General features: G+C 41.3%; 1 protein-coding gene across 1 annotated transcript; it reads left to right on the forward strand.

The window, feature by feature from the left end:
- Positions 1–27465: 27465 nt before the first annotated feature.
- LPL (lipoprotein lipase) lies at positions 27466–50700 on the forward strand. Its single transcript, XM_010986582.3, has 10 exons — positions 27466–27745; positions 33777–33946; positions 38044–38223; positions 39518–39629; positions 40420–40653; positions 41888–42130; positions 44195–44315; positions 45184–45366; positions 46716–46820; positions 49154–50700. Coding segments are annotated over exons 1-10 (1437 nt in total). The 5' UTR covers positions 27466–27657; the 3' UTR covers positions 49155–50700.
- The last annotated feature ends 21389 nt before the right edge of the window (positions 50701–72089 follow it).

Genomic DNA, 72089 nt, shown 5'->3' on the forward strand with positions numbered 1-72089 from the left:
AGCTGGTTACTGCCTCGCTCACTAGGCTGTTGGATTCTGAGGTTATTTGCTCCATTCCTGAGATCTGTAATTGCATAAGGTGCCACATTTGCAAATGTGCTTGGCTTAAGCCTAAAGACTACGTAGATAGTATCCTATGGGAATATCTGTGTCTTAATAAGTTCTATCAGTTTTTTAAATTATATTTGTCGCTGTATTCATTGCTGTATTTCACCTCTTTTTTCATGGTTTCCAAACTTGCTGCACTCTGATTATCTTGAAAGAAGAGACACTTTATCTCTATAATTATAATGATCTTAACAATTCTAGTATCTTCCACAGGACCTGATTCAGGTGCAATGAGTTTTTTCCTTGGTAAATAACACTTGGAAAACTGAGATTTGGATTCAGCATAAGGAAACATTTCACATAGTCACTGCTGCTCAGGGAAGGACCAGGTGCCCGCTAGAACAAGGGTGTCTTACATCAGAGAACAAAGTAGTTCTAAAATCACCTTTAACTGAATTTATCAAAGCTCTCAAATACAAAATGCTCAATGATTTCTCCAAAGGCATGGGGAAAATTGACTCTATAGATTTATAAATACAGAGCATTATGATAGAGAAAAGGGGGAAATTTGCTTTGCTTCCACTCCCACTCAGTTTTCCTTCTGTGCCTGTAGTGTGTGTGTGGTGTGTGGTGTGTGTGTGTGTGAACGTAGAGATCCTACTAAAGGCAACGTAAGAGCAAGATTTTGAGGCAATAGATGAATGAATGAAATCACTACGAGTAATTTATTTCATAAAAGAAGCATGTTTTTATAATGATCATGTCTAAAGGTACTTCTCAGATCATTTGTTTTATTGCAAGTAAAAATGGTTACAAGTCAAAATAATCTAAAGTGACAAGTGTACTTTTTTCAGTAATGATAAGGAAAACAAGTAAGAAGTTAAATCCACCTAAGTTGTAAACTTTTTTGAAAAGCAAATAGTATAATTCATATTTTCTGCACATGTATCTCAGATGCCCAGGTCAGATCTGTGCGCATCTTACTAGTCTCTGCAATTTTCTAGAGACAACACGCCTGTAGACTAAACATGGCCATGAATGCAGGATGCTGAAACCCACACAGCACCAAATGCCCTAAGAGAGAGTTTGGTGAGACACATACTCAAGGATGGAGTCCTACAGGAAATGTGTCACTACGTGTTGGGCTTTTGTTTCTCATCTGCAACATGAGAGGCACACAACTGTTTTTGTTTTTTTTAGTGTATGTATATTTTATTTAAGTATAGTCAGTTTGCAATGTTGTGTCAATTTCTGGTGTACAGCATAATGCTTCAGTCATACATGAACATATATATATTTTTTTTTCATATTCTTTTCCACTGTAAGTTATTACTGGATACTGAATATAGTTCCTTGTGCTACACAGTATCAACATAGATTCCAGGACAAATCTGTTATCATCTCAATAGCTAATGTAGTAGATATTTTAAATAAAATTCTGATCTGACGTGAGGAGTGTTTGGGAAATTCTTAGTTTTCCGTATTTGCATGAATTTTGAAATGTCAAGCCGTTGTGAAAATGTCTTTGACAGCTTTGCAATGTCTGGCCAATCAGGACAAACAGCAACCCATGTGAATTGAGTAAGATAAAGGCTTATTTTAAAATAGAAAAATCTTGCCCCATAGAACTTGTGTCACTATGAACACTGAGAAATATCAAAAAGCAATTTCTTACAGTTGCTCAATAGTGTTAGAAAAGGTTAAATAAAAGGGACAAATTGCCTAATATGCACTCCTTCTCCAAACCATAAGACAAAATTAGCGGTCACATGAGACAACTATATAAAACCAGGAAGTCGTAAAACGGAAGAGTAAAGGAGTACATGTCTACTGGAATACAAACACCACAAAACATGAAAATATGCAGATTAATTTGAATAGGAGACAAGGAAATCTGAGAGCTGCCTAGCCCAGTGCGTAGCAGGATTTAATATCATGTACTTAGTTCACAATGTGTGTAGTGACGGCGTAGGATCATAAGGATAAATTGATGTAACAATTTATTTAGCATATATATTTATATGCTTTTTTTTTGTATAGTGTTCTGCAGTTTAAAAAGAGTTTTCATACACATTGTCTTAATTCAAGACTCAGCAAAACTCTGAGCTAAATAGAATAGCCTAGTCCATTGAGCACCTGTCCCTGCCTCTGCCCACGTGCCAGTGAGAACGGTCGACAGAGATTAACAAGCAAGCCCTTGGGTCCGTTGTGAGGCCTGCTGGTGGCCACCTTTTTTAAAATTCCATTCCTGGATCTGAAAGAAGTAACACACAGTCTCCAAATCAAAACCTGTAACTTGCGGATAGACGTAAATGCAAACAATGGGTCTCTATGTACAGAAAGCTGCACTTTTTTTTTTAGGCTTTAAAAAACACAGCTTGATTGACATGTAATTTACATACCGCTAAATGCATCCATGTTAAATGTATAATTGGATGGATTTTAGTGCATTTCTACAGTTGCTTAGTCTTCACCAATATCTAGTTTTAGAATACCTCCATCAGCCACAGAAGTTCCCTTATGCCCATTTCAGTGAATCCTCTCTACCACTGGTTGCCCCGGGCAGTCATTTATCTGATTTCTGTCTCTATAGCTTTGTATTTGCTAAAATTTCATATTGATGGAATCATACAATATGCATTTTTTTTTGGAATCCGTTCATCTTGTGTATTGTTTCTTCTTTGGGGGCTGTTATGAATGATGCTGCCATGAACTTCGCATGCAAGTCTTTTTGTGCACATATGTTTTCATTTCTGGGTAGATACCAAGTTGTAGAAAGAAAGCTGCACTTCTAAGCATGGGACATGGCAGGTCCTGTTTTGAGGCTGTTTGGAAAATATTGGCAGTGATAATGCTACCACCAAGGGTCGTGGTAAGAACTGCATCCGTTCATTCCATCATCGTGTGTCGAAGCCAGAGTGGCATCACTAAGATGGCTGCATACGGGACCCCAGCCTCTGTCCCCCAACAAATACCAAAACTTAGGCAGCTGTCCATGAACCACAACGGCTCTAGAGAGAGCTTGGGGTCCATTTAAGAAACTTTAGCAAGAGTGGAATAAAAAAAAAATCCTGAGAATAACTGCACAAGAAAAGAAAGAAGACAGCTTCATTTTCCCTGAATCATCACATCCCCCAGACTGGCATTGCTCTGTGCCAAAAGGGAACTTCCCAGCCAGCTTCTCAACTGGAAGGGAAGAGTGGGATGAGCAACCAGCTTTTCCAGCCTTTTGGGCACCCATAAAGGTCCTGGTTGACGTCACCCTACCCAGACCAGCAAAGCTAAGACATATAGAGATGGCTAGAAATGCAGCTACCAGTATCAGCCGTGCATGGAAGTGACTAAGGTCACGGTGACCTGTGTTTACAGGCAAATCCAGCAGCTTTGAACAACGAGGAGAGAAAAACAAACCAACAATGGCCAGCAAGCTGCTGAAAGCCCCTCGAAGATGTCACCAGCTGTCCCCACAGGTATATACATTCAGTGACTCCGGCCACCTGAGTCCTTCCCTAACCCCTTCCTCTACCCGCTAGAGTCTGGGCGTTGCACCAGCAGCCAGCCCAGGCCTCTGCAGCTGAGCAGGTGTGAAATACAAGTCTGTACCCCTGCTCCCCCCCGGTTGTGTGTGAGCTTGGGTCTAGCCCCTCTAGCTGGGCACCAGCACACTGCTGCCTGATACTCATCACCAGCCCTGGGTGTGTGTGCACACCGCCCAGGAAAGACTAGCAGCCACAGGGAGGCACCTCAGCAGCCAGGGCCCCCACAGCTGCTTGTGGGCCCAGATAAGGCCTTGTCTTCTGTCACTGTGATCACCTGCAGCTAGCCCCTTCAGGTGAACCCCTGCATGTTGCCAGCCCAACCCCCTCACCGTGTGCACTGCCGTGCGCCTGGAGCAGGACCCAGCACCCAGTGCGGTGCGTGCCAACGTCCAGGGCCTCCGAACTATTAGAGCGCCAGCAGTTGCCTATCTTGCCCCAATAACTACGTGTGTGTCTGCAACTGAGCCTTGTGACTGTTGGCACCTGCAGCTGCCGTCCACAGACAAATGCGTGCACATGATCAGCTCTGGTCACCACCACTGTCTGCAGTGGTCTCTGAACACTGGACCGGGAGACACAGCTGAGAAACCCAAGAGCCTTTGCAGCTACCATGGACACCCACTAGCACTCACTAAGGATCACACAGTTATCAGTGCCATGGACCCAACGGCCCGAGTTTAAGAGACACAATAGCCCCCGAGCTTCAGTGCCACCACACGTCTGTCACTCGGCACCCTGCAGCACTAGACCAGGGCAGCAGCATGCTTCAGTGTCTCCCCGCCCTGCAGGGGGAAGCCTTTCTTACTGAAGTCATTCCATAAAGTCTGAAAGAGGTGATTGCTTCTTTACTTTTTAACATTTTATTTTTAAATTTTTAACCACGTATTCAATAAACACCCCTTAATCATTCATCTTTTTAATGGAGGTACTGGGGATTGAACCCAGTATCTTGGACATGCTAAGTACACGCTCTGCCTCTGAGCTACACCCCACCCCCATGTGACTGCATCTTTAAACGTCCAGATGCCTACATGAAACTACAGGGGTCAGGGAGAATCAAGGAAACATGACTCCACCAAAGGAATACTGTCAACCTCCAGTAACTGGCCCCAAAGAAATGGAGATAAAGGAATTACCTAAAAATTCAAAATAACGTTTTCTCAAGATGCTCAAAGATCTACAGGAGAACACAGACTAACAACATCGGGAAAGCAATATAAGAACAATATGAGAGTTTCAAAAAAGAGATAGAAAACATAAAAAAGAACAAAACAGATTTTGGAGATGAAGAATTCAATGGCTTAAATGAAGATTTCAATACAGACTTGACCAAGGAGAAGAAAGAATTAGTGAGTACAGGGACTCAAATAAATATATTTGTAAATGAAAATGAAGACATTATAACTAATATCTAATAATATAACATAATATCTAATAAATAACATAATAACTAATATAATATCACAGATATACCAAAAATAGGAGAGACTGCTACAAACAGGAACACTCAGCAGAGAAAGGATTGTCTCTTAAACTAACGTTGTTGAGATTAGTAGATAGCCACATGCAGAAAAAATAAATTGGACTCTTATGTTGCAGCACTCACAAAACCTAACTCAAAGTGGATTAAAGACTTAAACATAAGACATGAAAGCAAAACGTTCCTAGAAGAAAACAGAGAAAAAGTTGCTTCATATTGGTCTTGGCAGTGATTTTGATATGACTCCAAAAATACAAGCAATAAAAGCAAATTTAACGAGTCAGACTGTATCAAACTAAAAAGCTTCTGCACAGGCAATGAAACATTCCAAAAAAGAAAAGGCAACCTATGGAAAGGAAAGAAGAATTTAAAAATCATGTATCTGTTAAGGAGTTAATATCCAAATATGCAGATAACTCATGTAACTCAACAGCAGAAACAAAGACACACACCAATGGGAAAAAATGGGCAGAGAAACTGAAGGGAAAATTTCCCAGAGAAGATATCCAAGTGGTCAACGGATACATAAAAAGTGCTCTGCATCACTAATCATTAGGGAAATTAAAATAAAATCACAAGGAGATATCACCTCACACCTGTCAGGGTGACTGTCATCAGGAAGATAAGGGATAACAAGTGTTCATAAGGATGTGAAGAAACAACCTCTTGTGCGCTGTGAGTGGGAATGTAAATTGGAGCAGCCACTATGGGAAACAATACAGAGGGTCCTCAAAAAATTAAAAATAGAACTACTGTACAATCCAGTAATTCCACTTCTGGGTATGTATCCAAAGGAAATTAAAAAAGCATTTCAGAGAGTTACGTGCACTTCCACGTTCATTTCAGCACCATTCACAATAGCCAAGGTATGGAAACAAGAAGTGCCCATTGATGGATAAATAGATAAGGGAGATATTATATATTATATACATACATACATATGTATGTGTATATATATGTATGTATGTATATAAATGTATATATATACGTATATATATACACACACATACATCTATACAATAGAATATTATTCAGCCATGAGAAAAAAGGAAACTCAGTCATTTGAGACAACGGGGATTTACCTTGAGGACATGAAGTCAGACAGAAAAAGACAAATATTGCATCATGTCACTTATATGTGGAATCTACCAAAGCAAAACTATAGAAACAGAGAGTGTAAAGTCGGCTACCAGAGGCCAGGGGGTGGGAGAATGAGGAGATAGGGGTCAAAGTGTACAGACTTCCAGTGATGAATAAGCTGTGGATTTCTAATGCCCCCAGGTACTCGCCCCTGGTGAATATAGCCGACAGCAGTGTATTACACATATGAAAGTTGATAAGAGATCAGATCTTAAATGCTCTCACCACAGGAAAGAAACTGTGATCTTGTGTGTGATAAAGGTATTTGGGATGGCTAATGGTGAGAGTGATTTTGTAATACAGAAGTGTGTCAAATCGACACACTGCACACGTTAAATTTACATCGTATGTCAATTATATCTCAATAAAGCTGAAAAATAATAAGTAAATGTTGTGCTTTAAAAAAATAAGAAAAAAAAGAATACAAAACAAAACAAAATAAAATTTACTGGGCCCCTACTGGGCAGGGATGGGCCCGGGACTAAAGGTAAACAGAAGAATATGTTCCTTACCCCAGGATTTGTAGTCTAGAAGGGAAAGAAAATAGGAAAATGCTTTATGAACTATAAGGGGAGTTGTGCTGTCTTAAAGGAGATGGAAAGTTGGACCTAATACAGATGTCAAAAGTGAAGAAAAAGGAAGTGGGTTCTTCGAGGCTCCTGTGTTGGGGTCCTGGCTAAGCTTCCTGCATGGAGTGGTCCCTTGAGTCCTACCCGGGACTTTCACGTGTGAAATGTCTGCAGAGTTGCACTGACGGTTACAAGCATGCTACGTAAGGGAGACTTTTACATAAGCGCAGCCAGAGCATTTTCACACGTCAGTCACGTGAACTCTGGGGCAAGGTCCTCTGCGGTCCAAGGAAGGAAGCCAAGCCAGCTACTCTCCATCCACATTGCCAGCCCACAGGCTGTAGTTCAAATGATAATCAACAAAGGGTGCAAAACACTTACTGAAAATGGGACAGGCTGCAATGAAGGCAAAACTGGTCTTTGTTTCCCTCCAGCATGGCAGGTTCTCACCGCGCTCATCACACACAGTCAGACCTTTACCAATTCATGGAGTAGGAATGTGTGAAGGGGGAAGGAGAAAAGAAGAGGGAGGTGTTGGGGTAAGATATGGAGAGTTAGCCACAAAGGTGGCGGCAGAGAAACAAAAGCTAAATCAGACAGAAGAGCTGGAATGCCTGCCTCCTTCCGTCACCATGACTGCGCCTCTTGGAGTCCCGGCAGGACCTTGGAGGGTGAAGCCCCTGTTTGACCTGGCTGACCGCAGTCTGTTACAGTATCGTGATGAGAGTGACAGGATGGGCATCAGGAAGCCTGATTTTTAGCACAACGTGGTCACTACCTGGGCAAGTATGTGTCATATTTGGGCTTCAATACCCAGATCTGTAAAATGAGGGAGTTGGAGCAGACAACATTCAAGAACCCCTCTGGCCTTGTAAATTACTATTGCATCAGGACGGCATAATTCAACCAACGCAGACTTGTTATATTTTGTTTTTAATCCTTTTTTTGTGTGTGGGGGAGGTCATTCGTTCTATTTAATTATTTATTATTAGTTTTTTTTTTAATGGAGGTGCTGGGGATTGAACCCAGGACCTCGTGCATGCTAAGCATGCACTCTACCATTTGAGCTATACTCTCCCCTCAACTAAAGTAGACTTGTAATAAACCAACTTCACCATTTCCTAGTTGTATGGATTTGGGCGAGTTACTAAACTTGTCTGATCCCTAGTTTCTCCAGAGGTAGAACGTGGTTAGTGATGCCTATCTGGGTTTTGGAAAGGTTAAATGAGGCACTGCATGTAGCGCACCAGCATAGCATTCGTAGCTTAATGGAGGATAGCTTCCTTCCCCTTGTTGGGGTTCTCTGGCGGGTGCCCTAGGAGAGTTCCTATTCAAGCCCCATCAGAACTTTCACAGGGGCATTGCACAGAGGAGCCACAATGAAAGAAGGAATGAGGTTCTAGTCCAGCTGCCCAGCATGGCCCCAGGCAAGTCCTGAGCATCACTGAGCTTCATTTTCTTCTCGTGCAAGATGAAGGTCTGACCACTTAGCCTGCCTACGTCATGAGGCTCTTGTGAGACCCAAGCAGATGAGAAGAGAATGCTTTATGATCTCTGAAGCACCAGCCCAGCGTTAGTGTGAGGGGAAAGCAGGGCATAAGACTGTACCACCAAATGGCCTCTTGTTCACCCCTGGACAGCCGCTCTCAGCTCTCCTAAGATGATCATTTATTCCCAGCAGGTGTTAGAGAAAACTCAGGGCTCATGCATCTTCTAATGCACTTAGGGATTTGCATACTGAGATTTCTTCTTTAATGCTCAGCACGTGGACTTCTAAGCGGGGCCATTCTCTCCGGTGTTAGCTCTAAGGGGAAGTTACATCAACGCTGTCTTTCTTTTCCCCGGGCAAGTAGAACAGTTAAGTGTGATGTATCACCTTTACATCGTGTCTTTGACAGGCCATGCTCCTCTGTACAGAAATTTTGAATTTTTACATTGTAAAAGTAGGGGTACATATTTATAACTGTGACATCAAAGGCTAAAGAAGATTCTTTTACATTATTCTGTTTCTCTGCTCCCTTTCTTCTCTGAAAGACGGACAGCTCTTCGAACATAAAAAGCGTGTTCTTAGAAAACACATGGAAGGAGTCCCAAGTTTTTTCCTTCATAATCTCCAGATCCTAGTTCATCCGTTGTTCATTTTCCTCACCAGTCCAAATTCCATGGCTTCTCAGCAAAGTGCCCACATATGCATGATCCTTGAAAAGAGTTACTACATTTTTTTTTTTTTTTTGGTGAAGGACGAGGGGGAGGTAATAAGAGGACAGGGAGAGGGAGGTAATTTATTCATTCATTTACTTAATTAATTAATTTAACTGGAGGCGCTGGGGATCAAACCCATGACCTCATGCATGCTAAGCATGTGCTCTACCACTGAGCTATGCCTTCCCCACAAACAGTGACTACTTGTAAATGACAGATCACCAAAGAAGTGCGAAGGAAGCCATCACACGTACTTTCTATCATTAGTTCAAACTTTTTTTGCTCCTTTCAGGTGCTAAGATGAAGGAGGTTTGATGTTAGGTGGTAAGAATATAAGCAGATGGTTAAGAAGATCTTCAGAAACGGTGGCTGTCTCCTTAGTCAAGTTGGGGAGGAAAATAAGACCTGGTAAATTGGATCACTAGAATGGCATAAAGAAGGCTGACTACTCATAAAAATAAACCTAGAGTTCAGTCAGAATTGATTCACTTATTTGACTGCCTTCTGGTTATTTTGAAATTTCCTTCATATGTACATATACCTATATTTAAACCTCAATGGAAATTATGCAATGATGGTATAAACAGTGGTAAAGTGTATAAAGAAAGCATAGTATCTAGGGTTGAAGTCATGCAAAATTAAAGATATATGGCGGCATGTCTGTGTTATGCAATGAGTCACCATCATACACAGGATGCTGATATTAGATTCATACACGGCATGACATATCTGAACTGAAAACTGTTACCAAGCTATATGTAGGTTTGCAAATACCCAGATCTTTGCTATCATGTAAATAACTTATCTGAATAGAACTTCTATATACTCTCAGTGTAATAAAGACAAACTAGGAACCATAAGGTGCTATGCTACTACACAATTCTCTTAACTCCAAGTTACAAAACCAAACCAATACCACAAAACATAGTATCTCGGCTTACTGGCACCTGGGCAGTCAAATATATTCCACAAGAGCAGGTGCTTGTTACATCTTTTTGTAGTAGGTCTTCCTGAAACATGGGCTGGTCCCCACTGAGATATAGCAGATTATAGAGAGCTCACAAGGTCATCCATCTAACGCCCTATCTGAAGTCAAAGCATGATAGGTTGTTAGCAGATTTTTATATGAAAAATTCAACCATTAAAGAAAAAAAAATCAACCCAAATTTGTAGCATTTAGGAAATTAATCCCATCTGATTAAATCTCCAAGGGAAAAGAAAATTTCGTGATGAAATATTTTAAAACACAGAATGATTCCATATGCACAGCAAAAACAGCAACCTAATAGGAGAGCCCTCTGAAAAATTCAAGGAACAGAAGATCAAAACCAAAACCCAAAATAATAACCAAAAAATAATCTTACTGCTTCTCTAAACAAATCTATAAGTTTATGTTCAATGCAAACTCTGCTTTCTCAAAAAAAAAAAAAAAAAAAACACTTGAAAACCCATTTTTTCCCATCTAATACAGTTATTCTTCACTTCTCAAAAATAAAGGCATATTTATAATGGAGAAAAACATTAAGACAGAAAAAAAAATTAATGCCTTCCTCTCCAATCCTGTTCTCTCTCTTGTTTGGGATGACTGAGGATTTTAGTTTTAGAAGATGTACAAGCGTCCAACAAGAAGCTATGCGATCGAGAAATAAAAGGTTTGGTTTTGGAATACAGTCCTCGTCGCTACAAAAACTTTCCAGCTGTGATCTCCTTGTTGAGAATTCAAATTCTAGGAATTTTGGGTGTGGATTATTTGTATTCACTAGTTTGTAAGAGAAAGCAAAAGAGGAAGGAGGAGCCATTCTGGGACACGTCCAGCCACAGCCTTCACGCCTTACAATGTCTTGGTACAGGTTTCAGTCCAGGGGATGCCGCCTCTCACCTAGATCAAGACCACAGGGCCTTGGAAGTTGAGCTGCCAAAAAAGTGAAGAGGCAAAGGTCAGTGGTCACCAACTGGCTGTCAAATCCTTCCAAAGTCTTCACATTCTCAAATATCCTCCAAGCAGATGCTTCCAGAGCATCTTAAAGAAATGTAGGCTGGCGGGGACATAGCTCACGTGGTAGAGTGCATGCTTAGCATGCATGAGATCCTGGCTTCAATCCCCTGTACCACCTCCAAAAGTAAATAAATAAATAGACCTAATTACCTCGCCACCCCCCCCCCGCAAAGTAAATAAGTAAAATTGAAAAAAAGAAAGGAAACGTGAACAGGAAGCTAAGGCATCAGTTGGGCTTGCCTCCTGACGGACACTTCTAAAATGACACCAGAGCATCAGAGCACGGGAGACAGCTGTCTCACAAAACCTCAGGCTCCAGGAAATTATCACAAGCACAGAAGTCGCTCCACTCAAGGGTCCGGGGGTGGCTGACGCTGAACACACAGAACGTACTGTCCTGCCACGTTTTCGCTAGTGTATCCCCGTACAGAGAAGTGGCCCTGGGCTCTGGGTTCAAAGGCCATTTCCTGGTGCACTTCTTAGAACTGTGACTTTGGGAGGGTAAAACTCTTAAGTGTTAGGAAAAAGCTCTTACGTGTTGCTGTAGTACAAAGTGAGCCAGAACAACTCTGAGTGGAATTCACTTTCCACGCAGACGTTAGCAGTTTCCGAAACTCCATTAAGTTGAATAAACATAATGAGAAACTTACTTCTTGTCATTATTTTATTTATTTATTTATTTATTTTTTAGGGATGGTCAAATATGATTAATTTCAAATCAGGAAGGTTGCTGGACTTCTTGCCTACGTAGTACGGAAGAAAAAGTCATCCTAATATAGTTGGACATGAGCATTTAAATCTATTTTAATTGACTTTTGATTTTTGTTTTGTTTTTCTGTGGGGTTTCTTTTTTTTCTTTCTTTTTTTTTTTTTTTTTTTTTTTTTGCAGGGGAGAGGTAATTAGGTTTATTTATTAATTTTTTCAGTGGACGTACTGGGGATTGAACCCAGGACCTCGTGGTTGCTAAACATGTGCTCTACCGCTTGAGCTATACCCTCCCCCATCTTGTCATTATTTTTAATGTTAGCTTTGGATATTGACTTTTGGGGAGCAATGTAACATTTTAAAATAATGCTACTGTGTCATACCTTAGAAGGAAACAGTATCAAAAAGCTACCAATAGGAGAAGGAATATAGCTCTGGGAGCATGCATGAGGTCCTGGGTTCCATCCTCAGTTAACTCCATTAAAAAAAAAAAAGATGGTGCAAATAATCCTTAAACCCCAATACATGTGTAACACTCTTCATTTCACCAAGTCCTTTAAAAATTGACCTCATCTGTGAGGGAGCCAGGGCAGGTAACCTTATCTCATTTTCACAGATGAAAAATCTGAGCTCAGGCTGGTTTGGTAAATTGCCAACCCCCAGCCCACATTATAAGTAAAAAAACAAGGACTTGAACATCACGTGCACAACAGCATGGAACAGATGGAAAAGTAACAGTTCACTGTATCTCACCTTCCTTAACAAAATAATAATCATAATAACAACAACAACAACAACTTCCAGCCTCCACCTCTGGTGACTTTCTTTGCAGTTCTCACAAACGACAACTAATTTCAGAGTACAACTACATACAGGCAAACTGTAACATTTTTTTTTTTATTCCTATTCAAATATTGCACACAAAAATCAACAAATATTTATCAAGGGCGTGTGAGGTGCCAGTGTTTATGACAATAAGCTGAAAGTTTACATTTTACTTACATAGCACTGAGTATTTGTAAATATCAAACTGCAGAATGTTTGATACATTTATATGCATATACATAGGTATGGAAAATACACTGGTGACTGCCTTTTTCACTTTTTGTCTAAATATTTTGGTATCTTATCATAGAAAAATCAAAGACCAAAGGGGGAAAAAGGCTGTTACTCTGAATCTTCTGCTTTTCCACTGGAGACATTGTCTTGATAGAGTTCTGGGTTTCTAGGCAGGAGATGCAGATGGTAACATTAGATTCACCTTGATAGATGTCTTGAGATTCATTTAGTTCCTCAGCCTCTGAAGCAGATAAATGTAAATATGGGCTTTTATCCGGAGGACAAGTAGGCTCAACAATCTTTAAAAAAGAAACAAAAATGAGAAAAGATTTAATGGCAGAAAGTCAATTAGGAGATGGAGAGACTTTGCAAGTGAAAAATTCAAAAATAATATTAAGTGTATCTTGAAAATGCCCCCACCCAACACCATGCAACAGAAAATGCACTTGTCTTCTCTCTAAGCAAGAGCCCAGGGTCTTACCCAGTTGCTGTGACCAGCTCCAAACCTGGCTTCTCGGGGTGACAGGCACTTTGCTTTGTTAGGTCCAGAGTGGTCCTCAAGGTCTGGCAATCTGTGACAAAAGGATGAACTTAATAACCCCCACTTACATTACCTCCTCCCCAAACGCACACATAGACACAAACACACACACACTAATTTAGATAAGTAAGAATAAAACAGGAAAACCTGTGCTGGGAATCAGCGTTTGGAAAGGGCAGTGTTCCCTGGTGCGCACATCTCCGCGTCCCGCTCGGCAGGTCAGCGAGGACGCCCTGCCCGGCTGACAGAGGCAGGCTCTCGGTCAGCCAGCCTCACTGCCCCCTGTTCTGCGCTGCTGGGCGAGCACTCTTTCTTGATTCTTAACAGCTTTATTCAAGTATGACTCACATGCCATACAATTCACACATTAAAATGTACATCTCAGCGGTTTTAGTCTATTAACAGATACGTGCGGCCATCACCGCAGTCAATTTTAGAACACATTTATCACTTCACAAAGAAATCCTGTACCCTTGTCACCTCCCTGATTTCCCGTTTGGGATCCAAGCGTCTTCGGTGGCTCTCTCTTAGTCAGTGTCCTTAGACAGCTAAGGTAGAAACTGGAAATGAGTCTCTTCTTGGCATTCTGAACCCAGTTTAAAAGGTCGTTTACTATTTTTTTTAAGCTTTTTTTTTAGGGGGTGGATATTATGTCTATTTATTTACTTTTTTTTAAAAAAAATTCTTTTTAATGGAGGGACTGGGGATTGAACCCAGGACCTCGTGCATACTAAGCATGTGCTCTACCACTGACCTATACGCTCCCCACCAATAGTTCATTTACTATTAATGTCAGTGCCACAGACTTAAAGGTGACCTTAGGTTCTGAGTATTAGATTAAGTGACTAGCAGTGAAACTTCCTTCCTAGTTTTTAACCCTATTTTTATTTGGAAGTGGTTACAAATTTAGAGATCGTTTCAAGACAAGTTCTCTTTGAATTCAATTTTTTTAATTTAAAAAATTTTATTTCATAAAATTATATATATTTAAGGTGAACAGTATGATATTTTGACATACATATACATAGTGAAATGATGGCTGTAGTCGAGCTAATTAAAATATGATGTCCTCACATACTTACTTTTTTTATATCCTGACAGCACCTGAGATCTACTCTTAGCATATTTGCAGTATACAATATAGAATTATTAACTACAGTTACATGCTGTAGTCAGATCGCTAGAATTATTCATTCTATGTAACTGAAACTTTGCACCCTTTGACCAATATCTGAACACTTCTCCAACCTCCCCCACCAAGATAATTAACATTCTACTCGCCGCTTCTAATAATTTGACTTTTTTTTAGCTTCTACGTGTGAGATTGTGCAGTGTTTTTCTTTCTGTCTGGCTTATTTCATTTAGTATTATGTCCTCCAGTTTCATCCATGTTGTCTCAAATGGTAGGATTTCCTTTTTTCTCATGGCTGAATGCATTCCATTGTATATTCACATCTTTATCCATTCAACCATTGACAGACACTTAAGTTGTTTCCGTATCTTGACTGTTGTGAATAATGTGTCGAAGAACACAGGTGCACAGATATATCTTCACACGTCTGATTTCATTTCATTAGGATACAGACCCAGAAATGAGATTGTCGGATCACATGTTAGCTTTATTTCTAATTTTTGAGGAAGCTCTATACTATTTTCCTAAAAGCTGTGCCAATTTCCATTCCCATCAACACTGTACGTGGGTCCCCGTTTCTCCGCGTCCTTGCCGACACATCTCACCTCTTGTCTTTTTGATGACAGCCGTCCTGGCAGGTGTGAGATGGTATCTCATGGTGACTTTGCTCTGCATTTACTTAATTATTAGTGATGCTGAGCATCTTTTCATATGCCTGGTAACCACTTGTATGTCTTTCTGTAAAAATGTCTATTCAGGTCTTTTGTCCATTTTTAAATTGAGTTCTTTGGGGTTTTTGTTTTTGTTTTTTGCTGTTCAGTTGTGTTTTGGATATAAACTCTATTCAGACATCTGGCTTGCAAATATTTTCTCCTGATTTAAGAGGGTGATAAAAAGTCAAGGATGCATGACATTTCTTTTAAATTACAATTTAAAAGAAAACCACTAAAAGAAAAACATTCAAATCGATGACTAAAAACTAAATAGAGGAGATAAAACAGAGTAATAAAAATAATTAATGCAAAAGAAGTCAGCGAAGGAGGAATAAAGAAATAAAGAACCTGTGAGTCAGATGGAAAACAAATACCAAGATAGAAGACTTCACTCTGTTTAAAACTGCCTCTTTGTTCTCTGTGGACTCAGCGGACTAATGAACGCCAGACCCTTCCCACCCTCCGAGCCAGGTGCGTTAGAAGCCAGTCGCTCAGGTGGCAGCTGTAGAAGTCGGGGCACTAAATGTGTGGGCCAACTTCCTCCAGGCAGAAGCTGGAGGACTGGCTTCCTCGCCAGAGTGAGATGGGAGGGAGAGAGCAGGGAGTGCCTGCACTCCCGCGCACGCTCCCACAGGACTGCTCACTGCCTGCCCTCGGTCGTGCTCTCCGGAGCACAATTTTAGCACGAAGCCTGCTAAGTGAGTTCAGCCAGAGGCCCCACCCTCAATATCTGATCGCCCTCGATACATAATTAGGTTCCTCATCCTCACCATCCCTTAGGTAATCTTTGATCACCTCGGCCTCCCTTCAGCAAGGATCTTGTTAGGTCAGTGTATATTTCCTCTTAGTGATTTTCCATCCACTGACCCGTACTCTGCTTCTTGGCTAAAAATTTCCACTTTTCCTTGTCATATTCTGAGCTGAGCCAAATCTCGCTTAATGCAAAACCCCAATGCAGTAGACCCTGTACCAGTCATGGTAGTTCCTTTAAATACAGTGTGCCTTACCATTGTTCAACAAGTGTCTGAGTAATTTTAACCGTCCTCTGTCTATCCGAAGCCTCCTATTCTTCTAGAGCCCCAATATGTACATAATTAAATTTTATTTCCTCCTGTTAATCTGTCTCATGTCAATTTAATTCATAGACCAGCCAGAAGACCCTGGAAGGGCAGAGGAAAAAGTTTTTTTTTAATCCCCTACATTATGGAAAACCTAATTAAATGTTCATCCTTGTGGTCAATGTGTAGTATATAGAATTATAAGTTAGAATTGTCTTCAGAAAGAGTATAATCTGATTTGGGTCACATAATTAATAGACAGAAATAAAATGGTATAAAACAGTCAACCCTGATATCATGTTAAACAGTTTGTAATGCTTGAAGAGTTTTGTTGAGGCTGGAAGTGTGAAAGTGTCATGAAGAAGGCATCAGTTATCTAAGTAGGTCTATAGTCCAGTGGAACCTGTGAACTGATGTTCTGTATACTGAGGATGACAAAAGGAAATTATCACACTAGAGGTTTGGTCAGTGCCTCGAAGGGTACCTGGGAGCAATAGATTGTGCTAATAAGAGCTGCCATTTATTGAGAACTTTTTCCTGATGCATAAAACCTTGGGTGAGGAGGCACTTAACAATGGGACGATTCAGAATATTGGTATCCGTTGTTGAGAAAATAGGTGACTCTACTCTGCATAAAGTATCTGTTGTTTTCTAAGAAAAATAAAAATAAATGCAGGAAGACCTAATCCATTTGTAAGCAAATGTTTCTTTAAAATTATTTCCGATGTTAGATCAGTATATAATTTTTGCATGTAACTACAGAAGAATTCTAAGAACAGAGTAATATTCGTACTACAAATTTTTCTCCGTTTCTACCTATTTATTTACATGAAAAAGACTCTGAAAATGCTTACAATATAAAATAAAAATAAAAATAAAATTGAAGGTGAACCTTGAATCATTCAAACGATAAATAATATTTACCTATACATATGTTGATTAAATTTTAAAACACTCATCCATCCATTAAAAACGGCTTTTCCAGTGAAACTGTATCTTTAAATTTTACTATTTATTAGCATTTGTAGTATACTTTCTTAATTGTGTAATCATAATTGTATCTCAAGTCAAAATAAAATTTTAACTCTTGGAGTTTTATTTTCACCAGAAATTAAGAAAAACTTAATTCCAAAAATATTTTTTTAGAAAAAAAAATTTATGAAAAGTGATCAACCCAATACCCTTTCAGAATCCTTTGCTGACTTCTGAACTGTACACGCACGAGCCAAGTTTCCAAACAATCCAGAGGTGATAGCAGGTGGGGATAAAGAGCTTTGCAAAACAGACCCACAGATAATCCGGATGTTGGAACTAGCAGACAAAGGGTTTTAAATAACCGTGAAGAACGTGTTTAAAAGTCTGCAGAGGAAGATGGTTACATGTGGGAAGAATACCAAGGAGACAGGGCGACTGTAATAAACAGCTAAGTGAAAATTTTTGATCAGAAAAATGCAGTCTCTTAGAAAAATTGATTGGATGAGGTTAATAAAAGATTTTCTAGAAAGAAGAAAGGATGAGTGAACTTGAAAATGAATTAGTCAAAATCATCCAAAATAAAGCACAGGGAGAAAAGTGATTTTAAAGTATTTGAAATATCTTGAGGGATAGAATCAAGCAGCCTAGACTAAGTGTAAGCAGAATTAAGGAGGAAACATGAGTGAAAATGAACAGAAAAAGGTATTTGAATAGTAATCAAAATTTTTCTAAATTTGATTAAAAGAGCAACTCACATATATGGAAATTCCAACAAACTCCAAGAAGAATACATACCAAAAAAAAAAAAATCATCCCTTGGAACATAATAATCAAACTGCTGAAAACTAAAAATAAAGGAAAAAGATGTGTTACATGCACAGAACAATGATAATAATGACAGTTTCTCATCAGAAAGAGTGGAGACAGGGGTAGGGGGAGAGGAATGATATCTTGAAAATGCTGGGGGAAAAACTGTCAACTTAGAATCCTATATCCAACAAAAATGTCCTTCGAAATAAAGGCAAAACACAGACATTTTAGATAAACAAGAACAGAGACAGTCTGTTACCAGCAGACATATACTACAAACATTACAAAAAGAAGTTATTCAGGTTAAAGGCAAGAAATAACAGAGGAAAGTTCAGACCCATGAGAACTAATAAAGAACACCGAAAAGAATGATCAATAAAACTTTTTTAAACAATCAGTAAATGGACTTTACCAAATTCGAAACCTTGTGCTCTTAGAAAGACACAGCTAAGTAAATGAAAAACCATATACTGGAAGAAAACAATTGCAAACATGTATTTGTAAAGTTTGTTTCTAGAATCTATCAAGAATTACTAAAACTAAATCGTAAGAAAACCAATGAAATCTGCTTCAACAAATGGTGCTGAGAAAACTGGATAATCACAATTACCAAAATGAACACAACATAACATAGAAAACCTTAAATTAATAGCTTTATATCTACCAAGCAAGGTTAATTCCTAATTGAGTATTTTTCTCAAGAATAAAGCACCAACTCTGGATGCTGTTACTGTTGAATTCCATCAAACATTTAGGAAAGAAACTATACTGATTTTATATAAACGCTTTCAGAATATAGACAATGGAACACTTCACAATTCATTCCAAAAGAAAAGATTACCCTAGTAGCAAAATCTGAAAAGAACTTTACAAGGAAATAAAATCACAGAACAATACTGGTCATACCTATAACTGCAAAAATTCTTTTAAAAATATTGTAACTCAAATCCAACAGTGTAAAAAATATTATGTCGTCATTGAGTGAGATTTATTCCCACAAATGCAAAGTTGCTTCAACATTTGAAAATTAATCAATGAAATCGATCATGTTAAAAGAACAAACAATAACAGTTTTTTGGATTATTTCAGTAGGTATAGGAAAAGCATTTGACAAAATTTAATGGTGATAGATCTGAATACACATGTCTCCAAAGGATATATACAGATGTCCCATACACACACAAAAAGATGCTCAGTGTCATTTGCTATCAGGTAAATGTAAATCAGAACCACAATGGGATACCACTTGGCCCCAAATAAGATGTCTATAATCAAAAAGGCAGGTAATAAAAAGTGTCGGTGAGTACGTGGAGAAATTAGAACCCTCACATACTGCTGGTAGGAATATAAAATTGTGTAGCTAGTTTGGAAGACAGTCTGGCAGTTCTCAAATGATTACACATAAGGTTCCACAGGACTCAGCAATTCTCCTAGGTTAAAACATACGTCCACACAAAAACGTGTCTCCGTGAATGTTCATAGCAGCATTATTCAAAATAGCTCTCTTGAGGGAAAAGCCTTAGTTTACACTGTTTGCCAATTTTCGTGGGGTAAGTACTCCCTTAGTGGCTTATTTCAAGCTACAAATGTCGTCAGCCTGCTTGCAAAATTCCTAAAGATTGAACAATCAGCTTTAGCGAGCTGATGTAAGCCAGCTTCAGCCCATTATCAATAAAGATCTACGTGCCTAAGTGGACAGGGCGTTCCATCCGAGGGCATCTGAAACTGCGGGTGTCACAGTGAGCCCTGGGGCCAGGGTCCCAGCAACCAGGCCCAGACCCGGAACTCCAACTTCGGTGTCTCCTCGCCTTTCATTGTGGATCTTGTCACCTCTTCTTAATCTTCTAATCTTTGTTGTTGTTGTTTTTTAACATCTTTTTTATTGACCTATAGTCATTTTACAATGTTGTGTCAAATTCTAGTGTAGAGCACAATTTTTCAGTTATCCATGAGCATATATATATTCACTGTCACATTTTTTTTTCGCTGTGAGCTACCACAAGATCTTGCATATATTTCCCTGTGCTATACAGTATAATCTTGTTTATCTATTCTGCATATGCCTGTCAATATCTACAAATTTTGAAATCCCAGTCTGTCCCTTCCCACCCCCCGTCCCCTTGGCAACCATTAGTTTGTATTCTATGTCTATGAGTCTGTTTCTGTTTTGTATTTATGTTTGCTTTTTTTTTAGATTCCACATATGAGCAATCTCATATGGTATTTTTCTTCCTTTTTCTGGCTTACTTCACTTAGAATGACATTCTCCAGGGACATTCATGTTGCTGCAAATGGCATTATGTTGTCGTTTTTATGGCTGAATAATATTCCATTGTATAAATATACCACATCTTCTTTTACCCAGTCATCTGTTGATGGACATTTAGGCTGCTTCCATGTCTTGGTTACTGTAAATAGTGCTGCTATGAACATTGGGGTGCAGGTGTCTCAATCTTCTGATCTTGATTAGAATCAAGTTCTAATGAGGTTTGCTTTCCCTGGAGGATCTGCCAGAGCTGAAGTTTGAGGTAGAAAAGCCTTCCTCATTCGGGCAGGACTGAACTGATGGGACAGCTTATTTTCTCCTGCTCAGTCAAGCAGACATTAGGTTCAAGGCCTCTAGAGAAAGCTGCTAAGAATGTAGACTCAAGGTCCTGGCAGACGCATTCCATTACTATTAGGTAATAAGTCAACTGGGTTGACCTTCTATAGCCTAAAATGGTCCCAAGGGTCCATCTAGGGTGGGGTATGTGCAGCCGGCTTGAGATGGCTGTGTAGAACTTCAGACAAGGATCAATCAGATCCCTGCGCAGTGATAGGAAATGCAGTGATTGGTGTGTGAAGTCAAGAGAGCAGAGCTTTTAGAAATAATCTTGAAGATCAATTTGTGTGCTCGTTTTCCCAGGTGGTTCTTTGAGAATCAGGCCAGATCCCGGCAAACTCTTAACTCTGAGGATGATGCTTGGGGCTTTTCAACTGCGAAGACTGTTCAGATGTGACACTTTGTGCTGTTATTAGCCTGGTTACGTATCTTGAATGAAAGGTATTTGAATTGGTACTGGACAACATATAAATCATTTTTTTGATAAAATATTATTCTAACTTTACCAGTGATGACAAAATGTTCATGAAAATGGCTGTTAGTTTTACACTAAAATATCAATTCAAGTCGGAGGGGGAAAAAAATCACCTCTAAAGTTATTTCAGTTGCTGTGACATATCTAAGTCATATAATGAAATTAAAAAAAGCATTACCATATAACCACAAATGTTTATGGCATTTCAAGCCCAGGTCTGGATCCTCCTCCTTTGGTTCTGACTTTCTGCATTTATCTTTACTTCATTTGTGAATAGCATCACATGGCTATGTTCATTCACACATGAACTTCTTTAAGAATTTAAAGATTTAAAATTATCCTTTTAATTCTGGCTCTTTAACTATTCTGCCAAGGAAACTAGAAAACCAGTTTTAAGATAAACATAAATATCTTGCAGTATATGCCAATGCGCACTTTTTAAACTTGTCCTTCCTTCCTTCTTCTATTCAATTATTTGTTCACACAAATGTCTGAGTACTTGCTCTGGTACCCAGTTCTATGTTTGATGTTAAGGAGACAGAGGCTGCAAATAAGATTTCCTGCTCAACTTTGTGAGGCCACAATCTCATGCAGAAGACAATAAACAATATCCTATTGTAAGCATAATAATCAAGGAATGAACACTACTTTGCAGCACAAGGAGGTGGCAGCAAACCCTCAGAGGGAAATCTGGGAAGCTCTATGAAGAAAGAGGTACTTAACGGTCTGGTGGTTCCTCAAAGGCTTAAACATAGTTAGTTACCATATGACCCAGCAGTTCTGCTCTTCCAGGCGTATCCAAGTGAATTAAAAATATATGGTTCAGGGGGGAGGGTATGCATGCTCAGCATGCATGAGGTCCAGGGTTCAATCCCCAGTACCTCCATTAAAAAAAAAAGCTAATAAAAATATATTGTTCAGAGAAAAGCTTGTACACAAATATTTATAGCAGCATTATGTACAGTAGCAAAAAGTGGGACAAACCCAAATATGTAGCAACTGATAGATATGGCTATACCCATAAAATTGAAAATTATTTGGCAATGAAAAGGAATGAAGTATGGACTCATGTTTAAACATGGATGTACCTTGAAAACATTATGTTAAGTGAAAAAATCCAGTCATAAAAATCACATATTATATGATTTCATGTACACGAGATGTCTAGGACAGGTAAATCTGTGGAGACAGAAAGTAGTCTAGGGCTGGCGCTGGGTGGGGGGGGGGGGACAGCGAATGGTTCAGAGCTTCTTGGGACACGATTAAAATGTTCTAAAATTGATCACGTTTACACAACTGTGTGAACATACTAAAAACAATGTAATTGTACACCTTAAATGGATGTATTGTATGGTACATGAGTGATATCTTAATAAAGCCACAGTATATTACATTAGTAACATACAATATTTGCTATTACACATAGCAGGTTCTATATAAGAATTAGCTGTTAATATTATTATTATTTAAAGCAAAAATTAAAACAAGACACCATTTTTCACTTTCCCGATTAATAGAGATTAAGTAGTTCCGTAACACACAGCCTTGGGCAGAAGGTCTATAACCACTCAATTCTCCTACACTGTAGGTAGGAAGGAAATTGTGTGCAACTGCATTAGCGAACAAGTGGCTTTACTTATTAAAAGAATAAATACTCATCCTGTTTGACTCAATAATTTCAAAGAATTTGTCTCTGTTCATTACAACAAGGTTTGTATTACCAAAAGACCAAAGTAACTATTAACAGATGTCTGGTTTAATAAATGATGGTACAACTTACATGGCCATAGAAAGAAAGAGAAAAAAGGGGAGTCCTTCTGCATAACTCCATCTCTAAGTCACATCATTAGGTGAAAGAATGAACTGCACAACAGTGCTTACGGTGCGCTGCCGTCACTGCAGAAGCACCAAGCTGCGTGCGTGTGCATGAATATGCACGTCCAAGAACACATTTAGAGGCGTAGAATTTTCTAGAAAGACACACACGAACGGGAACTAGTGGCTTCCAGAGAGAGACTAGAGGATTGGAAGTCCGAGGTCAGAGAAACACTTTTGTTCGACTGCATACCCTTTTGTGGTGCTTTGAAATTTTGTCTCTTGCAGTTTTATTTTGACCAAGAGTATATTACGTTTGGAACTAAAGGGCTAATTCAGTGGACGGAGAGAAATAGATGAGACCAACAAAGTTTCCATTCAAGTAAGGTTATTCTCCATTTCCCTAACCCGGACAGATTTGGCCTAACCAGACTAGATTATAGCAAAAATGATGTGTGTGTGTGTGTGTGTGTGTGTGTGTATCTGTCTGTCTGTGTGTGTCTGTGTGTGTATGTCTCTGTGTGTGTGCGTTCTCAAGTTTCCTATTACTAAATCTAGTGAAAATTTAAAATAAAAAAATTCTGCTTTCTCCCCCATTGAGTGCTAGGTAATCTTTTACTCAGTGTCATTAATTCACCCGACAACTATTAACTAGGAACCATCTAACTTCCCAGCACAGTTGGATGCTGTGGGAAGCACCACAGAGGTAAAGAGGGCAATGCTTTCCTTCATCTTATGTATAACTCAACTAAAGAAACAAGAAAACCCCGAATAACAATACAGGAGCTTAAAGATGACTCAAGATGATTCAAGTCAATTCCCACTCAAGCCTCCTAAAATGGCTTTTCTGAGATACTACAGTGGCACCAGGAAGCCAGCAGGGGGCACTGGAAACATGCTGGTGTAGAGGCAGGCTCGGCTGGTTTTCAGCCTAGGGTTTTGCTGTTTTATCCAAAGATAACCTCAGAATAAAGCCCTTGGCATAAAGCATTTGTGGTCTTGCACATTCAAATCTTACAGAAGGTCTCTGATTTCCTACAGGGACTTAAGTTTGTTTGTTTGTTTGTTTTCAGGGGAGGGAGGCAATTAGGTTTCTTTCTTTGATGTAGGTGCTGGGGATCGAACCCAGGACCTCGTGCTTGCTAAGCATACACTCTACCACTGAGCTATACCAGATCGTAGCAAATTAACAAGCTACCGTATTTATTTAACTTTTTCAGAACACAACACCCAACTCTACCAGTGGAGAACTATATTCTGTCTGAGTTTAAACTTCCCTTGAACTGCTGCTTGGAACTTCTTCAACATAGCTTTGCTGGGTAATGAATAAAAGAAAAGGTCCAGTAGACCAGCACCTCTGCCTCTCAGCCGCCCAGTAGGACAGCTCCAGCCTCAGGCACCAGTTGCCAGAGCTGTAACATCAACCTCATTTGCATCCTCTGCATCCTTGTCATCTCACCATCTCTGTTCAGATACAGTTTGGGCTTCTCCCTCTCTACAATTTCATGCTGGCATCTAAGTAGTTGCTGTGGAAAAGTCTCTTGAGCAATATTTAGTAAACATCTTGATTTTGTTTTTTTCTTATTTAAGATCAACATATTTAATTTTTTATATTTATGATTTTCTATGAATAAATTTTATTTGTATTAGACTTGCTTTTCTTCTGCATTAAATATAACTTTTGTGATAGAGACCAGACCCACTGCAATACTCATGGCCTTTTAGAGTTCACATACACACTTCACCATAATTTTGCAAAAAAAAAAAACCATAAAAGAAAATCTGCACTAAACTCTGCATGTACAAAAAAAAAAAAATGCTTCCCAGCCTTTTCTGGTTTGCAATTACAGCAGCATTAAAACATAACAACACATCAAATGCATTTTCTTTGGCGATCCAAAGAAAGAATGTACTTTATGATTCGTGGTTACTGTTATTTAATCTTCCTTGAGTTTCATATTCCCTCATCTGTACAATGGGAGTATCATTAAGTTCAGGCGTTTTATAATGATTAAATGTGGAAAGGAATGAAAAGTGCCTGGTGAGTGCAAATGGCAGACCCTCCCTTTAAATGATACATAGATGATTGATAGGTAGGTAGGGAGTAGATAGATAGATAGATAGATAGATAGATAGATAGATAGATAGATAGATAAGATAGATAGAACGATAGAACGAACTTCCCTGCATGTGGAGTTCTGAAGTTTCTGTCGTTTCTTTAGGAATGCCCATTTAACTTTGTACTTACATCATTTAAAACTTATGCCAGGAGCAGACGTCCCGCCGTCAGAGTACTGGTTTGTTAAACGTTTATAAAATGCTTAGTATCTTTTACCCTGAAACTTTTAACGTGTGTTAGAAAGGAAACGTCAAAAGTCAAGCCTCACACTGTCGGTGATCAAATAACCTTGCTCAAGTTCGGACGAGGCACTTGCCTAACGCACATGCAGCCTGGACTTGGAGGTCATGGGAGCCCCTGCAGGAGAACGCAGGCACCTGCCGGCTCTGAGAGCAGCCAATCAAGGGAGCGCGTTGCCGCCACACCCACCTGCCCACTGCCTGTCCCCGGGATTGGAGCCAACCTGTCTGCTGCTCTACCGCGCTGAGCTGCTGTGAGTAATTCTTCCTGGAAATCTCTGCAACGCTGGTGCACATGCAGTGTGGCAGTACAGGCCGCTCCAACTCTGGTTTCATATATTAAAAAAAAAAAAAAAATTACTCTACCTCTTGATCGCTTTGATTTTATACCTGGAAAATCATTTTAAATATACATTGCAAGCATCACACGTCCCTTTAGCAATTACCTAAAATCTTCTTGCAGTTGTCTGAAGGGCACTGAAGTATAAATTGGTTTGTTGTCTTAGCAAATGATATTTGTGTGAAAATAGGCTGCCTGTGTGTTCTGTATGAGATAGTAGACATTTTTGCACTTTTGTTTATGTGTTATTTATACCTTGATCACATGCAATGTAAACATACTCATCTTGTGTTATTTTTAAAAATTAAAATTTGCTATATAGTTTCTGGAGGACAGCCACATCATTGTTATTTGTCCCCTGTGCGGTCTGTCTACCATTTCTAAAGCTCGTCTGAGGGGTTAATTCTTGGCAAGTTTCAAAATTCCTCGACATGCTTTGTAGAATGGAAGGAATGTGTGCAGTATATAATAATTGCAATTCAAGACAAATTGTGCTGTGGTATTTAATGCAGTCTCTTAAAGATAGAACTGTATTCTACAGAATAACAAACTTCGAATTATTTGGGTATTCTCAGGTATTTTGGTTATGAGAAAAGCTTAAAATATGAGCCTAGTTTAACTTATATGGCCTTTCATCCTTCTAACATACAAATGTAGATTGTGTGGGTGTAAAAGAGAGAGAGAGAGAGATGGAAGGAACGGTGAGTAGAAGGAAGCATTAAAGGTATTCAGAGAAATAATTTAATATAGACAGTTAAACAGGAGGTTTTGGTTTACGCGCCTGTTTCTTAGATGTAAAGTGGAGAATATAGAGTTAATTGTCCCTCCTGGCTCATTCAAATTCTTTACATTTAAAAAGATACTTGAAAGTAATGTGAGCATTTTGGCAAAAATAAATACAAGATCCAAAGTGATTTCATTATTCTTATTCTTTTACTTGCACACCTCAATTCATCTATTTTAATAGCTTTATTGGGATCTAACTACATACCATAAATTTCACCCACTTAAAGTGTACAAATCAATGTTTTTTAGTGTATTTACTCAGTTGTGCAGCCATCACTGTAATGTAATTTTAGAACATTTTCATCACCATCCCTCCCCAAAAGTATCTCCATTCTTCCCCCCTCCCCTACTCCCCCAGTGCTAGGCAATTAAACCACTGTCTGTCTCTGAGGTTTGCCTATTTGTGGATATTGTGTATGTAAATGGAATCGTAGGTTACCTGTCTTTTGTGACTGGCTTCTCTCACTTACCATAGCCACACAGTTGTAGGTTATCTGACCTCCATACTCTGCCTCTGTAGATAAAATGTTATCTTTGCCTTCCTTGACGAATTTGAGGACTGGGTATAATTTGCATGAGGCAAAAATCAGAAACTAGTTACACCCAAAGGGCTTTTCTCAACCACATCAGCTGATCCATTTTGCCCACGTTAAAATACCAGATTGTACAAATACAAGAAGTCTTAAAACTGACATTGTCCAGGAGGTTTCAGGGGGAAAAAAACCAAAACCAAAACAAACAAAAAGACACTGCAAGTTACAAACAGAATCCAACAAAAGGGGGACGGGTTTAAGTATTGACAAGACATAGTTTAACAACTTAACTTCCCTTCCCTTAATAGAGAATTTCACATAAAACCATATAAACCTGTGTTTGGTGCTTGTGCAGGGGGGCCAAGAGAGCCAGACCTCCCCCTTGGAAAAGCAAATTGGCCTCATGGAGAAAGTAAAATTTCCCTTCTGCCCTTTCTCCTTCTTCTTGCTGGCAGGGTGGATCCTCATTACAGTTTGCTCAAATATTTGGAAGTGAATTTAGGGCCCTCCCCCCAACTTATGATTTTATAGCCAATAGGTGATGAGGTTTATTTGCATATTTCCAATCACAAAAGCAGCCGTGGAGTGGAAACAGGGTCACACTCGATTCCTCCACCTCCGAGGAAACCTGCCACTTGTAGCTGCCCTGCCTCCTCTTTGCAGGACTTGCCCTGCTCCAGACCGCTGCTCGCGCCTGCTCCCGCCTCGGGCTCGCTCGTTCCACCGTCAGTCCGCGCTCGCGCCCGCGCCCTGTGGTTCCTGCAGCCGGACGCGCCCGAGATGGAGAGCAAAGCGCTGCTCCTGGTGGCGCTGAGCGTGTGGCTTCAGAGTCTGACCGCCTCCCGCGGAGGGCTGGCCACCGCCGACAGTAAGTTTCGCGCGGAGACGGCTCTGTCTTTGCTGAAGCGGCTCCGTGGCCACCTGCACACGTTGTGAGAATGGGAAGGAGGAAGTAGGAAGGGGCTGCGATGCGCGCTGGAGGCTCTCCTTGCCCGATCGCCGTCCCCGGGAAAGTCACCGGGGTGGGATCCGGAAGGGGCACGGGGGAATTTCTCCCTCTGATCTCTGTGGGGCGTCTCCCAGCTCCCCTTTCTCTCTCTCTCCCGGGTTCCCGCGCTGTCCCCTCCACCCGGGATGAAGACGAGCTCCCCGGCGCCCTGGCTCGCCGGGACTGGTCCGCCAAAGCGAGTGCGAGGGGCGGGGCGAGGGAGGCGGGAGGACGGCGGTGACCTGCAGTAACCCCTCCGCTCAGAGGAGCCGCGGAATGAAAGGCCTGAGGGGCAAGGTGACCCAGGCTTGGCCTTGGCCGAAGCTCAGCCCCCGCCAGTGAGAGCGCTGACATAATGCGGCCGGGAAGGGGGTGGCGATGGGGGAGGCGGAGGGGAGGCGTTGACTGCATCTTAGAAGCACGGGACACTCAAGCTCTCCGGGTGGAGGTAGGAGGGAGGACCACCGCGGGGACGCGGAGTGCTGGGGACGCCGCGTTCTGCACGCACCGGGGTGCCAGGGAAGCTGTCCAGCTCCCACTCTTGCACGCTCCGCTTTTCTTAGCGCCCAGCAAACCTAGCGAAGCATTGACTTTCCTGGAAGCGACTAGCAGCCTGTGGCCACTGACTTGGAGGTTGCCAGGTTTGCACTTGGCTACCCTTACTGTCCTCCGAGCTAAGCCCGGCCCCGGGCTCCCTGCCCCGCGGTGCGGTCGCGAGCACGTGGGGCTACTGGGCGCCGCGGGGGAAGCCACCGGCTGAACCCCAGCCACCGCTGGGGCGCCGCCCCCGCGCATCAGGGTGAAGGCGTCGAGGCCAGCTGTGAACTTCTTTATTGCAGGGAAGACGATCGCCCAGCCCGAGACCTGCCCACAAGAGAGGCAGCCTGTGTAACTTGAAGCTTGGTTCAGTTAACACACAGCCGCAACTAAAAGGGCCACTGAAGCAAGCCATAAAAAGAGGCAAATTTTTCTCTTCCTTGGTGGAATTGCAGTGAGGGCGCTGTCCCCTGGGCGTGCTTTCAGACTGCACGTCCGCAGGGGTTCAAGTTATAGCCGGGTCGGTCCCTGATTTTGCAGCGAAACGTTTGTTTTATTTCAGCGCTGAGTTGTGAAATAACATTTTTGATAGACTTTAAAAAAAAAAGTAGATTCCATCAAACTGATTGGATAAGAGAAGTATCCTTTCTGTCAGATCAGTTTGGGAACACCAGAGTTTCAAGTAAGAAAGCCTCGGGGAGGAGGGTATGGCTCAGTGGTAAAGTGCATGCTTAGCACGCACCAGGTCCCGGGTTCAACCCCTAGTACCTCCATTAAATAAGTAAATAAATAAACCTAATTACCTCCCCAAAAGAAAGCAAAAGCAACAACAAAAAGAAAAACTTAATGAAGCAGCATGCGCCCCTGGATAGTTTTACAATGTCCAAGAAAATGGTTGGAACAAACTCCAAATTCTTATTGCAGAAAGTGCACCGTAGGGTAATGTTGCTTTGACCAAAACAACAGACACAGATATGTGCCACCCACAGCGTACGTTCTGGCGAGGCTCCCTGGGCTGGGCAGTGTCACCTGTCTGAGTTCTGTTTCCTCGGTTCTGAAATGAGGAGTTTGGATCAGACTTGAAGTTCTCTTAGGCCCTTCTAATTCCTTACTCCTTGATGTGAATGGACACGGGTGATGAATGAATTCAGCTGGATTTTAACCAGCACGCTTTTCCTGGTTGGAGATGCTTTGTAAGGGAGGAATCGTGCTGAAGTTGATTTGAAGTCTCATCCTTCCGTCCCACTGTCACTCTCTGCTCCCCGCCCCCACCTGTGTTATCACAGCAAATTTCTGCCCCTTTTCTCCTTCACATTTATGTAGGAATGTAAGACGTTCTGAGCAGAACGGTACACGTGTGCAGGAATCGTAGGTAGCACCCGCTCTGGGCTCTGGCTTGACTTGTTCATTCTCGATTTCTTTACAAGAAAAATACGAGGATACAGGCACTGCCCTGGGGCTCTTTGCTCTTGGCGTCCCCACGGCTTCTGCACAGCCTCATTAGGACACTTAAAGAGCCCAGTACCTGCATGTCCGTTTGACTGGCCATAGTGAATCTCTAGGCTAACGTCTGAGTGGAACATGATGGGGTGACAACAGTGAGGCAGAAGACACCACCTGCGCACGGAGCGGAGCTCAGCGAGAGTGGCGGGTTAATAGCTGAGTGAGAAGGTGGGAGGCCCCGGGAACACTGACAATGGGGAAGCTTCATTCTTTCAGGCAGGGTATTTTTAGCTCAGCTTTTCTTTTCCTGTTTTATTCCAGGAGGAGAAGTTGGGCTGTTCAGTTTAGGACCTCTATTTTTGCAAACAAAAATTTTTTTAAATAAAAATGAAAAGTGAATCTGATTGTTAGGTAAGTCAAGTGCATTGTCTTCATTGGAAGAGCTGACAACACCAATCGATTCAGTCAGATAATATTGATTTTTTTCCCCCAAATTTGTTCCCCTACCCACTGGCATTTTGACATTCTACAGATGCTGCCTGCATCAGTAACTATGACCATCAGCCTCAGAGAGGAGATGAACTGCTGATGGAAGTTCTTTAAGAGTGTGTGATTGTGTGTGAGAGAGAGGGGGGGAGAAAAAAGAGGAAGGAAGTACAAACGTCTAAGAGACTGGCATTACAATTGAGCTCTTGTCCCTCATGTCTTCATATAAACATCACTCTTGTGTATCTGATAACTGTGAACTGCCTTTAGAATATCTTTCCTGGGATTCTCCATGCTCTTCCTTTTCTGACAACAATAATGCACCCTCTATAAACTTACCTTTAACGTACTTTGCCTTCTCAGCCTGATTTCATCTCTGCGAGATATTGTTCATGTTAGGGTAAATTCCTTGTCTTTGGTTGCACACCTAGGTCTTCAGCTATCTATAATTTAGGAATAAAGACTACATAGTCAAGAAATGCATTAACTTGTTCACTTGCCTGGTGTCCCCAAATCTCCCCTTAGTATTTGATAAGAACAGGTTGGATGGTGTGGTGGTACTGATATGACAAGTCAAATTCAGAATAGAGGCACTTATAAAGGAAGGCACCCCCCCAACTATTCTAAGGTAGGCTTGATTTCTAAGGGGATCTGGTGCAAAGTCCTTCTCCTCTTAAAGGGATAAGGGCAGAGTCACTGTGTCATTTCCGTGTATGAAAGACAGTAATTTCCTTAGTAACAACTGAGTCAAATCCGTTCATCTGCCAGCCAGGAGCAACCCCAGTGTGTTTATCAGGACAACCAGACACACTGACTGACCCACAGTCAGGGTCCACCCTTCTCCCTGTCCCTTCATGGCTTGAGTCAGTTGCGTGAGGGCTGACAGGGGTTTGGAAAGCACACGCATCTTTAGACTGCCGAGGCATCCTTGAGGGATTGCAAATACCACTACTGTGGAAATTCCTGTTATACCACCAAAGAGAAGGAACGACTGACGAAGCGCCAGTAGCGCTTATGATTTCATGCATAGAAGCGACATAAAATTGAAAACATCACCTCGCATGCAGAGTGGTACTCTCTTCTTGTCCAAGGCTCATTATGCTTCCTGTAACTTAAAATGAAGAAGAAAATCCATGAAAAATGAAACAAAATTCTCCAGATACAAATATGCTTGAGAATATATGAATTCAAGAATTATTTTTTTTCTTCACAAGCTATGCACCCAACAGAAAATGTTGGTTGTGGGAAATCGAAGCTCTCAGTAAGTCACACAGATAATCTGATCCAAGATCTATAGATTGAATAGACTTATTCATAGAAATGCACAAAGCCAGCCTTAATAACTTCAAAGAATGTTCTTTGTCATTTCAAAACCACCAGCAACACCACAGCCACCATGTTGCATAATTCTAGGAAAAAATCGGCTAAAAGTGGCTGGTGTCCTCTGGAGTTGTGCAAGGCAACAATCTTAAATATTAGACAAATAGGTGGTGGGTGAGCTCTGTCTGCCAGATTATTCGGCTTCTTTCTGCTTTAGAAATGTTGCTGATTGACCACATTAAAATAAGACTAAGAGAGGAAATACGAGTTATTTGATGTTGAGAGGGGTGGGAGGGGGTGGAACTAATTTAGTTTTCAATTTTCTAAAGCGCTTTCTAAAGATAAAAGAGCTTCTTGGGCAGAATCTGAAAGCGGAGTCAGATTTTTTAAATCTACAATATTTTTTTCCCATCAGATAAACAATAAGGCCATCAGAGTGCTTGCTGGTTAGGAAGGAAAAGGAAGACCCACATCCTCAGATAAGATGAGAGGTAGAGCATATTCTTGATGGGTGGGTGGATTTCAAGCTCAATTCTACTGGGTGGAAATGAAAATCAATAGTCTGTCACAGTCTTTTATTTGAATAAATTATCTTAGAATGTTTAGGTGCTAGAGATTGTGTGTGTGTGTGTGTGTGTGTGTGTGTTCAACTTGTTGCATAATCACTTAGCAAGTAACCGCAATATTGTTTCAGGAATTTTGGAAAATAATTAAAAAGGGGAAAGTGACCAGTCCTCAGGTAATTGTATTATAAGCTTGATTCCAACGCCAATGTGTTAGCTGTCCTTTATCTTTCCTATGTTTATTTTCAGCCTGACTTTTGCAATGTTATTTGAAATGATGGATTTTCAACTTCTGAGTTTGTAAAGAGAGAGGAAGCTTAGATTAAGAAATTAGAAGCATTTCTAAGCAAACTCAGTTATCTTCCGAAAGCTTTAAATAGTGAAGTCTAAAATGTGCCTACCTTCTTATTGTGAATAGATAAGCTTTTTGACGTTTTAAACTTGACAAGAAATAAGGTAACTTTCCTTAATACAACTTCTCTTTAGTGTGCTTGCTTTGTAAAAGAGGTTGATTTTATTTGTAATAAAATTTACCTCAAGTGCTCACTGTGACAGTATATGCACTGTCTACAAATACTTTGTGAAGATTTATCAACGTTGACATTTATCGTCCAAAGAGCCCAAAGATCGACCAAAGGTCTCTTTCTCTGCTGACTCACTTTGGGATTTACTATGAAGGACCAACACGAATTCTTTCCAAAAGCACCTTTACTGTAGTATTTTAAGCTTTGACTTTGTGTAAAGACATCAGTGAGAAAAGAAATATTGGGGAAAAGAATTAAGCATGGCTCATACATGGCACAGATATTTCTGAACAACCCGCTAAATGACTTTTAAAAATAATTTGAACTGCTGTATCCTGCCATGAGGGTGAGAATTATTTCATGCAAAATCTTCCCCGTGCTTCCAAATTTCCTTATTGCTAAAATTAAAAAAAATAATCGTACCAGTGAAAAGGAAACAGTCTTCCGTCAAACAAGCTGTGTTGTGTCATATTCTGCAGGAAAGCGTTCCTTTGATGCCATCAGAGATTTAAAGAGGGTGCAATCGTATATGAAGTAAGTGGAACTATACAACACGAGAGTCAGGAGCCAGTGTTCTCCAGAAGAATGAGCTTTGACCTGGAGCCGAAAGACCCTGGTTCTGGTCCCCCGTCTCTCTCCCCTATTAGCAGCAAAACCTCAGCCAACTCACTTAAATTCTTATCTTGTGGGAAGATTACATTAACTAAGGAATTCCCAAATAGCCGTTCTCGAAATGGTATGCATCACACACACACACACACACACACCCCTTGGCTGAAGGAGAGCTGAGGGAAAGGATGGATGACACGGGGGAATTCACTACTGCTGAACTTGGTTATTTTCAGGCCGCCTCTGTCAACTTTGAGCACCACTGTGGGGTCAGTCATTGTCCTGCCATCCACATTTATTTTTTTGTTTTTAAACTTTAGAAACAACAATAGCATTGGTGGTGGTTGCCCGTGAACCTAAAACGTACTGCTCCAGCAGATAAAACACTCGGCCCTCCGATTAACCTCCTATCCAATTTTTCCTTTTCAGGAATTACGGAACGAAGTGATTTTATAGACATCGAAAGTAAATTTGCTCTGAGGACCCCTGAAGACACGGTTGAGGACACTTGCCACCTCATCCCGGGACTGACAGAGTCTGTGGCTAATTGTCACTTCAATCATAGCAGCAAAACCTTTATGGTGATCCACGGCTGGACGGTAAGAGAGGGGCTGTAGGAAGGAGCAGATGGCCGTGGCCCAGGCACTCTGCCTGGCTTGCTCTGGTTGCTGGGAACCCATGATGGGCGTTTCTGATGGCTTTGCTTTAAAGCTGAGCGAAGGCAATTTCGGCTCGGGGTGGGGATGGAGGAATCTGAAAGACCCAGGGGTCCAGGGGTACAACCTCCAGACCGTGCTAGTCTTCATTTCGCCCTGGTCCCTCGTTGGTGCCCTCAGACCAGCCACTCTCCTGTGAGGCTTTGTGCAAGAACAGAGCAGAACGCAGCTTGTCATTTAGAGAAACTGGGGGAGACCCGGCAGGATCTTAATTCTCCCAGCGCATCGCCGAAGTCCTCTCCTGAGGAAGACAGCCTGAGAGAGTGAGGCGAGGGCTGGGGGCGGAAGGAGGAGTGGGCTCCGGTTCTGGCTTTACCATTCGCCAGTCTGGGATGTGGATCCAGCCACTTCCCATCTCTGGGCCTCTATTGACTGAACTTAAAACAATGAGATTAGGCTGGAAGTCCCTCCACTCCTGACGTCATCCAATTATAAACGTTAGGGAGCTTTTCTAGAATGAAAGAAGGCGAACCAGGGAACTGTCATGCAAGATAACTTAAAAAGGTGAAAACTGTGGTTAAATGTACTTTTAAAGAATATAAATAAAGTAGTTCTCTCTGAATACGCCAGATAGTCACTGTACATGGTGCAGGTCTTAGCGACGACTTGAGTTGGTTTTCAGTATTTTCAGCCCCTAGTGATCAGACCTTATTGCTTGTTAAAAAGGACTTTTATAAAATTGATGCTTCAAGAGATACCCCCTTTCCATTATGTCAGAGTTTGTGAATATGGTAAAGGATATTAAATTCTAGAGAGGTGAATTAGTGAATGACTGACACACTTCCAGTCATGTTTCTTTTCCTACGTAACTTAAGTGTCTTTGCTATTAACAGTGTGAGACAATTGTTACAACTTTTACAGAGATGAAGGCAACTACTAACAGAATTCGCAGGGATGATTATTTTAATAGAAAGCATCTATCTCCTAGAGTCAACAAAGCAAATTACATATCTTACAATAAAATTACATATTCCAACTCCTAACATAAATATTTTTATATTTTGAAAAGGCTTAAATTAAAAAAAAAAAAGGAATCTTTGGTGGTTTTAGAGGCATTCTGATTGTATATAAACATGGCTTTTCAAAAAAAAGGTTAAGCTAAATAAACATTTATATGACAGAAGTAAATCGAATATCTCGGGCATCTCAGTCTTATTCTTGAGAGAATTTTATAATTCAGGAATTTTTGAAAAACACATTCTCATACTAAGGTGGCGTGACTAACTGGTATCAGTAAAGAGTGCCAGCTTCTACCATTAGCCCTGCTGCCCGGTGAGCCCACCTACATCCTTCTCATTGTGTGTCCTGACATTTTGAGGCCACTGGCTGCGGGACGAGGTGGCATCCTACAGAGCTGGTCGCTCTGTGCAATAATTCACCCAGCCACGCTGGATAACTGATCCCTGCCTATTCAGTGAACTCCCGGGCTGGTTCAGTGGGACCACCCGGTGCAGGGGGCAAGGAGGGGTTCAGTTCAGCTGCATAGCGGAGAATCAAAGATTTTAATCATTGGTACTGATTTAAGGATGCTCAGAGGAAATACCTTTTCAGAGTTGAAGAAGGTGGGTACTCGGTTTTCCACCCCTTTGTTTGGGGCGCATTACGTTGAATTAACAAAGAAAAGATTAGATTCATTGTTAGGCAGTTAACAGAAGTTAGCAGTCACTGGAGGAGGAAGTTGGGAAGTTGGGAAGTTACTTGCCCTTCGACAGACTGTCCAGCCTGGAAACCCTGAGAGTACAGAAAAACTTATAATAGGGGCCAAGAGCAAACAAGATTTTCCTGACTTACCTGAGGGAGGCAGCTCAGGCCACAGGACTAGGGGACGTGAAGAGGTTCTGCAGTTTGTCATGAGAAACCCAAAGGAATGCTTGGCATGTAGTGTGCACAGGACACATCCCAGAAGGCAGTTTGGACACAGCTGTCCTGGAGCTCGGCCACCTGCTTGTGTGGAAGTACAGGGTTCCAATTGTGATGTTGGAGGTCCTCAGCCCCGGCTGAAAGGAGGGAAGATTAACGTTGCATTCTGAAGAAATGACATCGTCCTCTCTGAAAAAGCAGCTGCACAGGGTGGCCAGCCCTCAACCTCCCAGAGGAGAGTAAGTGGGGCAAGGACCAAGTCCCCAGGGGTTTGTGATGGGTGGGAACCCCAGCTGGTTCCCTCAAAGACCCAGGCTGCACCCACCTGGAAGCAGCCTCACTAAGACATGTTCAGAGAAGATTCACACATGGTCCTCATGGGCTAACCTCACCTTTGAGCCTTTTCTTCTTTGTTTCCTCTTCAGCCTTCAAATAGCTTATAGAGCTAGCACTTTATGCCTGCAAGTAGATTGGGAGCGAAAGTCGTCACAAGAAGAAATTTAGGAGGTGGAGAGTAACTTCAGGATCATCTGATTCTGACCCCTTTGTTTTGTAGGTGGCTTAGTAAGATTAAAACAAATACCTGTGTTCACAGAAGTCATCAGTGGCAGAGCTGGGATTAGAACCAAGATCTCCTGAGTCCCAGGCTAGCTTTTTTCTTCCCCTGAACACAGCAATGTGGTGGGAAATTGTCCAGATTTTTAGCATCAGGAGTTGAAGCGAGAGCTCATGTTTTAATAGTTTTAGCCTAGAAAATAGGCAAAGTGAAATGGAAGCATGATCTGAAAGAACCCACTGTCTAAGATCAAAGTCTCAGATGACATCCCTCGGTTTGGGAATTCAAGTCTTTACTTTTTCTCCGGGTGTTACTCTAAAACGCATGCAGGTTTTATGGGCTCCCCCTTAAAAGCTGCCTTAAGGATGGGTTTCAGGCCCTTCTGGGTCAGTTGAGTAACCTTTACTGCGGCTACAAGGTGGTCTGCTCTCAGGTCATATCAGGAGCAAGTAAGATACACAGCAAGGTCCTACCATACAGCACAGGGGACCATGTTCAACACCTTGTGATGGCCTATAGTGAAAAAGAAGGTGGAAAGGAATACATATATATGTATAAGTGAATCACAACTTGTGATTGTAAATCACAATTTACAACATTGTAAATCGACTGTACTTCAATTTAAAAAAAAAATAGGAGTGGGTATATTTGGGGATTTAAATCAGATTGGTCCTATGTACAAGTTCCTGGCAGAGTGGTGTGGAGTCTTATCATCTGAATTTTTAAATGTGTTTCAATTATTTTAAAGTGAGCACCTTCACAAAGGTGTCCAATGTCTCCTCTCTGATTGCATAAATTGAAATCCTACATAGAGTTCTTCTGACTTTGAAGTTGGGGACCTTTATCAACAAGAAGCAAAGAATTAACAGTTGGCAGTCAGCTTATCTCCAAACAGGACCACTCCAAAAATTTAGGAAATGTGATTGTTAAATCCAGTTAACTTGCACTCTGATAATCTGAGAGAATTGTGGAAAAGTCTGAGCTGAAACTAATGTATTAAGTGATTGCTAAACAAACTTACTTTCTGTTAGAATACATTAGTATGTTTAAAACTTTTTTTTTCGTTATCACATCAAAATGATGTAGGTAAATCACTCTTTCTAAGACAGAAGGGCATGCTCATCCCCCAAAATAATTCTGTTGGGAAACATTTATCAGTCCAACGGAAAGTATTTAAACTGAATTTCTTTTAAAATAGTCTGTAATTCTGTTGAAGATTTTTATCTTATTCAGATTGAGCTTTCTTTTTAATACTAGACATTATTGACATTTTACTGGATTTATAAAGCATGCCTTTAAGATTAAAAGCATTGGTAACCCCCCATCTCCCATTCCTGAGCTCAGCACCTTCCTTCTTTGACGCACTCAAATTTGCCTCAGAAGGGGCCCGCACGGGCCTCTGAACACTCTTGCGCTTTGGTTTCTGTATCTGAGTCAATGGGCTTCCTGCAGGGTTTTTGTTTTTTGTTTTTTGTTTTTTTCCTGTTTAATGTAGGTGCATTGGGCTGACTCTGTAACACGTGGTAGGTGGGTACTTTAAGAACGCTTGTGTCATCCTCTTCAGGTGACAGGAATGTATGAGAGTTGGGTGCCCAAGCTTGTGGCTGCCCTGTACAAGAGGGAACCGGACTCCAACGTCATCGTGGTGGACTGGCTGTCACGGGCCCAGCAGCATTACCCGGTGTCTGCGGGGTACACCAAGCTGGTGGGAAAGGACGTGGCCAGGTTTATCAACTGGATGGCGGTAAGGCTGGGGGAAGGAGCCTTGTATGTCCGAAGCAGATCTCTTGGTTAGAGCTGGACAAACGGCTGGTCTTTGTTAGCCACTGACATTTTCTGGGTCAATTTATATCTTCAGAACAAGCATGGACATTATTTTATAATTTAAGAGTTTTTGGAAGACATTATTTTATAAGAATGATAGAACTATAAAGCCCATGAGGCGTAGTCCTGCCCTGCCCTGTCCTTTGATATTTTCACGGTGAATAGATTTGCTGAGACCAAGAACCAAGTGGGCAGCACAGAAAAAAGCTTGTTATCTCAGGGCAGAGGGAAGATGTGTCCTGCCAAGTCCTTCCCTGCCAGTTGGCCGCCACGTGGAAATTGTATCCTGGCTCTGACCTGTTAGAATACTAATCTCTTGGATGAAAACATTAACACTGCTTATTCCTTAGTGTGGATTAAGGAGCCAGATTTTTGCTGAGGATTAGGGGAGCGATGGAGTTGAGCTTGGAAGAAAACAGCAGAGAAATCTGTAGGGTGTGAGGGGGCCGAGGGTCAGGAGTTCACTCACTTTGGCTCTCTGAGGTCATCTGAAAATTACCTTTGAAAAGTATCTTGGGGAAGATTGAAAGGAAGCTAATACGCTGACAGGGCCAAATTATTTAAGTCAGATGCCCAGAGGTGGAAAAAAAAAAAAAAAAAGAAAAAAGAAAAACAAAAACAACAAGCTATGTTTATGGGGCTAATCATTGAAAGATAAAGAGTTGTTTTCTTGACTCTCTGATAACCAGGAGAGCACACTTGGGCAAATCAGATACCTCCCTGGACCTCTGACTTCTCATCTGTTGAAGGAGGAGGCGCTGGACAGTGTGTGTCTGAGGTCCCTTTACCCTGTAACATTTTCTGATTTTAGGTCCTTGCTTGGCTACCCTTAATAAAGTGATGCAGGGTATTTAGACTGGGGATAACACGTTAAAATTAAATACATTTGCGTATGTATATGTGTATCTCTGTATACACAGTTATCTATCTATAAATAGATACATACACATATACAAATGTTTCCAGATGTATAGAAATTTAGATTTCCATATATTTCTAGTTCAGATGTATGGAAAAATCTTCTGGTTTAAATATGTTGTTAAGGAAAGAGAAAGTCTCATCCCTTTAGTATATATTCCTCTTATCGGTAACAAAATGAAAATAAGTAGAATTTTCAGTTGAAAATTTTGGAAACAATGTATTTGTCTTGTTTCTTTTAGCAATGATATTTTGCAAAGAACTGTAAACCCCTGTTTTCTTTTCCTCTTCCAAAGGATGAACTTAACTATCCTCCGGACAACGTCCACCTCTTGGGGTACAGCCTTGGAGCCCATGCTGCTGGCATTGCGGGAAGTCTGACCAATAAGAAGGTCAACAGAATTACCGGTAAGAAAGCCGGGCCATGTCTCTACCACAAAAAGAACTGAGACGCCTGTCATTCTGAAAGAGAATCAGAATGTTTGTCAAATACCCGTATGTGAATAGTACTCCTCTGGGTGAGCCTGGCCATCTGATTATCTCATGGGAAGGCTCTTTTTCTGGAGGAAGATCAAATACAGGCCCTTGTTCTCATGGGCTTACCATCTGCTGATGGTAGAAGAGAAACAGGGCAAAGTTAAACACAGAGAGCCCAGGGCTGTCTCCGAAAAGCCAGTTTCCATCCTCCCTCTGCTCTGTACTTTGTGTCGTGACACATACAAGACTTCTCACATCAATACTGGGGAAAATTTTAAAAAGGACCAACAGGATGGGCCATTTGGAAATAGGAGGACAGTCATCCAGGCCAGTGGTGATAGATGGTTTTTCCCGTGAAGGGAGGACGAAAGAGCCTGAAACTTATGGTGACGGATGGATTTGCATGACATTGTGACACGATTTAAAAGCTTTCTAACCAGGTGCAGAAATAATTTAGCAAAGGGAATCAAGTCATCCTGAGTGAAGACTTATTTCGTGGCTAGTTTAAGAAATTAGCCAAATTTTGTCTGAGAAGGAGCTAGGCCTACTTTTACGAATCTCGGTGAAGATCCAGTTTCTATTAGCATAGGAGCTACTGAGAATCTATGTGGCTGCCAGTTACGGTCAAATAATGAGCCATGGAATGTGGAGGAGAGACTGATGGAGACTAAAACTAATGGGAATTTGAAAATCTGTGAGGACTCTGTGTTTCCCTACGAAGGCCTGGACCCAGCTGGACCCAACTTCGAGTACGCGGAGGCTCCGAGTCGGCTTTCTCCGGATGATGCGTACTTTGTGGACGTCCTACACACGTTCACCAGGGGGTCACCCGGCCGAAGCATTGGGATCCAGAAACCAGTCGGGCACATTGACATTTACCCTAACGGAGGCGCTTTCCAGCCGGGGTGCAACATCGGGGAAGCTATCCGTGTGATCGCCGAGAGAGGTTTTGGAGGTAAGCATAACTTACACGTTCGCTGAATGTAAGTTTTCTTCTTAACTCTTACTGACTCGGTGTCCCACCCGTTCTCCACAAGGATGTGGTTCGAACACACACATTTGGCCGAGGGATGTTCCAGAAGAAGTCTGTCCCATTCAGCCTGATCCTCTTAGTACTTCCTGTGGTCAGACACACATTCCACCTTCTATTGATTGTGTTGTAGGCTATATTGAACACTGCCCTTGTAGTCATAAGGGGGGAAAAAAGGTGATATTTAGACAAGAAAACTGCACTGCCCTTGAGAAAGTGTTATCTGGCCACATGGTAAGCTTTGAGCACAATTGCAAAACCAGTAGAGTTAGCTTCAATTTTACTGAAAGTAAAGGATGTGTTGATTAGCCTAAATTTCTTTTGCCAGCCTTTTAAGGAGATGCACAAATCAGAAACACATCGCCATTCTCTAACAATGAATATTCCAGATTTTTGAGAAGAAAATAAAACTCAACATGAACTTTTAATATTTACTTTAATAATCTTATTAATCAACATGAGCTTTTAATATTTACTTTAATAATCTTGTTAATCTTGTGTTAATTTGATGATTTGTTTTAAGGGACTTTGGAATACTTCATGGACAGTGGGACCTACCTGTGGTCAGTATGCTCAGGTGTGCTGGGCATACGGTATAGAATTTATAGCATCATGTAGCTGTTTTCAATTGTTGTAGAAACTTATGGTGACAGATGGATTTGCATGACATTGTGATTATTTCTATGATGCATTTAATGTAAAAATCATTGGCAGTGACACATCACTCCATTACACATAGAATCTATGATAAAATACTGTCAGTTTAATAATTATGCCCTTTAGGATGTGGTTTCTAGAAGTACGTTTCTGGAAGCATCTAGAAGTATTATATGCTTTCAATATAAGAGAAGGGCATGATAAACGGGGAAATCAACTTCCAGCTTAGATGTCTCTTATTAAAGCTTCATAAACATACTCACATATACAAGACAGCAGAAATGTTCCGTAAATTTGCAACATTGACACTCTTGGGGGTAGAGGAGGAGCTGCCACCAGGAATACGTCCTTAAATAGGACCTACAACCCGGGAGTCACTGGATGAGATCATGAGGTCATTTGATTCTAACGCCACACCTGCACTGTTTCAGGAAGGCAAGATGAAACGCCCCTTGTGGACTGCCACGGGATTGAAATGTTCTTTGTGTCTCTTTTTCCCCAGATGTGGACCAGCTAGTGAAGTGCTCCCATGAGCGTTCCATCCATCTCTTCATCGACTCTCTGCTGAACGAGGAAAACCCAAGCAAGGCCTACCGGTGCAATTCGAGGGAGGCCTTTGAGAAGGGGCTCTGCCTGAGCTGCAGAAAGAACCGTTGCAACAACCTGGGCTACGAGATCAACAAGGTCAGAGCCAAAAGAAGCAGCAAAATGTACCTGAAGACGCGCGCGGAGATGCCCTACAGAGGTAGGCTGGGGACGGTGTGCGCGGGAAGGCTGACTTGCCCCCACTTCTTTTAATCACGCGGGTTGCATCACGTGTACTGATTCTGCTTGTTGCAACAGAGATGCTAAAACAATGTTACTAAACTCAGCCCTCACGTGCGTTTCTGTTGGTAGAGAGGAAGTTGTACTGATCCATTTCACTGATGCTCCTGATTCCCATGGTCACTAAGGCCCAGGGCACGCGTTCACTGCCCTGTGCAGCAGCCTTGTTTGCCACCACCCTCTGTCCTTGTGACCCTTAGCACAGGCTGCCGCGTCTGTACACAGGCTCAGAGTTAATTTGAAACCGTTCAACCAGGATCAGCAAACTGTGGCCCACGGGCCAAATCCAGCCCGCCACCTGCTTTTATAAATAAAGTTTTATTAGAACACAGATACAGATACACTAATTCATTTCTGTGTTGGTTGAGGCTGCTTTCGTGCCACCACAGCAGAGCTGAGTATGACCCACAGAGCTTGAAACATTTACTGTCTGGCCCTTTGCAGGAAAGGCTTGCCTGCTCCTAAAGGTTGCTTTACGTGAAAGCAAGAACCACCAGCATTTTACAATACAGCTGTTCCTGGGAGGAGAGAAGACACTCAACCTTCTAAGATAGTCCAGTTTTTGGCATGGATTTGTTGACAGTTCAATTTCAAACTTGGCAGCTTGTTTAGAGCAAGGCCTGCAGGAAGTGAGGGAGGGAAGGAGAGGAGAAAAATCAGATGGATCTGGAGAGACAGACTAAGATCAGAAAGGCTAGCGTATGTGGAGTCCTGGTGGACACAAGAGGGACGAGAGGGCATTTAAGAACAGTTCCCCAGGGTCAAATATGTCTGATACAGGCACCCATTTTTAAGGTGGCTTGTAAGAATGGAGGGGTGCGTATGGTGGCCCAGAGGTTTGGAGCACCTGTAATACAAGGGAATCTTGTCAGCAAAGAGGGAATCCTTAGGCTAACCCTGACTTTTCGGAAAGAGGGAGTGTGTGCGAGGCGCAGAGGAGACCACAAGCTCCTGAAGAGCTGGACAGGGCTCACTCGTGCCCAGACGTCCTCATCCGTGCTCTCTGGGGCATTTCCGCAATCCGGGCTTCCCCTGCACTGGTCCACGGTGATGCCTGCAAGGGCTCCGTTTAACCCAAACTGTTCCTCTTCATCCTTTAGTAGCTGTGAGCCGCCTCTCTTATCCCTTAACCCCTCTCCAGTCCCATCTCCTTGGGGTTTCTGGTAGGGATGGGGAGAGCAGGAGGAGATGTGGAAGTTTAAGTACCTGCTTCCAGAAGCCCTCCCTAATACAGAATACTTCAGGAACTGGCTGTCTTTACGGCCTCACTGATGATTTAATGAAATGAGTTTTGTTGTGAGCTATTTACCGACTCTGTGCTGGACAGTGGGGAATAGAGGACACACATGATCCTCTGACCCTCCAGGAGGTCAGACATGCCCTTGAAACGTGAAGAAACACCGTTACATACAATGACACAGTAGCAAATGCCAAATCTGCTTGGTCCAGACACTAAGGGGCAAGACGGCCGAGGAAGGGTGGAGTTCATGGAGAAAGCTTTGTGGGTATTTTGGCCTCTTGGTTTGATCTTCTTAGCACCCCAGCAACGATGACTGCTTTCTTTTTCTTTTTCTTTTTTTTTTTTTTTGAAACTGTTTTGTTTTGTTTTGAGGTTTATTTGTTTGTTTATTTAATGGAGGTACTGGGGATTGAACCCAGGATCTTGTGCACCCCTAAGCACGTGCTCTACCACTGAGCTACATACCCCACCTCCCACCTGATAACTACTTTCTAGGACTACCTAGCAATTCGGATACACCTGGATTCCTCCTGCCCACTGCAACCATACTTTTCTGCAAGGGAGCAGAACTCAAGATCTGAATTTTCTAGTCGTGAACACTGTACAGACACGAAGAAATCTTTTCGAGCCACACTTGCGGCCACGTGCGCATATAAGTGTCAGTTGTTCAGAATTGCCTGCTTCCTGGGGCTGTGGTGTTTCCATAAAGACTGATCAGAGCACGTCCTGATTTTCTTCCTACAGTCTTCCATTACCAAGTAAAGATACATTTTTCTGGGACCGAGAGTGTTACCTATACCAACCAGGCCTTCGAGATCTCTCTGTACGGCACCGTGGCCGAGAGCGAGAACATCCCCTTCACCCTGTGAGTAGCCACGCGGCATTTCCTCTGGCATTTCCTCCGCCTCGCGGGTCTATCATGGCCCCGCTAGCTGCCCTGCCCATTGGTCTGAGGAGCAGAAGATGCGCAGGACACCTAGAAAAAGGCATAGTCAACAGATGTTTTATTTTTAAAGCTGTCTGGCAAAAGATGTTCATTGGAGTGGCACATACAATAGCATACGTTAGAAGCAAACTTACGTGTCCAAAACTGAGGCAATGGTTAAGTGAACTGTGGCTTAACAAATCAATCCAGTCTCTAAAAATTGTGATTTTAGAAAGCTAGGTAAAGCATGGCAAAAAGAAGAAGGGAAAGCATGAAGTCAATAAAGAAAGAATCGATATGACTGAAAAATTGTGCTGAACACTGGAATTTGACACAACATTGTAAAATGATTATAAATCAATAAAAAATGTTTAAAAAAATGAAATAAAATAAAACTAAAAAAAAAAAAAAAAAGAAAGAATCGAGAATGGTATGTAGGTTACCACTGTGACCAAGTGACCATGCGTTCACAAATCAATACAGACTGGAAGGGAATATATGCAAATGAAAATAATGCCTCTAAATGATCGACTTAACGCATTTTTTTCTCTTAAGAATTGTGTTAAATAGTTCATATCATTAGGAGAAAAGCTGGAATACGTTAAAGGAGTGTTGAAATCTTTTGAAATATACTAAATGCCATTAACAGTCATCTTGTGTATTTTGATAGACATTTTTTGCATTTTTAAAATATCGCCCAAACAATAAAGCTCTTTACCTCTTAGGAGGAAGAAAAAGGGGGGAAAAAAGCAAACCCTAGTTCCCAGAACTAACCAATATGTTGATCTTTTTTTTTATTATTATTCAGGCCTGAAGTTTCTACAAATAAGACGTACTCTTTTCTAATTTACACGGAGGTGGATATTGGAGAGCTGCTCATGTTGAAACTCAAATGGATTAGTGACTCATACTTCAGCTGGTCAGACTGGTGGAGCACCCCCAGCTTTCCTGTCGAGAAGATCAGAGTAAAGGCAGGAGAGACCCAAAAGAAGTAATTAAATTAATTTTTCTCTGTTCACTTTCAACTCACTCTAATGTCACCTAGAAATAGTTATTTCTGGAGCCTCCAACATTCAGGTGAAACTTCAGGAAGCTTTGCCTTTAAAACAATATTACCTGGATAGTTACACTTATCATTTCTTAGGAGAATTATTTTATTACCATACGAAGGGAGTAATAGTATTTCTGCATTGCATGGAAAGAAAACATAAACCTTGAATTGCTACAGTTATTGAGTGAGAGCTGAGATTAGAAGTCAAGAATCTCAGCTTCTTGGAAAAAAAGAGACTGTGAACTCATCAACAAAAGAGAAACAGACTCGCAGACGTAGTGAACAATCTTATTGGTTACAGGGGAAAGGGGGCGGGAGTTTGAGATTTATAAATGTTAGCCACTATATATAAAAATAAATTTTTAAAAAAAGTTTCCACTGTATAGCACAGGGAACTATATTTACTATCTTGTAATAACCTTTAATGAAAAAGAATATGAAAATGAATACATATGTGTATTGCATGACTGGGACACAGTGCTGCACACCAGAAACTGACACATTGTAACTGATGGTACTTCAATTAAAAAAAAAAAATCTCAGCTTCTTGTGAACACTGTTTCCTGCAAACGTAGAACAGTTATGCTGAGAACCTCAGGGATGCGACCTCGACATCCAAAGATTAAAGCCAACCTCTTCAAGGAGGGGGAAATTCCAAGAAAATCTCATCCTGTCTCCCCCTCCCCACTCCACATACATTTATAAAATGAATTGCATAGAGAACCCTATTGGATTTTAAGGTTTTACACTAAATATACACTGGTTTTGCTACCTATAGTGTCCCATGATTGGAAGTGACAATGACCCTTTAAATTAGGATTAATTTCTTTTTCTCTTTCATCATTTTCTTTTATAACCAAAGAGGGAAAACGAGAGAGATTGTGGAGGGAGAGGCTACACAGAATATTTGTTTCTCCAGCAGGGCCCGTGGAAGGCTGGTTTGCGAATTCCCTGATGCAGACCCTAAGGGGTGGTAGAGCTGATCCTGTATCATCTTTTGGTGAAAGGCTGGTGATTTTCAGCCTGCTCCAGGCAGTTTGCTCGCCTATATTGATCAACTAGCCTTATTGCTGAACAGTGGGTTAAGCCCTCAACCCTCTGATTCAGACTTGCTGCTGACCAGAATGGCCAGAGTATAAACAGTTAATTATTGGAAATAACCAAACCAATCAGCACGATCATGTGGCATTTAAACAGCCCTGAGCAAACCACTTAGTTTTGAGCAGTTGGGTTTTTTTTTTGTTGTCGTTGTTCTAATACAGTGTGTTCATGTCCACTGTCTTCCACAGGGTGATCTTCTGCTCCAGGGAGAAAATGCCTCATCTGCGGAGAGGAAAGTCACCTGTGATATTTGTAAAATGCCACGACAAGTCTCTGAACAGAAGGTCTGGCTGGTGAGCATCCGGGGCTAAAGCTGCCCGGGTATCTCGAACTTGTGTTCCGAGGGATGTGGCTTCATGTCCTTCACCTCTGAACTTCGGGCTTGATCTGAGCCTCCAGCTGGTCTTTCTTGAACGTTTTGGATATGCGCTGCACCTCCATTTGCTTTTGGCAGTCCCTCCTCTATTTTCTTTCCCTTTCCATCCTCTCTGCCAGTTCTGACCATCCCAGGTGCGCTTTTTAGATTTCATTTTACTTCTTGAACGACCGCAAAATCTTCCCTTCTACTTTGTCCTGTACCGCAGCCCTGATCCCTTTGCAGACCCCGTGTGCAGAGCACACGGGACAAGTTAGTGGCTGTCACTGTGGCTGGGGGTGCAGCTCCTCCCAGGATGGACCCCGGTGGGGTGCCAAACTTCAGCTGCAGCCAGAGTCCTTCTTGACGCTCCAAGGGCCAGCAGATTTCAGAACACAGAGCCACCAAGCATCCGTCTCAAAACCCCCGAAGATGGAAAGCTGGTGGATGTAAGAGTTCAAGGGACGGTTCTCTTTCCCATCTCAAAGCAGCTGCCTGGCTCTTGTCTGCCTGACCTTTACGGCTAATCCACTTGGCAGCTGTCAGTTGAATCTTTCCAGAGCGTCAGTACTAAGTAGAGACTGAACATGTGACCTTCCCCATCCCCTCCGGAATTCCCAGAGTATCCCTCTTTCATTCCTCCCCTCCCGCCCCAGCCAAGTACTCGTGGGTTATAGGGGGAAAGCGTACTCTGTATCATACAAGTGACACAAGAAACAGTGGGAAAAGTTGGTTACAATGTCATCTGGAGATAGAAAAGCCACTTGCTTTTGGTCTATCCTCTCCCAGTTAGATTTATAGACAAAAGTACAGAATAAGAATTGACTAATCAGAAAAAGTGTATTAAAGACCTTATGTGGAATATCTCTCTTATTTTTAATTTCTTTTTATTTTATTTTGTTTTTATTTAACTTTTTTTTATTGAGTTATAGTTATTTTACAATGTTTTGTCAAATTCCAGTGTAGAGCACAATTTTTCAGTTATCCATGAACATACATATATTCATTGTCACATTTTTTTTCGCTGTGAGCTACCACAAGATCTTGTATACATTTCCCTGTGCTACACAGTATAATCTTGCTTATCTATTCTACGTTTTGAAATTACAGTCTGTCCCTTCCCTGTTTTATAATATAATTCACCCATGGCTAATTATGGATGATAGCCAAATTAGGAAAAATAAGCAAAAAGAAAATAAAATCATTGTGATTCTCACCCAGGGACAACCCCCAATTAATATTTTAATTTATATTCTTTCAGACTTTATGCATATATAATATTTATATTTTTTAAATTTTTTACATAATGGCTTTATGACATATGTACTCTGAGTGGCAAGATGAAGCCATCTGGATTAAAAATATTAATGTAAGAACACTCAAGGTAAACTTGAAATGGAGAATTGGGGCAGGTGGAATAACTGAATTTTTATCTGAGTGGAGACTGTTCTAAGAAGTTCATTGCCGCGATTTTCCTCATCACAAATCCGAGGCAATTTCACGTTTGCTCTAACTCCTGGAAAGTGACCCCTTTATGAAGTTTCACACGTGCGTTTATGTCCCGTGCAAACGCACACAAACACACCTGTGCGTGCATTCTCCCCACGTCATCCACAACTTTAAATCTATATGTGACTTTCAAAACAAATCTAGGAAAATTAAGAAATAACTCCTGCTGTTGACAAAATATTTCTGGTCATATTATTTATATCAGTTATAAGACTGCATCTGAGACAGTCTAATGATACATTCTTTGTCAGATGATAAGATTACTGAGAAAACAGATATTTAGGGAGCCTTTTGTTTTTACATGTGAACTTTGTCTAGGAGGTAATTATGAATCAGATTATTAACCTTCTGCAGTTTCTCGCCTCTGTGACTAAATTAATCAATCCAATAAAAGCTTCTCTTTCATCTTCAGATATAACTCTAAAAGTCTTCTACGGTAAGAAAAGAAAAAATGGGCATTTTATTTAAAAAGTGTTCGAAGTAAGAAATCTTCCTAAATTTTGAAATCCTTAGGCTCCGTCCTCTGAAAATGATGCTCGTTGTCAGGACGAGGCTAAGTAAATCCTCGAGTGTCTTTCATTCCTGTAAGCCTCCCACTTCCTCTGAGCCATTATCCACATTTGCCCTGGGTTCATTCTCACAACCTTTGTCCCCAGCTTCCAGTCGAATACCTTCCTGTCACGAAGGTGGCGGGGTTGGGGGGGGAGGGTTGTAAAACCCAAAGCAGGTAATAATTGCCTTTCTTCCTCTGCTTTTTCTCAGAAACTGGGCGAACGTACGGAAGAAAGAGCGGCACATGAATTCTGTGAAGAATGAAGTAACTTTTCCAAAAGATGCCGGAGCTTCGGGCGGTTAAAAGTGAATTTTCCTAAGTATCAATGCCAGCGATAGCCTTCTTAGTTATTTCAGGAGACGGTCTCAGATACTACAAAGTGGCTAATTCAATTTAGTGGCCAACCAGCACAGTTTCCAACATTAAGAGAGAACAGATACGAAGAACACGGCATTCTGTCCTCTAAGAAAGAGATAAGAACTGTTTGGGCTCGTGGTAAAATAGTAAGTCCTCTTTATGTAGTAAGTTTGGCCAGAGCCTAAAATTGATTAGAATCTCATCCGTTAATTGGAGTCCTGCATTTCCTGGACCGATACCTTCTCGAAGCGTTCTCAGTCAAAATATAGAGCGTGATTATTTTGTGGCGTGAGTCAGACCCATTCACTTACCTGTCAAGACACCTACGTTCTTGGAATGATTCTCCGCTTGCCACTGGGGTGTAGCTCAGGAGTTAACCAGGAACTGGTGACTTGGAGAGAAGAATGGAGAATGGGGCTGATGAAACCCTGAACCTTTAAACACTCCCTGTGGTTGGTTGCATCATAACCAAGTTACAAATTAAAGGAGATATAAAATTTAGATCAGTTGCACCTCAATGGGCTTTGCAGTTTATTGCTCAGTCCTTCCCCTTCCTTTTCTTGCTTTGTCTCAAGATTATATTTTAACAATGTTCCCTGGGTCGGCGTTTAAAATGAGCTGGTTATCACCAGCTGACACATAATTTTAACTATAAAGATAATTTTGTTACCAGATTTTCCAAGTCACAGTCACAGATTTGAAGTCCTTCAACATACGATGGTTACTATTCAATTTTAGGCTCATTTCAGCCATGCTTCAGTTACACTTTGAGTATGTGTCTTTCTTCCCTGGTTTTGATTCAGAAGCTATGTATTCAAGGTCAAATTTTGCATCATGCAAAGTCCTACCAATTTTAGACAAAGATTGTTTTGACTAGGTAAAGAAATGGAGAAGTTACTGGGACATATTCACAGGCAGTGCTTAAAACCATCGCAAGCAATTAGAAGAACCCTCAGTTGCTATAACCACATGAAATACCATGAGAATTGTTGCTTCTAACAACTAGTCGAGAGTGAGTAAACAATTATTTATAAATTAGATCTCATGTTTTCAGAATGCTTTTCTATATATTAATGTGCAGTGATAAAGAAATCAAACATCTCAGAGGCTATAGCTGGGAATCCAAACTGTCAATGTGTGTGGGTGTCTGAACACCGATTCCCACACATGAAGCCCCACATGTATGATTACTCCTCAGCGTGGCTTGGCAGGTAAATGACCATGAGACGTATCGGAGCACGCTGGAGTAGAAATTGTTCCAGTGGTCCCAGACACTCAGCCCTCCGTCTGAGAAACGTGGTGGTGCCCGTCCAAAGCGGGACGGCTGTGATGATTGACATTAGCCAGCGTGGAATGAATTCTCTTTAAAAATAAAATGTTGTGCGATTTGTTGTTGGCATCCCCCTTCATTGTTCATTCATTCATTCTCTGGATTTGGGTTTTGAACAAGGGTGTATGTTTCAACTTAGGAAAGCAGGAATCAGATCGGTGGACGGCCCTGGGCGCTCTGGCTTTACTGCGTGTATCAGGACCGCTTTGGCTTTAAATGTTATTTATTAGCTGTAAATATGTGTGTGTGTGTGTGTGTGTGTGTGTGTGTGTGTGTGTAAAGGGAGGCTGTACATACTGGAGAGGTCGTTGTGGCTATCTGCATTTATAAACATTTGGTGCTAACTTTGTACGTGTTCCTATCAGTGATGGTCTCACTGAGCCAACTTACTCTTATGAAATAATACAATAAAATGGGCTTAAAAAACTCCACAAAACCTACTTACCTATGTGAAGAAATGGACTCTGCTTTTAATAAAATTGACAACATTTTATTACACTGCTAAGTCATTATTTTGTATCATTTAACCTGCCTAAAAAAGAAACTTATTCTTAGGGCCGATTCGTTCAGCAAATTTTTACTGAGGAACCACTATGCTTAGTAAAAAAAATAAAATAAAAAAAATATATATTTATTTCATAGTGCACATTATATTTTATTTTTTATATTTATATTTATACAAAGTCTTAAAGATCCTTTACACTATAGAGAAAAATGATATAGGATTTTCACTAAATAAAATGCACAAGACTTTCCTTCCCTGCTGGAGGCTTTTCCACAAGTAAAGTGTTAGGTTCATATAAAAATATCTTTGACCATTTTCTGGAACACAGTGTCTCTATTTTTGAGTGCTAATTATTAGCTACAAAGTGAGTGGCATTTGTGCAATAAAATGAAACATTTGGGATGGGAGGGTGCATTTTTTAGGCCTTAGCTTTGGGTTGTCTTGATAATGAAAAAGAATAACGGTAACGGCCCATCCACATAGCTAAGTACTTAGCACTTAGCACTTAGTACTTAGTACTTCTGCACCAATTTCTAGAGCACGAATTGCCCTTCTGGGACTCAGAAGGGCAATTGGTTTAACTCCCCAGCCCACACATTCTTCATTTAAAGTACGATCCGAGGAAGCAGATATATTCCAGGGACTTGCCCCACACCACGCTGCTTCCCCTTCTTAAGTGTGTATGAAGGAGAAAGTAGGTGAGAATTTACTTATTCCCCGTCATTCCATTTCTGTTAAGAGCAATCACTCCGGGCTCCAAATGCCTGACCAGCCGCACGCCCAGACTCCTGATAGCACGGAGTTTGTTTATTCCTGCTTTGGGTCCTTTTTCCAGGTTGGGTGGAAGCCAGTGCCAGGGCTTCTAGACTGCAGGTGGCAAACCGAGTCAGCCAGTTCCTAAGCTTCTTTCTGCGAGAAAGTAACGATGCTCGAAAACACTAAACAACAGACAAACATGATTTCTGAGGAAACTCCTGAGGTCTGTTGACGAAGAGTGATTTTTTAACTCCTTTATTGTCGTCTGGTTCCTGTACAGCAAACTGCACATATTTTAGGTGCGCAATTTGATGAATTTCGATAGACGTATACATCCCGGAAGCCACCATCGCAATCCAGACAGCTTACATTGTCATCACTCCCCAAGAGGTGCGATTTTTGAATTCCCAGTTTATCCCTTCCCACCCTCTTTACCCCCAGTAACCATGAGTTTGTTCTTATGAAGACAAATTCTTTAGCTACCATGTTCCCAGTCTGTGCCAACGGCCGATTCCATTTCTCCTTTTTTTTCAATCTGGACTTGGCTGGCCATACTGATCATGGAGTTTTGATCTCAATAAAATGTCAGATGATTAAGGAATACGGTCAATAATATTGTAATAACTTTGGATGAAGACAGATGATTACCAGCATTATCACGGTGATCATTTCATAAGGTTTGCAAGTATCAAATCACTATGCAGTAGACCCCAAGCTAACACAATATTGTCTGTCAACTATATTTCAATTAAAGAAGTGTCGGATCATGAATCTAGTGAATGTGGTAAAAACATACAATAAAAAAAGCAAATTAAAAAAAGGCAAAGAATTGGAGGGAGAGAAGGAAGGAAGGAGAGAAGGAAAGAGGGAAAGAAGGAAGTTTACAGAAGTCACCTCTATTCTCAGTTGACAACCTCCTTGTTACTTGGCCTTTGGGTTTTACAGTAGCAGAGTTTTTGTAGTAAGTTTTGCACTTACTCTGTCTTGGACACCAAATGTGGCCTAAATATCTCCCTTTCATGTGTAAGAAGATAGCAGAGTAAAGAAAAGATTGTAGGTTTTGGCAAAAGACATATTGGGATTTGAATTGAGTCCCAGTCATTTGCTGCCTGTATAACTTTAAGCAATTAATCTTTCTGTTTCAGTTTGCTCATCCATCAAATCAAGATTTAGAGCGAGTGATCCTGAAAGATCATTGTGAGTCATGGACATCTCACTAAAACGGACTGAAATTTGTTTACCAGAGATTCGTAAGAAAGAATTTCAAAGCATGGACTTTGCTACAAAAAAGAATGTCTTCAGACTTCCACTTTCAAATGAGATAGTGATAGGGACCGAAACAATGGGAAAAAAAAAACCAAAACAGACAAAATGTATGGAACAATGGTTTTCAAGTCATTGGATATGAGACAGCAAAGGACGGTGACCCCTGAGGGGGGACACAAATGCTGGAAGACCTGCAGTTGCCCCAGGTTAACATCTGGGGAGAGTTTCAGGGCTGCAGCGCAAGAGAAGGGCCCCAGCCAGAACACAGCAATCTGAGCTGGGGAATCAGAGCTGGGGTCCAGGGGGGCCAAGCCCTAGCGCTAGCCAGACGGAGTACCAGATAGGACGGAAGCCCTCGAGGTTGGCAGAGGGTCCCCCTTGAGTCTCTGACTGAGTACTGATCACTGTGTGCATGTGTGTGTGTGTGCGCGCGCGTGTGTGTGCATGTGTGTGTGTGCATGTGGGGGAGGAATGCACTACCAAAGGTTCAGAAGAGCCATCTAAAAAGAACAGAGGAAAACAGAGCCTGCGCAGCTCACACGGGAATAACATAATGCCTGTCTCCAACTCACAGCCTAGAGAATCCCTCAGCGTCAGCAGGATGCGCAAAAAGGCTTTGCCTCACGAGTTCAGCAGAAATAGCTCTTACTGGTCCTACCAAGACGGCTGAAAAGCAAGACCCAGGGACTAAAGCTGTTTCCAAGAAACTGCATCCCAGAACGAGGCTGACGAATATTTATCCTAATTCTGAGCACTCACCGAGGCAAAACATATAGTTATATTTGTCGATTATTCCTTAATAAAGTTAAAAAAGAAATACCTCCACTTGGCTTTCTAATAAGCATTTAGAATCCAACATGTCAAAAACATCACTACTGATTGTAAAATCTACGAATTCCCCCAATCTTTCCAACCAAGTCGATGTCAATTTCTTTCATTTTCTCTGGAAGAAAGCCTTGGAATCCATCTTTGAATCCTTTCTTTCTTCCGTTTGACATAGTCAGTCGGTCAAGAAATCCTTTCAGCCCTGCTTCAAAATAGATGCGGAATCTGACCACCTTTTACTCTCTGACGCTGGCACCACCAGGCCTTACCTGGAGTACTACAATAACCTTCCCCTGGTCTCTCTGCCGCTTCCCTTGCTACCTGTTAGTCTATTAATCATATAACATCCAGGTTAACTTCCTAGAATGCAAAATAACATCTCATTCCTCTCCTCAAAACCTAATCTCTCTCCATTTCGCTGGCCAACAACCGAACTGTAAATTACTGTTTGCGCATGTGAGCATGTGTGTGTACACGTGTGTGCACATTGTTGTGGTCCACTCTGTTCTACGTTTAGCCCGTTTCTAGTTAATCCTCATATGTAGTGCAAGCTATGGATTAAGTTCTTTTTCCTTGTTGATGTGGTGGTGGTGTAGTCATTGTTTGCTTCTTTTTGTGTAGGCAAATTGTTCCAGCACTGTTTGTTTAAAAGACTATCCTTTCTCCGTCGAATCACATTGGCAACTCTGTTCTCTGATCCTCATAGATCGCTTACTTACAACGATTGATTTTTTTCCAGCAAATGTAGTCACTGAGCAGACTTAAGTCAAAAGCGTGCGCTAAAGTTCTAGTATGGGGAGCTACCTACCTTATCCTGGCTCGAGTCCTTTACCTTCTCATCCAGGGTTCCGGACCTAAGGTGGAAATCCACCTAAGAAATGAGATTAAGGAAAGCACTCAGGCTAAGCTGTCTCTCTGACTTTGTCCCATTCCTCCGGCAGGGTTCCAACATGCAAGGGGATGCTAATTCTGGCTTCACTTACTGCCGCATCCCTCACCAAAATTAGCCGGAAAAGGTTTAAATACAAAGTAAAGGGCTAGAAAACATCTCTGTGCTATCTTGTGCTTTGGCTCTAGGATTGCCTCCATCTCTGTTTTTCCAGAAATTGATTTATGTTATTGTTTGTCTTGCCTTCTCAGATGTACACCCGTTTTCCTGGATAATAATGATTATATCAACCATCTACTTTTTAAAAACTCAGAGTATAAAAATAATTTTACATGCATTTAACAACTCTTTCCTAAACGGATGCATAAATAAATGAATGATGCCTATCATGAGTCAGTCCTTGTAAAACTGTGACAAATAGCACAAAGGAATGAAATTCTTCACTTTTCTCTCCGTGTCTCCCCCTCTGTAGGTTTCCTTAAGCAGTGGGTGTAATTGAACTTGACCAACATACTCATCCTTCCTGGGATGTTCTAAAAATACATTCTTTGATTTATTAAAATAAATTTCTCAACATAATTAGCTCAAGAAAGATTCTCCTGTATGTCCTAAGAAGGAAAAAAGGAACTGAGACACTGATCCAAAAAAAGCGAAGGAAAGAGTGGGTGAGTTGAGTTAAGGTTAGGGAAAAAAAAAGGGATAGAAAACAGAAGTTAGAGAGCAGGAAGGAAGCTATCTGTGTCATAACACTATATCTTTAATATTAATTTTAAAAGAAAAAATAACTTCTGTTTCCACTGGATGTGCCAACGTCATGTGAGAGAGTATCGTCCACGGAGGGCAATGACGGTACAAGTTAAATAAAGAGTTGGTTGAGTTCATCGCTGTGAGCTCAGCATTCTGATATCCAAGTAAGGACAGAAAAATCGGGCTCTCAGAAATGCCCAAGCTGGAGAGTCTGGGTTGCAGAACAAGGACCCAGGACTCTTCTGCTCCCACGTGTGTTTTGGGCTAAGATGTCACCGATGAGTGATACTCTCAGGTGCATGGAGTATTCTATTTGTTACCAGTTTAGTTGTTTTTTGTTTTTTTTCCCTTGGCAGGAGGTTGGAGGTAATTAGGTTTTGTTTAATTTTTGGGTGGAGGTGCTGGGGATTGAACCCAGTGCCTCTTGCCTGCTAAGCATGTGCTCTATCACTTGCGCTACACCCTCCCCCTGGAGTCTTCTATCTGCAACCAGGCCACCAATCGTGTCAAGGAGACCACGGTCCAAGGGCACGTAATAACTCCATGTGCATCAGTGTCGCTCTGCTCCCTCACCTTTACTGCTCTCTAATCCCAAAGGTATGATGTGAGCGAGCGAGGATGGTGCCTCTTATCCACAGCCGTGAGAGAAGAAACAAGTTGTATCGAGCACTTTCTGTGAAAGGAATTAGCAGAAATCAGCACGCTGTCATTATAAAGTGGACCTCTTTCCACAAGATGATTTGTCCAAGGAATTGATAAATTTACAGTGTTTTCCACAAGGCACATTCCTAAAAGCTCATCAGGAAAAATAATGGAAATGATGTGACTCACTTAAAATAAGCTAAATGTAGCCTTTATACATACACCAAAAGCCAAGTCAAAAGATAATAAATTGACTAAAAAATATTGATACATAAAATACGACTTCTTACTTACAGCTGCACCAATTTCTAGAGCATGAATTGCCCTTCTGGGACTCAGAATAGCTCACTGTTGGTTTGACTCCCCAGCCCACACCTTCTTCATTTAAAGTACGATCCGAGGAAGCAGATATATTCCAGGGACTTGCCCCACACCACGCTGCTTCCCCTTCTTAAGTGTGTATGAGGGGAAAAGTAGGTGAGAATTTACTTATTCCCCGTCATTCCATTTCTGTTAAGAGCAATCACTCCGGGCTCCAAATGCCTGACCAGCCGCACGCCCAGACTCCTGATAGCACGGAGTTTGTTTATTCCTGCTTTGGGTCCTTTTCCAGGTTGGGTGGAAGCCAGTGCCAGGGCTTCTAGACTGCAGGTGGCAAACCGAGTCAGCCAGTTCCTAAGCTTCTTTCTGCGAGAAAGTAACGATGCTCGAAAACACTAAACAACAGACAAACATGATTTCTGAGGAAACTATCCTGAGGTCTGTTGACGAAGAGTGATTTTTTAACTCCTTTATTGTCGTCTGGTTCCTGTACAGCAAACTGCACATATTTTAGGTGCGCAATTTGATGAATTTTGACAGACGTATACATCCTGGAAACGACCATCACAATCAAGACAGCTTGATGAGACACAGATAATTCTGGAACACCCTTAGTTCTCCATGGAAACCCCTGAAGGAAACAGTCTTTAGGACACAACATTATAAAATTCTTCATATTGTTTTTCCCCTCCACGCTGGCAAGAAACCCAGTGACAAGAAGAACACATGAGAGAGAATGACTCAGATCAAACCCATATGACCTCCATTGGTTGAGCAATGCTGGAAACATCTAACCTGGGAGGAATATTTTATGTCAAAAGGATCAAAAAAATGAAGATTGCTTACACTCACCAGATCAGCCCATCTGCCAAAATGACCCCAGTTGACTCCACAAGACACAGAACTGTCCTGTCAAGCCCTGTCCAAATTCCTGGCCCACAAAATTGTGGGATATGACAAAAAGGTTTTAGGTCACTAAAGTTGGGATATTTTATTATTCAGCACTAGAGAAAGAAAACTAAAAGAGCAGTAACTCAAACACGTAATTTACTGGCTCTTATATCTGAAAAATCCAGAGTTCTGGCGGGTTTCAGATATGGCTTGATACAGGTGTTCCTATTTTAAAAATTTCCTTGTTCTGTGTTCATGCCACTCTCAGGCCCCCTCTATTGTTTTATGATGGAGGCTGGCTGGTCGTACGCCCAGAGGAGGGGAGAGTACAGCTCAGTGGTAGAGTGTGTGCTTAGTGTGCGAGAGGTCCTGGGTTCAATCCCCAGCACCTCCATTAAAATAAATAAACCTCCCCTGCAGAACAAAAAGCAAATCCTATACCCAGAGGAAAGGAGAGTGTTTATCTTTGAAGCTACAAGGACACTGAGAAGAAACCCAACAAAAAGTCCTTGCCACGTGGTGCCCCTGCTTATTCCACTTACCTCGTACCCTCTGATCTCTCGCACTCCTTCGTGACTGCTCACCCTTCATCAAACTAGCATAAAAATACTCAGGTCTTGCTTTGAAGGGCCTTCATTTTCTTATGAAGTTTCCCATGTCATGGAAAACTGACATTTAATAACTTTGTGTACTTTGCCTTCATTAAACCATCTTTGTCCGTTTAATTTTCAGACCCAGCCAGGGACCCTAATAGGTAGGAGAAAAAAGTGTTTTTTTCCCTTTCCATTAAGATTGCAATCCAACAGTCCAGGCCTGGAAACAGCAAGATGAGGAATTTGGGGTGCAGATTGTTTGTTAATGTTTTTCGCTGAAGAGTTTGTGGATCTTTTGGTAAGTTTCTAGAAGGAGCAATCAAATTGGGCGAGAGACTCCGAGAAGAAGAAGGTCACGCTAATAAGACAGAAAAGTTGAGTTCATGTAGATAATTGGGTGCGGTTTTGCTTGTCAGTGTGCAGCCTAAGTGAGGGTACAGTGTCTGTGCTCAGGGGTTAGGCTTCCATTACGTTAGCATTAGGTTTCCTGTGAGAAGGGGAGGGGATAAAATCAAAGGGAGCGGTATGTCACACGACCAGCCAGAGCCCTAAAGAGCCCTCATTTCTAGCAGCTGAATGACTTTATACTTTTTTTAAACAGTAAGATAGGAAGAAAACATTCCTCGGGGAATATATGGACAAGAGAATATTTAGAGCTATTTGTTCTTGCTTAAGGCTTAGTATATTTATACAAAGGCAAAAAATAACTTATTAGAATAGGAATAAAAACAAAATGACAGGTGGAATAAAAGAGAGTCAGTGATGGGGAGGGTGTAGCTCAGTGGTATAGAGCACGTGCTTAGCATGCATGAGGTCCTGGGTTCAATCCCCCGTACCTCTGTTAAAACAAACAAACAACAAACAAATCTAATTACACCCCCCCAAAAAAACACTTCTAAAACTGAGTCAATGAGAAATATGTTTATAATTCTATGTTGAGAACATATCACACATTATTAGTGTCCGCAAGAAAACTTAACTTCCAGAACAAGCCCTGACATTGATGAAAAAGTCACACCACACACAGGGCACTGGCAATATTCTCTATTTTTCCTAAAGAAGGAGAAACTGTAAAGTCTTTCCCAAAGAGAAATATGCCATGAAACACCTCAGCCCCCTAAGGCATCCAGCCCTTCCTTGGGCCCGGTGTCTGAGATTGAACCTGTCCCCAGGAGGTAGATTGGGAAACAACCAAGACTGAAAAAAAAAAAAAAAAGGTAATTTCTTCCACTAGCCTTGAACCTTCCTGCAATGAACAGACGAATAGGGCAGGGCTCACAAAAAGCCTTTGGCCAACTGACAAGGATAGACGTCTCCATGAATTTACTTGTCGCCTGTGGGTCTTGAGGTAGGCGATTGTGTTTCTGCTGAAGTAGATAATTACTAGTTACCAGTGATTGCCTGGTAACTAGCTCTTCCCAGAATGTACTCTGTGGTGTTGCCCTTTAGCAGCTTAGCTTGGGAAATGCTGGATTAAAAGGCTGTAACCCCATGAGGCTTCCACCCTGCTGCTCCAGCTCCTAGTTGCTCGTGCCCGAGGACTGGAAGATGCTTGGAGCACCTGCACTGCAGTGGCTGCTGGTGGAATCCACCATGAGAATGAAAAAGACCATAAGACTCATTTTCTGTGTCCCCAGAGCAGGGCTGGGTTCTGAGGGGAGGGGGAGTGAAAAATCTTCTCTTCGATTCTGATAAGCTGTTGCCTGGTGAAAAGTCATTTTTCTTTTTGGGACCTCATCAAGACAAGTGGACACAAGTCCCTGTGTTTCTGGTCCTCACCGAAGGGACCAAAAGTTAATGCCTACCGTCCTCCCATCGTTCTCAGCTCCTCTCACTCTGATTGGTCTGTACGCGCAATCAAACCCTTTACTCTCTTCCAGTTACAAAACAAATGTCCTGTGCATGTCCACAGTTCTGGGTACTGGGAATCAGGAGGGACTGTTTCCAGCATTTATTTTTACTTGCTTAATTAGCAAAAATGCTTACTTATACAAAGTAGATAGTTTCTTCAGGCTTCTCAGAGTTTAAATACGCTAACAGGCAAACTGATTTGGCTCAAATTATTTTTCTGCTTGACGCATCTCTGTGATGCTTCAGCAAACCCTAGTTTACATCAGATGATCGAAACATATGTTGCAGAAATGACTGCAGTAAGTCTTTTCTGCTCAAAACCAAGAAGTAGAAAGCCAGTCAGGACAGCTCGTTAGTAGAAAATATAATTGGGTTCTCCCTCTGGTTTCTGTTTTAGGAAATATTCTTGCTAAAAAAAATATTTTGCTGATTAAATATTAGAAACAGCTAAGAAGTTGTGCTTTCATGAATCTTGAAGGTTAATGGTTAGTAACCTTTAAAAGGCACATATCCATGTTGTACACCAGAAAGTAACAAAACATTGTAAGTCAACTATACTCCAATCAAATAAGTACATAAATAAATAAATATTTTCAAAGGCATGAAAAAACAGCAACCAAATTATCTATAAATATGATGTCTCTGAAGATGGCTGTGAAGGCAGCTGGAGCATGTTTTATAGCGCATTTAAATTATGCCTCCGTTGGCATGTATCACTATCTGACTTATATTTGGCTAAATTGTATCTCTCTGCCTTGCTGCCTTGAGGCACTAGAAGGGCAACACTGTGCCTTCTTTAATTCTGCCTTCTCTGCAGCACCTAACTTAGCACAGATGTAGACGTCCACTAGAAGCTTAATAAATGTTCGTTGAATTAAACTGATCTGGCACCGGGACAGCATGGACAACGTTCCATGTTGTCTCTGTCCAGCTTCTGGAGACGGAGCATATGTTGAGAATGGATGACGTCAACCCAGCTTTGAGACCGTGCATGGCTGCAGGGAACAGACCATGAGCAGATGGGCAAATAGTCAACAAGCCGACAAAAATACAGAGAGCACGGTGTTGTGTGACTTCTAGGGATCTGGAAATGCAAACGAATTTAAAGAGATATAGTTGCCTCATACAGTTGTCACAAGGATTCGAGGGAATGCAGTTAAATGAGCTAGCAAAGAACGTAGCTCCTTTGCTGAAGAAGCGGTAGCCATTATTATTATCATTACTAATAGATTAATAGTAATAAGCCAACTGGCTAATAACAGAATGCTGAGAAATGACTTAGCCTTCAGCAAAGCCAAGAAAATTCTTTCTGAATAATTATTCTGGACTTAATAAGTAGGGTTGTGGCCACCAGCTGGACAGACTAGAGATGATGCTGTCTACTGAGGGACTTCTAATGCTCACCTTGGCTGAGGAAGCCCTACGTGTGCCATGGAATTCAGTTCTGTAGGTTCTGGAAAGCCCTCCCCTTCCCCTCCTCTGCTCGTCTCCCCCTGGTAGTCCTCAGAATTCCCCGGCTCTGCATATCCGAAGCTTCTGCCAAGCCGCCATCACTCCCCGGGGCAGACCACGTCCCCAAGCCTAACCAAAGGTAGCCATGCGCGCTCAGAGGGGCACTTTATGATGCCTCACAAAATGTCTACTAAATAATGAGGGCTCAGTAAATGTTTGCTCAATATATGAATAAACAAATTAATTAAAGCAAAAGGTCCTGAGAAGAAGTTTTAACTTTATTTGGTAGACATCAGAGAATACATTAAAAGAAAAATTTGGATGCAAGAAGCTATATTTAGGAAGATTCTTTGGAAGGACTATATAGAAATCATTTGAAATCAGGACAGGGTTGAGACTGAGAGACTAGCCAATCCTGTTCTATTTTGGGAAGGCGAGACAGGTGTCTTAGACAAAGAAACAGTTAATTCAGGTAAGAGGAAGTATGGTAACTTTAGTAATGGGATGGAAGGGACAAAGGAGAAGGAAATATGTCTAAGCAGATTTCAAGCATGAGTGAGAGGATAATTACACATCAATAAAACTAGAAAATACTGCAGGAAGTTCAGTTTTGTGTAAGACAGTGGGCTCAGTTTCAACCAACAGATCAGGAAGGCGTGGGGGGACATGACGGGGAGATGGAGGCTGGGGGCGTGGGAGAGAAGTAGTAGCCAGAGACGTGGATTTTGGAGCTGAGCACACAGAGATGAGAGCTAATTAAGTAAGATAACCAAGGAAGAAACAATAGTGAGAGAGAAATATGGAGCAAAAATGGAACCTTTCTGTATAACTAAGTTTAGGAAAGATTTGGTGGAGAAGAATCTACTGTAAGAGACTCAGAGAAGCTGTCACATAAGTAGACGTTATCACCAGATACACAAAGTTCCACAAATAAAGAAAGCCAGTTAGCAATGTCCAAAGAAGCTTCTAGATCTGGCAATAGGAAATCTACAGACGACTGCTTAGTGTATAAATTCCATGGAGTGACAAGAACAAAAGCCCGATTGTGAAGGGCAAAGAACAAATGGGATTTTTCACAACTGGGGTCAATAGCCTTTCGAGAAGTTTGCTGGGAATTCGAGGGGTAGGGGGAAACTGGCTCTCCAAGGCATAGAACAAAAGAGGTAGTATTTTGGCTCATTTTAAGAAAAAGAGAGCTTTGGATATGTTTTTAGGCTTTTGCATTACTGGAGGGAAAGAGATTGATTTCCAAGAAAGTATGGAAATAACTGACAGAGCCTTGAAGAGCAGGGAAATTGGATGTCACATGGGTAACAGACAGCACACAGGGGTTTTATTTTGACAACCCATGCAGCTTCCATGCACGTTTCTGGGGAGACACCTTCACATACATACACATACTTGATTTCCAACAATAATTTTTAAAAGAACACTATTATAACTTCTATAAATGCCCATGGGGACATCTGCATCGAATTTCATCTAAAGCCAAGAACATACATGGTTGCTCATGTTTATTCAAACAGATCTGGCTCTTATTAGTTATTTCATCTTTATTGAATGTCTTTAGAGCATATAACATTGTCACTGCCTTAGACGTGGCTTTTATTATGCCTTCAGGAGACAAAATATATGTCAATAAAAAAAAGCCAGTGTGCTTCTCTTCATGTATGGGTGTGGATATCCGTTTTGTAACTAAACACTGAATGTTATTCCATTAAGAATAAAGAAGGAAATGAATACATCCCATCACATAATACTTACTATTGCTGTTCTCTTGTGAAGGATAATGGTTCATTTTTTAACGGAAGCCTTTGGCTTTGATCAAAGAGATAAGTTTATTAAGTATAGGCTGAGTCTTCCCTCTTCTGTGAAATCCAGATTGGATGCTGTTTAGACAACATTATAAGCGCAAAGAAACTCTGGAAGGACACAGAATAAACTAGTGAATGTGGTTACCCTCGGTGAGAGGGGTTGAAGAGCTGGCTTCTCTGGAATAAGAGTGCTCCTCTAACACATCTTTTCAATGCCATTTCATTTTTTGAGCTACGTTATTATACTATCTATTCATGAAGATAATAAAAACTATAAAAGAAAACAATGTCCAGTTATAGTTTCGTTACCTCACTATGCCTTCATCAAAGCACAATATTCTGGGTAAAACAAAGGCTCATCCTTCACAGCAGAAGGTAAAGCGGGATCCCAGATAATGAATGTATTAATTGTTCTTTTTTTAAAGCACAAGGTGGAATTTTACATAAAGTAGTGTGTTCCCAAGTCCTATGTAAAATAGTAATAATAATAATAACAATAACAATAATAATAATAATAATAATAATAATAATAATAATAATAATAATAATAAAAGAAGGAGAAGGAGGAAAAGGAGGAGGAAGAGGAGAAGAAAGAGGAGGAGGAGAAGAAGAAAGAAAAGGACGAGGAAGGGGAAGGGGAAGAAGAATTTTTGAGGGCATTGGAAGCCCATTCCTTCAGGAGTGGAAAAACAGAAGAGAAATGTGTGGCTATATCAATTGTCCCTAGAGACACCAGGATCATTACTGGAAAATTAGATAACAGCAATGTACTTTTCCTTATATGGTTTATTCAAGAGAAGCCTGGTTACGACGACCTTTGAAGAAAGTCTTCACGAAGGAAAGAAATCATGTCGCAAAGCGCAAAAGAGCAAGGCAAGACCCAGGGGCGTTTCCAATCGTAAAGCTGACTTTCTTTGATTCTGATACTTCTTTGAATCTCGTGCAGTCACCTGTCCCCTAACAGGAAGGATCTCACAGCCCTGGACAAGCCCCCACCCCCTCCCCCATCACAGCTTCTTCCTTCTCCTTCTAGTTCATAGACCTGTCACATAAGCTGCCTTCACCGTGGCAGCTCCGGAGAACACGGGGTGGATGAGAGGAAGCACGGATCCCACCAGGAACGGTTTGAGGCAGGTTTACTTTCCCCAGACTCTGGATGGCACCAGAGTCTCTGCGTCTGACATACTCAGGAAGTTAGAGTGAGGGCAGATCACCAGCAATGCTGACTGCTCATAATAGCTGCTTGTGAAACACGAAGCTCCCCAATTCATTAGCAGACTCACCTTTGCAAGGTCTAGTTTCAAAGTCCAGGACTTCATGCCTATTTGACTTAGCAGTATAATATACTATCTCTGACACCTGATTGCTAAAACATTTTTTTTTCAGCCTGAAAGACACTATTAAGTGGTAAGGACTTAAAAGTGGCTTAAAAAAACAAGTGTTTTATCACACTTTTCAAAGTTTAGCTAACAAGAAACAGCTACTTGCATTTCTGCTTGAGATGCCATCAAGTTTCAGTTATTCAGTCATTGATTCAGTCATTTATTTAACAGATATTTGAGTGCCTACTATGAGCCAATCTCTATGCCAGTTGCTGGGGATATGATGGTAAAGGAAAGAGACATGACCCTGCCTCTCAGGGAGAGATGGGCGTTTAGTTAATGACAAGTTTAGATAACGTGCCAAGAGTGGAAGGGACCAGATGCCCTCAGCGTGTTTAACAGGGATGCCAATCTCGTTGGGGATCAGGAAAGACCTCCCTGAGGAAGGTCAATTTAAATGGAGATCTGTAAGATAAATAAGAGTTATTCAGGCCAAGAGCGGAGGAGGGAAGGAGAGTGAGTAATTTAAGTAGTGGGTATTCTGCATGTGCAAAAGTCTGAGACAGAAAGGAGTTTGGAGAATGAAGAACAAAGAGAAAGTCAGTGTTTCTGGAAGCCTGCGACACAAGAGGAAGGTGGTGCTCAGGGCATGGTCAAAGCCAGGCAAGAACTGTGCACCATTTAGACTTTATCCAAAGATCCATGGAAGCCACCAAATAGTCTTAGAAATGTCCCACAGTCAGAAGTCTTTCCTCGAACCTCCGGTCTTGAAAACTCATGGGGAACACAGAGCTGCAGGAAATCAGCTTTGACTTTTCCTCTTTCTTCTCAGAATCTACACCGAAAGCACAATTCAATCTACGACACCGACTAGTCTCAAGATCCCTAAAAATAAGTGTAGTATTACTCAAAATACATTTGTTCACTCTGCGTCTGACTTGCCTTGTGGGCAAAGTGTGGGCAAAGCCTGCTTAACTGCGAGTTTGATTTTCTTCTGAAGTTCACAGCCGTGAGCCCGTGAACTGGCTGCACTTTTGGAAACCCATGCAGTCGGGCCCGGCAAAGGCTTGTGCTAGTTGCCATGAGTGGAAAGTGATGTGGAAGAAGTCAAACGCACACACACACATTTTTTTCTGCCTCTTAAAATTAGAATCAAATTCTGATCCTGTCCAAAGGGGGAACATACATCAGTAAATATGCTATCTGCTCCTTTTTGAAGGTGAGGCGGCACTGAATTAAGGCAAAATTGACCTATGTGTTTGTTTTGATGTTATTGGGTCTCCAGAGGGCACTGGGAGGAGCCCGGAGACGAGCGAATGAGTAGGGTGACTTCTTTTTACTTCTTCTGGACGAAAGAGTGTGTGTTCAATGAGAATATGACTAAAAAACTAAATATCTTGAAAAGATGACATTTTTATCTCTCCGTCTCTGTCCCTTGCCAACTGTGTGTGTGTGTCGGGGGGGGGGGGGGGCTCCTGCATGTGTTAACAACACTATCAAAAAATAGAATTCATCTAGTAACTTGGACAAACCTAATGTTATTCCCATGAAATCCTCTGCTGGGCCAGCCAGTCTATTCCAGACTCCAAACCTCCCCTTAGTGTGAATGTTCTTTCCCTTCTCAGCTTCTCCAGCCAGACAAGTCCTCCCCAGCGTGTAAGGCCTTGTTTAAGGCACATCTCCTCCCTCTGGCTTCCGATCGAGGCCAGAGTCTTGCTTTCCCTTAGCTCAGGAGACGCTGTGTCCCCCCACTCACTCTGCACTGAATGTAAATGCTTTGCACTGTCTCAAAACACTAACGTGAGCATCTTGTTTGCTCAGATGCTAAAGCTAAGAAGGAGAAAGTTCCGACTCCTCTTGGGAATCCCCTTCGAGATGGATGATAGGGGTTCAAAAAAGACCAGTTGCTTAATTGATAAAAATATAAACGTAGTGGGGAGGGTAGAGCTCAGTGGTAGAGTGCGTGCCTAGCATGCACAAGGGCCTGGATTCGATCCGCAGTACCTCCATTAAAACAAAAAAATGTAAATGAGGTGGCTTCACCTTCACCCAGGTCATAGAATAAGACCAGATTACAAGATGAGATATTTCCCTCCAGGTTAAAAAAAAAAAAAAAAAGTACTTCCTTTTAGGTAAAAACATGACAATCAAAAGCAAAAGGTCTCAAAGGCTTTTTGTGACGAACAGATGGGGTAAAGGATGACAGTACTTCACAGCTGTCTCCATTTGCACACCACTTGGCTATAACTGGCCAACGAAGAGCTTCGTATGTTTGAAGTACACAATTTTTAAAGTATCGATACGGATAGATACTGTCAGGGCAGGGCAAATTTCCCCTCTACCCATCTTGAGTTCTAATATATAATAATAAATACAAGGCATTAATAGGAGCAAAAGAAACAAATTTGAGGCTTGTTCACAAGGCCTTATAGAAATAGGACCTTGGAGGTAGCCAAAGCAAACTGCTTTATCCTTTTTAGATGGACAATAAGTTTGTGACGAATTGACAGGACAAAGACCCTTAGGCTTTGGGTGCTTAAATAGTGCAGAATTTAAACAGTTTGCGCTTTAAGCAGTAGAGTAAAGAAGTAACAAGGTTTGTTCGCACAAGCGTCTCAGCACTGAGTCCCTTCTCTCTGGTGATGAGTGTCCCTGTCTCCCGATGCAGGGAGGGCACCTTTCACATGCGAGGTTTATTTCTTGCTTTCAAGGAGACAGAGAAGAGGGTCAAATGTCCCTCTTACATTGTCTCTTCTTTAAGTAGCTTTAATTCAAAATAATAAACATGCCATTGAGGCGTATTCTGGGGTGGCCTGCCCTAGGCCCTATGCACACACTTTCAGAGGATTTAATCTGCTCTTCTTTTTCTAGTTACTCAAGGCAGAAAGTAAAGTAGGGTCACTGATTTGTAACTTCTCTTGTGATGCAGCATTTAATTCTATAAATTTCCTTCTAATTACTGCTGGTATCTGCAGGAAACCATCTCCATAATCAATATAATGAACATATCCACCACCTCCAAATGACTAATAATGTTGAGCACCTTATTACGAGCTCATTTGCCATCGTCTTTGGGGATTGTCTGTTAAAATCATTTGCCCATGTAAAAAAAATGGTTACTTTTTTGTTGTTGAGTTTTCAGAGTTCTGATATAGTCCTGTGTTAGAGACAGGATTTCTGTAGGTCTGTGACCCAACTGAGTTAATCTTTATATATATTGTGATGTAGGAGCTAAAATAATTACTTGCATGAGGATATAAAGTTATTACTTCATCAATTGTTGACAGCTATCCAGTCTGTACTTAATTGTTTCGTACGTTTGTTGAGAATCAGTTGAACATACAGTTATGGCCTCTTCTTGAAACTCTTTTCTGCTCCATTAATCTATTTTACAATATTACACTGTCTTGATTACTGTAGCCTTGTAATAATTCTTGAGTCAGTATAAGTCTTCCAATTTTCTTCTTTTTCAATATTGTTTTGGCTATTCTTTGCTCTTTGTATCTCCTTATGAATTTTAAAATAAGCTTGCCAATGTCTAGAAAAAAAGTACTGCTGGAATTTTTATTGGGATCGCCTTGACTCTACGGATCATTGTGGAGAGAACTGACATCTATGTGATATTGATTCTTCTAATTTATAAACATTGTGTGTATATTAATTTATTTAGGATTTCTCTAATTTCTGTTGTTGTTTTGTAGTTTTTAGTATACAAATCTCACACATTTTTGTCAGATTTATCCTACTTCATGTATTTGATGGTATTATAAATGATCTTGTTTCCGAAATTTCAGTTTCTCTTTCTTCACTGCAAGCATATGGAAATACAGCTGATTTTTGCCTGTTGGTCTTTAATCCCACAGTTTTGCCAACTTTATTTATTAGTTCTCCTTTCTTTTTTATGTAGTCCACAGAAGATTTTTTTGTACACTCTACATAGAAGATCATATTTAATGTGACTATAGACAGTATGACTTCTTTCTTTCCAATCAGAATGTTTTTATTTATTTATCTTGCCTTATTACCTAGTGAGAAGTTCTAGCAAATTGTTGAATAGAAACAGTGAGAACGAATTTCCTTGACATATTCCTAATCTTCGGAGGAAAGCATTCAAGCTTCTACAGTAAGATATGTAGTAGGTTACTCTTGCCCTTTATCAGATTGATATTAGTGTATTTCTAATCTGTAGGGGCTGTAATTTTTTAAATGCCTTTTCTGCATATACTGAGATATTTTCTTTCTAAGTTGGTTAAATGGTGAATTACATTCATTGATTTTCTAATGTTAAACCAATCTTGCATTCGTGGGATAAACCTCACTGGGTCATGGTACATTACAAATCTTGAGTAATGTTGAATTTGATCTGCTTAAATTTGGTTAACAACGTTTGCATTTATATTCCTGAGAGATATTAGTATGCAGTTGTCTTGCTTTGCAATGTGTTTGGTCTTATCAGAGTAATGCTGGCTTCCTAAAGTGAAGTAGGAAACAGTCCCTCCGCTTCAGTTTTCTGAAAGGATTTGTTTAAATTGGTGTCATTTGTTCTTTCAAGTTGGTTAGAATGGACCAACAAGTGAAATTTGTTAAAAACCTTTGTTAAAAATGTTTTCAGTTGCAAGTTCAATTTCTTTAACAGATACAGGACAATTCAGGTTGTCTATTTCTTCTTGAGTAAATACAGGTCATTTGTGTCTTTTGTGGAGTTTGTACATCTCATCGACGTTGTCAGATTTATTGGCGTATCTCTCCTGGTACCGATCACTTATGTAGTCCTCTTTTCTCCCTAATCTTTCTGGCTAGAGGTTCATCGATTATACTGATCTTCCCAAAGAACCAGTTTGTTATTTTATTGATTTACTCTATTTTTCTGCTTTCTTTTCCATTGACTTTTAATCTGATCTATATTGTTTTCTTTCATCTACTTATTTGTGTTTAATGTGCCCTTTTTAAAAGTTTTTTAAGGCAAAACAAGTAAGACTATTGATTGGAAACTTTTCTTTTTCAAGTTTTATTTAATTGATTGGAACTAAAAAGAAAGACCCTTCTCTCCCTCCCTTCTTTTTCCTTAAAGTCTGAAGTTGTGCTCAGGCACCAGAATTCCTAGTGCACCCCTGGAAGCCACTGCGTTTAAGAGTTTGAGGGAAGATATAAATGATTGTGATGGGAGGGGCCAGGTGTTCTTTGACCTAAGAAACAAACAGTAATTAAATAGGACTCTTAGCCTCCCTAACATCCGTGAAGGTAATACATGGTCATTCTACTTTGACCCTTGCACTGCCTGTGTCTTCTGAAAACTGATCAAGTGGCTTATTGTAGACGGAGCACGAAAAATAGTGTTCAAACAGTAAAAATCCAAGTTCAGGAGGGCAGAGGGAGGTTACTTTCAGGCAGAGTCCTTCTCATAATTACTGACTGTGATGGGCATACAGCTGATGGTAAAGCAACATGGGGGTTTGGCATTGGGGAGTTCCCTGCAGAATTATCGAGGTTTTTTTTCCCCCACGTGCAAAAAAATGCAGAGATGGACAAGACCCCCACCCAAACTAATAACTGATCATTGGCTGGAGCAAGACATGCTGTGCAGAGACAATGGTTCTCTACGTTTACTGCATATTAGAATTGACTGGGGAGATTTGGCAAATGCAGAGATCCAGCCACACCCCCTATGAACTCAATCAAAAGCTCTAAGCATGGGACCCAGGCATCTGCATTTTAAAAAACTCCCCTAGGTGATTCCCAAGCACAGCATCTGGGAACCATTGTCCTAAGAGGGACCTCCAAGAATGAAGATACAGAATCAAAAACTCCCCCAAAATCCCTGATGGAATTAAGGGATGGAATGGCCTTCTCCCTCAATCCAGAGAGAACCACAAGTGGCAGGGACAGGACCTTCATCACAGATTACAGCTATAGTTATAATCTTTGACATACGTATGTATGAATTGTCCACAAACACCCCCTCCTCCTCTAGCCGCAGAGGCAGTTAGGAAGGTCAAAGATATTTAGCTTTCTAGGCTGTCGTGAGTCATTCAGACGATCAGTCAACAGCTATGCAGCCCAAGTGCGGAGGGATTAGAGCCTCAGCATGCGAAGTTTTTTGTTTCACTGAAGTCGAGACAGGAGATGCTCCTTGCCCTCTACAGGGAGTTGATTAAGTGATAAACGGTTTGGGATAAAGGGCTCCTGCAGAGAACTTAACTAACACACAAATGCTCTCTTGAAATGTGACAGTCACGGTTATATGAGGTTAGAGAAGGGACCAGAGACGTCATTGAGGGCTTCGTGGAAAAGGTCTCAGCTGGGCTGGCTGACCTTGGGAAACAAGGGGGTTTCCTGACCCTGCACAGTTTTTGATGCTGTGGCCTTCTGAAGAATGGAGGTTATAACTCGGATTATTTCAACAAATACTTACTTATATTTTAAACTTCTTATATTTCAAAGAGATTGCATTCTTTTGGGAGAGACAAGTTGTATTACAAATAAACAATCTATAGCCACGTGTATATTCACATTTATATGTTTGCATGATGTCGGGAGCAGGGTGAGGAGAAGGAAGAAGAATGACATTATTTTAGATAGGGTGTTCTGAGAAAGCCTCTTTCTTTTTCTTGTTTTTCTTTTTTACATTTTTTTATTGAGTTATAGTCATTTTACAATGTTGTGTCAAATTCCAGTGTAGAGCACAATTTTTCAGTTATCCATGAACATACATATATTCGTTGTCACATTTTTTTTCACTGTGAGCCACCACAAGGTCTTATATATATTTCCCTGTGCTACACAGTATAATCTTGTTTATCTATCTGCATATGCCTGTCAGTATCTACAAATTTTGAAACCCCAGTCTGTCCCTTCCCATCCCCCACCCCCTTGGCAACCACAAGTTTGTATTCTATGTCTATGAGTCTGTTTCTGTTTTGTATTTATGATTTTTTTTTTATAGATTCCAAATATGAGTGATCTCATATGCTATTTTTCTTTCTCTTTCTGGCTGATTTCACTTAGAATGACATTCTCCAGGGACATCCATGTTGCTGCAAACAGCATTATATTGTCGATTTTTATGGCTGAATCGTATTCCATTGTATAAATACACCACATCTTCTTTATCCAGTCACCTGTTGATGGACATTTAGGGTGCTTCCATGTCTTGGCTACTGTAAACAGTGCTGCTATGAACATTGGGGTGCAGGTGTCTTTTTGAAGTAGGGTTGAGAAGACCTCTTTCCGATACTGCGATGTTTGGAATTTGACAGAGGTAAGGAAATAAGCCAAGAGAAACCTCTAGAGGAGGACACACTAGGCAGGTGGGAAGAAAGTTCCAGGGACATTTCAAAGCGGCTAGAGCTTCGTGTTCTGGGGGTGCTGGGAGCAGTCATGATCGGGTTGGTTAAGAGACAAGGCTGCAAAGGGACCAGATCATCACTCCCCAATGCCAAGGGCTTTGAAAGTCATTGAATGGACCTTGGCTTTTGTTCTAAGATGGGAACCACTTGAAAGCTTTGATGAAAACAATGGCTTGATTTGACTTGGGTTAAAGGATTACTCTGCCTGCTGTGTGGACCAGCACAGAGGAAGGGAGCT

This window comes from Camelus dromedarius, chromosome 36 (assembly GCF_036321535.1).
Source record: "Camelus dromedarius isolate mCamDro1 chromosome 36, mCamDro1.pat, whole genome shotgun sequence".
NCBI classification, from domain to species: Eukaryota; Metazoa; Chordata; class Mammalia; order Artiodactyla; family Camelidae; genus Camelus; species Camelus dromedarius.

Coding starts and splice junctions, on each gene's coding strand:
- LPL (XM_010986582.3), top strand. CDS start 27,658: ATGGAGAGCAAAGCGCTGCTCCTGGTGGCGCTGAGCGTGTGGCTTCAG. Junction 38,224..39,517: donor GGTTTATCAACTGGATGGCG/GTAAGGCTGGGG, acceptor CCTCTTCCAAAG/GATGAACTTAACTATCCTCC. Junction 40,654..41,887: donor CGCCGAGAGAGGTTTTGGAG/GTAAGCATAACT, acceptor CTTTTTCCCCAG/ATGTGGACCAGCTAGTGAAG.